The sequence below is a fragment of the Trichoplusia ni genome, chromosome 14 (genome assembly GCF_003590095.1).
Source record: "Trichoplusia ni isolate ovarian cell line Hi5 chromosome 14, tn1, whole genome shotgun sequence".
Classification (NCBI taxonomy): Eukaryota; Metazoa; Arthropoda; class Insecta; order Lepidoptera; family Noctuidae; genus Trichoplusia; species Trichoplusia ni.
In genome coordinates this window covers 1164683-1236771 of record NC_039491.1, presented here as the reverse complement: position 1 = coordinate 1236771, position 72089 = coordinate 1164683, and the positions used below count along the sequence as shown (strand labels likewise).

Below are 72089 nucleotides of genomic sequence, written 5' to 3'. Positions count from 1 at the left end.
GTTTAATAATTGTATCACGTTATATCATCTTTGCAATCTCGATTTTCGTCTTATATGTATTATCTACAATTTATCAACATCAAAACTTTGATTATTCCAAGATGAAAGCAGTTTAGTAACATTTCAGTGGTGGTGTTCAATACAAGAGCACTTTTTTTGTACCCGCTTCGGTTATATGACAGAAACAGGGGCCTTCTACTGTAAATAAAAATAAAAAACAATTGTAAAAATTGTAACCTCCACCCGTTTATTCCCACCTAGGTAGGTGATTAATAAAAAAATAAAACGGGTGTGTACCTTCAAAATTTATATTATATAAAAAAAAAAAACACAGCCGGAGGCACACGAAGATTTATGGGTCGTGGATTACAACTTTGTCTGTAGTCACCTCTGCAGGGATAGGTACCCCCCTGTAGTTGTGGCGGGATTCCGCCGCTGGCCGGAGATGGAAGTAGGCCGAGGTTCAGTGCTGAGCTGTACGGTGACTTCACCGGTGATGGAGATGGCGCGCACGTGCGACTGGTGTTGCCGGAAGCGGGCTCCTCGGATGACCTCGGTTGGTAGGCAGGCCCGAACGCGAGGATGCTGCTGGCTCCTTAAAGCCGGAAGAAAAAAACCTAATTCGGGATCTTCACAACAATATTAAGTGCAAGTATTCAACTTGAACACTCTCAAATTATTTTTTTTTTTAAATTTGAATTTAACGGCCGTGTCTGCTAGGACGCTTGACAGGACGGAAAGTGGTCAGAGGTAACACGCTCGCATCAGCCTAGGAGCGACTCGCCAGTATGTCCCATCTCCCTCAATCGAACTCATTCTTGGTTCGTTCGGTTCATTCGGCGCGTTCCAAAACACGCGTAAACAAAGAACAATGCATTCATTTTCATGTTGTTATTTTATTTTTATTAATTAAGTTTTGCACAGTTATAATTGATTTTATTTATTTTAATATTATTATTATTATATATTTTTTTTCTATGTTTTGTTTTATGTATTAGTTAGAATTTAATAAATATACCCACCGCTGCCAACTATAATATGAACAATATGTAGGTAGTTCAATTTATAATTTGTAGAAACAAAACATGATTATTCATGTAACGTTCCGTTACATTACCCCCGGTCCCTCATAAGGATTTTATTTTAAGAATAAAATCCGCATGATAAACTCGTTACGATATCCTTTTATTCATACATTCACTTCAATCATTCCCTCATCTCTCAAAACCAGTCATAATAAACAACACACAATATTAAAATTGTGCGACGTGTCCTAACATACAAAAAAAATCAAACGACTAATATATTCGTCATTGACTTTGGTAACAGGTCTTAATATCGTTTAATAGTGTAAGGGGAAACGTAACAAAGATCACATTCATTTGTAGGTAGGAATTTTTAAGTCCTTAATATGCCAAGACCCTAAATTTTTACCAGACATATCCTCCAAAACATACACTAGTGGTGATAGCTTTTGAATGACCCGGCACTTAATGTATTTGGGAGCTAATTTCTTGCTAAAGTGCTTATCCTTATCGCTCAGGACGTAAGCACGTTTGTATACTACATCACCAATATTAAATTCGAAAGCTTTACGTCTTAAATTATAATATGATGTATTTTTGACATGTGCGTGATGCAAGGATTTTTGGACTTGATCAAAGATTGAACTTAGGCATCCAAGGTTCTCCGCGTATACATCGCGAGGAAGAAACAAAACCTCGTCACCCAAGTCTGTATCTGTATAATGCGCACCACATAAAACTATTTCTCGTCCAAAAACTAGAAATGAAGGTGTAAATCCGGTGGCTTCGTTAACCGAATTATTTATTGCAAATTGTACTTTTGGAATAAATAAGTCCCATGTTCGATGATCACCGTCCACGAAAGTGGAAATGCAGGTGATTATCGTTTTATTGTACCGCTCCACGGTGTTAACTTGGGGGGTATATTTGGGTGAAAAGAATACGTTCGGTATTTTATACTTCTTAAACAAGTCTTGAGTGTGTCCGCTAATAAATTGGGTACCATTATCCAGGAAAATACTTTGAGGAACACCGTGAACAAGGAATATGTGTTCTTCCATAAGTTTAACAATAATCTGAGAAGTAGCTTTTTTTATTGGAAAAATATGACAAAATTTGGAAAAACAGCAGGTCACTACTAGTATGTAGCTATTTTGTTTTCGTGTGACAGGAAGTGGTCCCATTAAGTCGACAGAAATCATTTGGTACGGGCGCGAGCATTGCTTAGGACGTCCCATTTCACCTAGAGTAGCATGGTTTTGAGTTTTGTACTGTAAACAAGTGTTGCAAGAACCAACGTATTTCGCTATATCTCGATGCATACCCGGCCAGTAATAACTAAGAGCAACGCGCCTGTAGGTTTTAAAAATGCCCAAATGACCTGCGGTTGGTTCGTCGTGATTATCCGCAATCACCTTTTCCCTGTACTCGGAGGGAACAACTTCCTTCCAAGAAAATTCATTAGTAAGCAAGCATTTATTCTTACTAAGGCGGAAGAGAGTGCCATCCTTAATTTGATAATTGGGAAAATTCTCAGGTTTCGTGACACAGTTATTATAAATGTTAGTATACCAAGCATCACTGGAAGTCGCGGATGAATTAGAAGTGACCATAGCAGCAACAGGTACTGCTCTTGACAACGCATCGGGAATGACGTTGTCGACACCCCGACGGTGCTTTATATCAAAATTAAATGAAGATAAACGCACACCCCAACGTGCGAGCCTTCCCGTAGGATTATTAAGAGAAAGAAACCACTTTAACGCACTATGATCTGTGTACACGGTGAACTTCTTCCCATTTTCCAAATAGCATCGCCAATGCTCCAATGCCACAAGAACAGCCAGCGTCTCCCGCTCCGTTATGCTATAGTTCTTTTCTGCCGCCGTTAATGATTTGCTCATGTAAGCTATAGGGTGCTCCTTTCCGTTTACAGATTGCGTGAGCATACCGCCCATCCCATAGTTACTTGCATCCGTATGCACCTCAAAAGGAAGATTGTAATCGGGGCAAGAAAGAACAAGTGCAGAAACTAAGCATTCTTTTAGTTTTTTAAAAGCGATTTCCGCCTCATCAGTCCACTTGAAAGGTGGAGTGTTCTTTTTGTTTGAAGTCAGCTTGTTGAGCGGCCCTGCAATTGTACTAAAACTGGGAACGAACCTACGATACCAAGTTGCCGTGCCCAGAAATCGCTTCAGCTCCTTGCGATTACTAGGGGTAGGGTAGTTAAGGATAGCTTCAACCTTTTCTGGATCGGTTCGCAGCCCATTCGCATCAACTACTTAACCTAAATACTTAAGTTGACTTCGAAAGAACTCACACTTACTCAAGTTTACAGTAAGGCCCGCTTTACGTAATTTGTCTAAAACGCGAAGTAGAAGGGACACATGCTCCTCAAAACTATTACTAACAATAATAATATCATCTAGATAAGCAAATATGCGATGATCTATGTTACCTAGTAGCATATCTACAAGACGCTGTTGCGTAGCGGGAGCATTTGTCAAACCAAAAGCCGTGGTTTTAAATCGAAGAGTTCCTCGACCTGGAACGTAGAAAGCCGTCTTATCTCTATCCTCCTCTGCAATCGGAATTTGCCAGAAGGCTTTGGATAAATCCAGACTAGAAAGAAAACGGGCGTCGCGCAGATTATCCAAAATCTCGGCAATGTATGGCAGGTTATAAGCATCTCGTTTTGTTATTGAATTTAACTTTCTGCTATCTAGACAAAAACGAGGCTGTCCATTCTTTTTAGTAACGAGGAGTACCGGAGACTGCCACGCGCTTTCGCAGTACTCCACCACATCTAGTTTCAACATCTCGTCCACCTGTTCGACAAGGATCTTCTGCTTCTCAGGTGAGAGCCTATAATATCTTTGTCGGACCGGAGGAGAATCGCCAGTATCGATGCGATGGGATAAAAGGTGTGTACGGCCTAAGCCTTTAACCTCAAATGAAACGTCCCTAAATTGCTCAACAACGTTATCAGCAATAGAGCGTTGAGACTCATCTAAGCTATCATAAGACTGTATGAAAGTTTGGTGATTATTACTATTTAAATCTACTAATGAATTATTTGACAAATCTACGGAACCCAAATATTTCGGACACAATTGAAAGGCGCGCCAGAAGTCAATACCTAAAATAAGCGATGATTGAACTTCTGGAACTACGTATGACTTAATTATATGAAATTGGTCCTCTAAATGCACTGGCACATTTATATAGCCAGTACTCTTAAGTATCTGACCACCTGCAGCTACTATCGAAGGTGTATCATCAGTACATAGCTTAAGGCCACGACTGACTAGGGTGTTATGAGAATTATTTCCTAATATTGTAATAGCTGACCCGGAATCCAGGAGGCCGGACGCTGTAATATCGTTAATTTTAATATTCAGATATGGTCGCAAATCGCCCAAAGGCTTAGTATGCAGAATTGAAGACATTTTGTAACTGTTGAAGAACAATTTAATTGTTTTCAACCAATTTTCCCAATCCTCTTTATTAAAGCGACCTGCTAACGAGGCTGAGTCGAGACAATTCTGCATACTTAGTTTTTTTGGTTTTTGAGCTTTGTTACAATTGGGGCAATCTGGTTTCTTGATACCTTTGTGACCACACTTAAAACACATAATTTCTTTATTCTGACAATCCCTCAGGCTATGCGAATTATTACGGCATCTAGGACAATACGGCAATTTTGCCCCGGGGATGGAATCACTAGTATTTAGGGCATGTAAATATTTTTCATTTACACTGTTATTTAAATTTTGTTTATTATTATTTTCTGCATTTGTTTTGTTGTTCCCAAACTTATTGTTAATATTATAGTTTTGTTTGTTAGCTATATCGGTTCTTTGTTTGTATGCGAACTCAGGTGCTAACGTGTCAGAAGTAGGAGCGGCAGGTTCGCGAAACTGTGCCATGCGTGATTGCACGTTTTCGTAGTTCCTACAAAGACTTCTTAACTGGTCAATCGATGTGATCTGAGATGCCGAGGCCAGAGTGCTCGCGTAACACGGTCTAATGTTGTGCAATATTATTTCTAACTTATCCTCCTCTGCAAAAGATCTCGACAAGCGTGAAAACATTCCTGAAATAATCGATAGGTAGATGGTAATGTTTTCCTTTGCTCCCTGAGTCCTAGATCGAATCTCAGACAGCAGAAGGTAGTCGTAATCCGCTCTGTCGAAGTCCTGTTGCAGAAGGACAATAAGTTCATCCCAAGAAGAAACCTGTTGCTTTACGCTTCTAAACCAATGAAGTGCATCGTCCACAAAGATTTCCGTAGCGAATGATAGTAATTTTGAATTCGAAATATTACGAGCTACACTAAATTCGCTGACTCGCTGAATAAAAGCACGTACGCAAGACTTGCCGTCATATTTTAGTTTCGCTAATTCGCAATTTTTAACATTTCCTTCGCAAGTCACTGAAATGTTTAATCTCTCAGTTGTAACTTGCGGATCAGAATGCGGGATGGTAGTAATGAGGGGGTCTATACTTTTCGCTTTTAAAGATGTTAAAGCTCCATAATATTCTTTAAACATACTTGTACATTCCGTATGCACGTCCAAGAATTTATCATCCCTACTTATCCTGTTCAGTCTATGATAAAGATGATGGAAAAGATTTTCGATTCTCCCCAAAATATTCTTGTCCTTGGTATCCACCTCAAGGCTAGACTTAATTTTATTTAAAATTTCCAGACAACTATTTAGGTCATCAAGAGGGTCAAGGTGGGAACACAAAATATCCTCAGACAAAAAAACTTGGCTGAGCTTACAGATCTGCCGTCTAAGATCCGCCACAGTATTAGCTGGGGTTTCACCTCGTACGGCTACCTCGTATTCTAATTCCGACTTTTGTAATGATAGAAACTTAATAGGGTATGCCATTTTAAATACGGGTAAAAAAAAAATCAAAATGGGAGAAAGTTGTAAATAGCACACAAAATTTTATGGAAAGAAAAAAAATACTCCGTTCCGTTATAATCTACTTTAACAGAACGCTGTGTAAGTAAGAAGTAACAGAAAGAAAGAAACAAAAAATTGCGAACAAAAGCAGACAAAACAATTTTTGCAACTGGTGTGAAGGTTATGCAAAGAATTGGAAAAAAACAGCACGATTCAAATTTTACCACGGCTGATAGCAATATTATAAAAAAAATTGAACAGTCTGTATAAAAAAAACACCCTGTATATGAGTTTTTTTTTTTTTTTTTTTTTTTTTTTTTTTTTAACGTTAACACAATATACTAAAATAACGGAAATGATGAGATTATAAGACTTCACTCCAGTTGATGCAAACAAACACACAAAGCGTTTTACAAAATAAAAAAAATAAAATTTTTATCAGTTTACTCACACGTATTCAAGGGGATCGCCAGAAGCTACATGTAAGTTCTGACCTGATTTCCCAACAAGCTTTAATTTATCCATTTCTTCATTTCCCCATATATTATAGGCTACACACTTAATAAACGATTTTTATGCGAATAATTTCATATTTTTACTCACCCGCCATCGTTATGTTGTCTGCGGAAACTTCAACACACACCAAATAACAAAACTGCTTCTAACTTCATGATCACTATTATCCTTCAGTCAGTAATACATGAGTAGTTGCCTCTCAGTATCCCTACTAATATTATAAATGCGAAAGTAACTCTGTCTGTCTGTTACGCTTTCACATCTAAATGACTAAACTGATTTTAATGAAATTTGGTACAGAGATAGAGTTGACCTTGAGAAAGAACATAGAATAGTTTTTATCCCGGACTTTTTAAGAGTGCTCCTGGAATCGCGATATAACCAACATCAAAGCGGGCGAAGCCGCCTGCAAAAAGCTAGTTAACTGTATAGTTTTTTGTATTGAGTATTTACTATAAATCGATTGTGAATGCTTGTTCAACTATTAAATTGCTACACGCAATCTTGGTCTGTTGCTTTTATAGAAAAGCTATTTCTCTACGTCCTGTAAGTAGCATTTCTCGATAAACCTGTGTAAATGTTATTTGAATAGGTGTCACAGGATGACGTACGGCAAGCAGAATGTTTATATGCATTTAGATGTACCAGAAACCTGCTCCTATTCAGAGTCAGGAGAATATTCGACTCCTCCTCTTCAAAACACAAACACATTTTTTAACACATTGAATCGAAACGAAACGGGGTAATTTTGGTACATTTTTTTTATAGAACGACTCTCTCATTTATTAAATTAATCCTTGCATCGCGGGTTCGCAAAAATTCAGTTCACATGCCCAAAAACACCCAGATAACCTTCAAGATCAATGTTACAAATCACTGTTCTGGTCAAAACTAGTTCGAAATTAAATTGTTCGGCAGCTTATGTATTATATCAAACCGTTTTCTTTTTTACGTTATAGTAATGACGCAATGGCGCAGATAGCGCCACAGATGGCATAAAACAACGATTCTCTCACACAACTACAACACTCTTGCTATAAGTTTTTTTAATTCATTGATTTCCTAATAGCCATTGAAACATGCAAATAAATAAAACGTTTTGACTACTTATTCAGGGTGCATATGAAAATGGATTGAGTAACGAGAGACTAGGAGAATCATTAAATGTTTAAATAATGTGGTTGTTTTCAATTCGAAATAAAAATCAAAAGATTCGAAATGATTGCAAAAATTTATTAGGCACCAATCACAATATAGGCAAACAACTCTGTAGCTTACAAAGTATCTATTTTAAATGGATGACATAGACTATTGTAATTTTATACATGAACGACTCTTAGAAAAAGGCCACCTGTCTTTGTTAAAGTAACTTTGAAAACTTCATTTATTTAAGTATCGTGCTTTCATACGGCTGTTAGTTAAAAATCCAAAGTTTCGTCGTTTTGGCGAGGTTTGTGCATATAGAAGTTAGTTGTAGTACATTGCCAAAATTCCATTCTTCTTCCTTTTTTCGAGTTTGCCCACTCGTCATTTTAACTGTCTGTATTAGCTAACATTGATTTTGTTTTTTTTTTTGCAATGAAGCTTGATTTTCAGCCTGCCTAATTATTGGGATCTGGTGTAATCTATAGCTGTTTAACGATGAATTAATAAACCTGTACACTCGCATTCACTGGTACCATCGTTCATATGAATACAGTAACAGCCACTGTAACATTGACTGTTATCAGTGCAATACACTGAAACAAAAAAGAAATGGTCAATTTTCCACATATCTATATTTGTTTTGAAAGGAGAACACAGCATTGGGCGTACATTATTATAATAATTAGGGTTATTTTCTCTCTAGGCCAGCTAGACAGCATGCATAAATGTTGACTTTTTCCGTTTCGGGCTGAGCGGATTGGAGTGCCTTCCTTTGCCCTTCGTGTACCAGGGCCACGGTTATTCTTCCAAACAATCTCAATGTGCTTTTCAGTCAATGCGTCTCATTCTAAACATAAAGAAATCTGTAAATCCCTTTACGAAGGAAAACTGTTATTTTTTAAGTCTTTTAAAGTACCACCGTATTTAAAAATTGATTTCAAGGGCTGATAATATGTCGATTTTCGATCTCCAGTCCAGTGGATTATAGCAGAGGTTACGCAAATGAAGAGACGTTTTGATTGACGTTTTAGATTATGAATATTGGTATACTCAGGTACTCACTCGGTAGAGGAGGGTGATTATGTCGGGGAACGAAAGCTTCAGTCAGCAGTACCGCAACAGCTAGCAGCAAAACTGTTTGCAAGAACTTCATGATCATTTGTTTGTTACTCTACAGTAAGTATTGGAGTGGCAACACTTTCAATAACTTTTATATATGTATGTGTACCTAATTGATTATATATGCTTATTGTTGTAGCAAATTGTTTGTAGATAGGCATACAGGTTCTCGCCTCCGGGTAACCGATAATAAATTTATTTCGTTCCCCACATTCCCAACATTTTGTGTTATCGTTTGGTGGGGTAGGGTCTGTGCTAACGCTTTAGGAGTCTTTATTTTTTTCTAAAATAACCTAGCCTAATCCGTTTTAGTCAAGATTTGGAAAATCCACAAACATATTTTACTTATCGTCGTTCCCACTGTTGTGGTTGTAATGTATTTGTATACACGGCAATGGAATTATTTATTCTTCATCATCATCATCATCATCTCAGCCTATAGCTACCCACTGCTGAACAAAGGCCTCTCCATATGTTCTCGTTCAACGAGACCCAGCGGCTTTCACTAGGTCGCTGGTCTTTATTCTTGACCTGCCGCAATATGTTAGAAACTAGAAGGTTACTTCATCAGTTGAGAGTTGTGTGTCGCTGTTTAGCTAACGCTTCTGATCTTCACTACAAGTTCACTTGACGCTATACCAAAATCCAAAATTATAAATAAAGGCTATTAGTTGTGTATACCTGTAGAACTATTGCTGAAGCTTCGTTCCTCAGGAATCCTTATGGAAATTCACATGTGAACTGCTTGCAGACGACTGTGAGTTTATAATTAATTAGATTGTCTTCATTACTCAGAGGAAATTCTTTTTTTGTTTTCATTACTTTAATATGTACATCTTCATCATCATCATCGGCCTAGCAATTCGGCTTCTTATATGTACGTTGTCATTAAAATTCCTGGATTTGAAATTAGGACTTTATTCTAATAAGAAAATAATGTTATTGCTCTAATTGTGGTTAAATTTACGTGTTTGTTATATTGCTCGTGGCTAAACTGCACAAGTTGATCGAGCTCATTTAGGCTACACTTGGTACGTTCAGTCTGCTCATGGGTGACCATCTACATTATAACTAGCTCCTTCTGTTTAGGAAGGAATTGGGGATCCCGGCTGTTATTCAAGCAAGGTGAGACACCCTTCCCACGAAAAACACTTGCCTACCTTGGAACCAGGAATGAAGTTAGAAGTAGTGTAATCTTCCCTTTTCTCTTTTCCCCAGTGTACTTATCACTTTACTTCTGCTATGTCTTCGACAATTTAAGCCATGATCTTTTTTTTTTCCGGGGTGAAACGCTAATGTCTTCAACCCACGTCGAGGGCACGGCGTGGTGTGGGTGTTTATAGTCGGTGGTAGTCCGACATATCCCATGTCGGACTTCCACCGACTAAAAACACCCCGGGCCCCTTCTACTGCTTTAGCCAGAGTCACGGGATCGCTCGCGGATACTCTGCGCGACTCTGGCTGGTTCTAGTCCTTTGGACTCCTTCTCAAGGGATGGGTGTAAAAAGCCCACCCCGGTGAGCTCATCAAAAATGTTCTCCCTTTTCCCACGTTTTTATAAACTCACTTTCTTGTTTGTTTGTTTGTCGCTCCGGTGGCATTTTTGCAACATTTATGGTAGGAAATAGTTGTTACCCAAGATTTAGATCGGGACCGGAAGTACTATTGATTTCATCTGCCAGTCTTGTTCCAATTATGTTGGGGTCACGAAAACTGTTTTTACTGTACCAACTGAGTGTTTTGTACTTTTTGCGAAGTATTTGACGGCCATATCAAAAGATTCAAATAATTGTATATGTTAAAAATATGATATGAGCTCATATCATGCTTTACATGTTTAAACCAAGAGTGACAAAAATTAACTGAACAATAATAATATAACTTTAGGATAACATTCTTTATAATTCTTTAGAACTGTAAAATAGGGTCTACCTTCTTGTCGACCGCTAATTGATCATTATCCTTTTAATACAGTTAAGCTACTATATAAAACTTTTTATACGTCAAACACCGTATCGCAGATCCATAATAAGTGCTGTAGCTGAGGAGGAGAAACAGCGTAACGAAACGCTCCACAAAACAGCAGGCTGTCACATCTCTTACAATTTAAAACAAGTGAATACGTTCATACCTATATTCAACATGGATTGAAGTCAACTACCACGTACTAAAACACCCAGTCTCGGGAGAAGCATTTGAATCACACAAACTCCTGTCCTACGCAGGGATCGGACCCGTACTACGACGCGATAAGTGGGTTTGGAGAAGTGATATCAACCATATCCATGCAGACATTATGATTATGAGGGGACATTTATGTTTATTATAAAAGGTATAATAAACTAACAAATCTTTAAATAATACTGTTTTATATTTGAAATAAAAATCAAAATATTCGACTGCGAAATTTATTAGGCACCAATCACAATATAGGCAAACACAAGTCTGTAGCTTACAAAGTATCTACTTTAAATGATTGACATAGACTATTGTAATTTTATGCAAGAACGACGCATATCAAAAAGACGCCCTCATCTTTTTACATAGTAATTTTGAAAACTTCATTTATTTAAATATCGTGTTTTCAAGCGGCTGTTAATTAAAAATCATCCTAATTTTCGTCGTTTCGGCGAGATTTGTGCATATACTCGTAGAAGTTAGGTACGTTATCTTAACAAAATTCCATTCAGCTCATCTTTTTCGAATTTGTCTAGTAGTCATTGCAAGTGTCTATAGAAGCTAACATTGATTTTGTTTTTTTTTTGCAATGTAAGCTTGATATTCAGCCTGCCTTATTATTGGGATCTGGTGTAAAAATGTCCATTTAACCATGAGTAGGAATTTTGTAACCGTAACCTGTACACTTGCATTGACTGGGACCGTCGTTCATAGGAACACAGTAACAGCCGTGACATTGACTGTCATGAGTGCAATAAGCTGAAACAAAAAAGAACTGGTCAATTTTCCACATACCTTTATTTAGCCTGAAAGAAGAACACAGCTTTAGGCTTCCATTATTAAAATAATTTGAATATATAAAATATGACCTTTTTTAAATCGGAATTCATCAAATGACTTTTTCCATTTCGGGCTGAGCGGATTGGAGTGCCTTCCTTTGCCCTTCGTGTACCAGGGCCACGGTTATTCTTACAAAACAATCTCTATGTGCTTATAAGTCAATGCGTCTCATTCTTAACATAAAGAAACCTGTAAACCCCTTTACGAAGGAAAACTGTTATTTTTTAGGTCTTTTAAAGTACCACCGTATTTAAAAACTGATTTCAAGCGCTGATAATAGGTCGGTTTTCGATCGCCAGTCCAGTGAATTATAGCAGAGGTTACGCAAATGAAGAGACGTTTTGATTTACGTTTTAGATTATGAATATAGGTATACTCAGGTACTCACTCGTTCCAGGAGAGTTATCATAAGAGGGAACGAAAGCTTCAGTCAGCAGTACCGCAACAGCAAGCAGCAAAACTGTTTGCAAGAACTTCATGATCATTTGTTTGTTACTCTACACTGAGTATTGGAGTGGCAACACTTTCAATAACTTTTATATATGTATGTGTACCTAATTGATTATATATGCTTATTGTTGTAGCAAATTGGAATTGCCATTCAACTCATTTAAATCAACGGTTAAAGATAAACTATGCAAGAAGGCTTATTATACAATAAATGATTACTTGAATGATAAAAATAGTTGGTCGCCGTGATTAACACATTACGGTTTTAGTGTGGATTAATGTATGACGTGTTATTACGATTATTATGTAGTTTGATTGGTATGGTTTATACGCATACACGTATATGTTCTTTATCAGAAATTTTGACATGTATAATTTTATTAATTATAAAATTGAATGACGTAGAAATTTATGCCGCCTCCGTGTTCGGGGCTGTGCCAGATAAATCAAGTTTTGGGGCATTTCTTTCAGTATAGTTTTTATTAGCCGGTAGCAGATACGTCATGCTCCCTTAGTTGGCACTGCCTGCGGTGGCGTGTTGGGTCGGGGCACCTCCTTCCCTCTAATATGGCGAGGGAGGTGATGGCTGACCCTTGCGTCATACTCCTGAACGGGTGCTGCTTGCGGTGGCTGGTCGGTCTGCTGACCTTGGCCGAGTATTTGACAGTTTAAGTTCATAGTGGCTTAGGTACCACGACCTCAAATATTTGTTTGTTTGGCACGGCACCTACACACTTATTTTGATATATTTTTTAATAATTATATTGTAAATGGAAAGACAGCGTGCTGCTGGGGAGTTTGTTGCGCCGTTTCTTCTCTCACAGCAAAAGCACTTAGGAAGCGGTGACGCAAAACTGGCAGGGCAAAACTGGCTGCAGTCCAATGTAATTTGACCTTCAAAAATAGCTACTTAGTAGCCTAATTTGAATAAATTACTTTTGATTTAGATTAATTTTGAAATTGTTTGTAAATAGGTATACTGGTTCTCGCCATCGGGTAACCGATAATAAATTTATTTCGTTCCCCACATTCCCAACATTTTGTGTTATCGTTTGGTGGGGTAGGGTTTGCGCTAACGCTTTATGAGACTTTAGTTTTCTAAAATATCCTAGCTTAATGGGTTTTTGTCAAGAAATAGCAAATACACAAACATATTTAATTTATATATCACTCCCATTATTTTAGTTTCAATGGATTTGTAAACATGGCAATGGAATCAATTTTTCTTGGCCTGCCGCAATACGTTAGTGACTAGGAAGCTTCTTGATCAGTTGAGGGTTATTCTGATAGTGTGTCGCTGTTTAGCAGCAGCTCCTGATCTTCACTACGAGTTCACTCGACGCTATACCCAAATCCAAAATTATAAACATAGGCTATTAGTTGTGTGTTACCTGTAGAACTATTGCTGAAGCTTCGTTCCTTAGGAATTCTTATGGAAATTCACATGTGAACTGCTTGCAGACGACTGAAAGTTTATAATTAACTAGCAGTTGCCTGCGACCTCGTCCGCGTGGTTAGAAGATAAAAGTTATGACATCTTGAGTCGAAATATAGCAATTTTCTTACGGAACCCTAATATTTTTGAAATAAATTATAGCCTATGTTCAGCGGAGATAATGTAGCTTCTCAACAGAGAAATAATTTTTCAAATCGGTCCAATAGTTTCGAAGCCTAATCGTGTCAAACAAACAAACAATCAAATCTTTCCTCTTTATTATATTAGTATAGATAAGATTTCATTACTTTTATATGTTAGTACATCATCATCATCGGCCTAGCCTTTTCTGAACTATGTTGGGGTCGGCTTCTTATTTGTACGTTGTCATTAAAATTCCTGAATTTGAAATTAGGACTTTATTCTAATAAGATATTGTTATTGCTCTAATCGTGGTTTTGATCGAGACCAGGGTAGGCTACACTTGATACGGCCAGTCCCCTCATGGGTGACCATCTGCATAACGATTTTCTTCTGTTTAGGAAGGAATTGGGGATCCCGGCTGTTATTCATACATCTTTGAAAGTCGTTGCGGGTAGTCAGAAGCTAGAAAATCTGAAGCAGTAAAAAATAAGTAAGCCCTTAACGCCGCCCGCCTTTTAACGACTTCCAGGTTGTCAGTTGAGGCAAATCTTCGCAATGTGGTAATACATCCTGCGAAAATGTGAAGGGTGTGACTTTGTGAATGTCAAGACCCTCCATAATTGCAAGGTCAAGCCTCAGGGACAAGTGGACTTGGGAATGCATTCACATGAGGTGGTAGTGGATGAGAAACTCACAACACAAGAGTTGTCCGTTGGTACAGAGAATTGGCACAAACCTATCTTACTAAGCGTTGTACTGGCAAAGCAAGGAGCTACTTAGGCGCTATTATCGAACTCTTAATTTCTCTTACTAAAAATATAATACTTTATATGAGTAATTATGGACAAGTTTATGATGAGAACTACGTGAAAGTAAAGTGAGTGAGTGTAGTTGTCGAAATGTGAAAGGTTGTTTTTTAACCCACATGTAATTCATGTCCCTGAACAAAAGCATTGAATTCCTCAGAGTAGGAGTCAACAGGAGTTAACAAAAGAAGATTTCCCGCAAGAGATATATATAAAAATCTATTCTTATTGCTTACCGACTAGTTTAATAGAGGCACCGTGTTAAATTTAAGAGTTCCAGTCCTAGAAGTAAGGGTTAAGTGTTGATTTATTAACACGTAATATCAAAGAAGCAGGTGTCAATCACGGTTTTACGATTTCGTTGACAATAGTTATATCCAATTAAAATAGTAATGGCTAATGTTGCTTTTAAACCACGAGAAAAACAGATTAAATTCGACAAAGAACAAATTAAGACTTATGTTATGAAAATGGTCTTGCGCCAATAAAATACAAATAAAACGATGAAAAATTAAAGCCTTAGACAGAAGGTGAACCCTGTAACAACAAAACAGGCACCTAACAGTTGATAAAAATACGTTGTTATTAATCATTAGACCTCTTACAATTTTAATTAAATATTAAATTGACTGCAAGGACAGCCGGTTGGATGAGGTCACCACACCAAACCCACTGAACGCATCGTATCGCAGGTTCATGATGTTGATATACTAATGCTTGTTCTGTCTGATTGTTCAGTCTGCGTATCTTTAAGTGTGTGATTTGTATGTTTGTAAATCCCCCGCGTCACAAAGATTAAATTCCTTAATGTGGAAGTCGAATTCTTCAAAAAATAAATTATTGTGCATTCATCAGATAAATATTGCCGGGGTGGGAATCGAACCCACGACCTAACAACTAAACTAATATAAATACAGAATAGTATAGTAGTCAGTCTCGATTTTTATGTATAACTGAAGAGGCGCGAAATTCGTGTGGATGGATGTATGGATTTTTGTTATTCTTTCACGAACAAGCTACTGAATGGTTATAAAGATATTGTAATAATATGACGACAAATGTTAAGAATATTACCTAGCCTTACCAAAAAAGAGCAAGCTATCCAGTTCTGAAGACACAACTTCGAGAAAGAGACTCCTTAAGAGCTTGACAGCTTTTAGTAAATTCCGACGAGTCTTCTCGTCACAAAGTTATCAATCAATGCGTCTGCCTTATCATAACCCATTTAAAACGACTCCCGTATTAAGGAGTATAATCCTTATGCCTCGAAGAATTAAACAAATATTCAAGTCTGTATTCAAGAAAACCGTTGAATCATTTAATAGGAAATCGGTCTCACGATTGTTAGTACCAAAGTTATATTTTTATTTATATTGCGGTTTATCAAATCGTTTCCAACAGAATCTCTAAAACCCAATAGTAGATCTTAATCATGAGATGGCGCTTTTGCTGGGGCTGTGTTTTATTTTCATTATTTTTTGTACCGATTTCAACACAAATACAATATCCGTGAAAATTTCAACAGTCTAGATATTGGCATTGCAATTTTTGAGATACATACTTTCGACAATCAGGTCGATAGAATTACAGACAGTTGACGCTTGGCAGTAGGGTTCTCTCTGGCTATCTTCCTTGTATCCTTACTTTTTTACTCCCTGAAAATGGAACTCTAAAATAAACTTTCTATACTTATTTTTACTACCATTGAAAAAACAATAGCCACTTTTTAAATTGGACTTGTTATTAAACATGAAAGTGGCTATAAAATATTGTGGTGTTTAATACCACTTTTTCACATTCGTTTTGCGGAACGATAAAATAAAACAATAATCGTAAATACAGTAATGTGAAAATTTTGTTAAGTGAGATTGCTGTCTTTAGTTATTTAGATTAAAAACGCATAAAACTTGTTACATGGATGGCCGAATGACCTTGTGATTTTATGGATGCACGCACGAGTTTGTAGACTGGTATATAATACAGGCAAATGACAATGATGCTATTACAAAAATAGGCTATTTGACAAAAAAAATGTTTATCAGTCAAACAGGTTTTCAAAATTATTGAATACATATTTTTTCTTTCACCTCATAGACAAATAAATAAGGAGATACAGTGATTAAAAATCTCGTGTGACGTCACTTACCAGTACATTTTTTACTTGTCCCCACTACCTTACATTTCATCATCTTAAATGCTTTTAATGTTCTTAACTCTTTGACGATGTGATAAAATGAAAAATATGTATTCAATATTTTTTGGACATCTGTCTAATGGATTTAACAAACTTCTATTGTAAGATTTAGTCAAACGCCCAATTCTTGAACGTTATTATAATATTAGTCATACACCACCATCCTTAAACACTGTTTTATTCTTCAATTCGTTGATAACCTATTCATGTCAATCAACCGTTTACCATGTTCGACCGCTAGATATGTGTAATCTATACTCTATACTAATATATAAAGCTGAAGAGTTTGTTTGTTTGTTTGAACGCGCTAATCTCAGAAACTACTGGTCCGAATTTGAAAAATTATTTTTGTGTTGAATAGACCATTCATCGAGGAAGGCTATAAAGCATCACGCTGCGACTAATAGGAGCGAAGATACAATGGAAAAAGTGAAAAACAACAGGGCCGGTATAAATCATAACTTATATCTTCTACCCACGGGGACAAAGTCGCGGGCAACAGCTCGTATTCTATAAAACTTTTGTATACATTTTCGAATCCTAAAAAATACCAAAAACTATCCTGCTAATATTATAAACAGGAAAGCTTGTTTGATTGGATGTTTGTTGCTCTTTCACGCGAAAACTTCTGAACGGATTTAGACCAAAAAACTCGGTATACATAGTTTTTAACCTGGATAGGCACAGGATAGTTTCTACCCGATTTTATGTACCCGTGGGATAGTACCCGATTGTATGACAATCAGATTCTATCTATTTTTGTATCCGATGGTCTTTCTCAATAAATGGGCGGCCATCTAACACTGAAATAGTTTTTCAAATCCGACCAGTAAATCCTGAGATTAGCACGTTCAAACAATTTCTCCCGCTTTATGTAGTATAGTATAGATTAACTGATAAATTACATTAGTATAAGAAGATTATCATTTTAATAAAAATAAATTACGTGTCACGTTGTTTGTCCGCTGTGGACTACTTGCATAATTTCAATCTTTGCAAATCGTGATAGTTTGATCCAAATTTAAAGATAGGATATGTTACATCTCCGTTTGTACTCGCAATATTATTTTCTTGCGTAATTATTTATCTAGATTTAGAACCTACCCTCCTACTTTCCACGCGGCCAAAGTCACGGGCAACAGCTAGTTTCAATGTAGATTAAAGCATGTACCATGGCTAAGCAATAGTCTCAAGTGGAACAAATCACAAACATGACTAACATTTGCAATAGTTGTGTATTGTTCTGGTTGAACAAATCCTACATGTTAGGATTTAAAATCAATTCATTTGATTAACGTATAACACGTTTTTGGTATTAATAAGAGTGGTGATTTTGACACTGCGTTATTAATTAGGCAGTGACAAATAAGTGATCATGAGGTCATTTCTGACGGGTCTATTGCTAGCACTGGTGTTGTTAGTGGTCGATGCAGAGAGGTACCGACCCGACTACCATAATTACTACCACCGGCCTACCTACCGTCCTACCTACCGGCCTAACTACCGCCCTACCTACCGGCCCGCTACTGAGAGGCGTACGTATATTAAATTAAATTAAATTTCAGAATAGTGAAATAGTGAATCGTTAAAGAAACATGCTATTGTTTTTTTTTGTTTAAAAAAAACGACTCCTGGTTTCACAAACCTTCAAATCACATGCACAAAGACACTGGAACAAGGATTCGTGGATCACACCAATGCTCGTCCAACGCGGGGTTCAAACCCGTGACATGTCGCACTCAGAGGGTTTGACTTGGTGGCCGCCATTCAGCTATCCGCGCAACCAAATTCCAATTCCTTTATATGTATATGGATCTCTTTTAGCCTTCTACGCTAAAATGTAGTTGCAGAAGAGAAACGGCACTCTTCACCGTGTAGGGCACTGTCACGCTTCTAAAACTTCACTAGTGGCCCATTGAGACGATGAGAGGTATCTAAAGTGACTTATCATCGCCAGCAATGTATTGCAACTTGCACGATATTTCTTGCATCGTCTAAATAGGCCTTAAATTACTTTCAGGCGTATTACACTGGTCTGTTCGTCCAGTGGTTAGTGGTTCGATTTCCGCTAAGGAAAAATGTTTGTGTGATGAGCACGATGATTTGTTTTGTACCTGAATGTAATTTATATATAGGTAATATGTAGTTGGTTAAAATTATATGCATATGTAGATGGAGTAGATAGATAGATAGATAGATAAAACATTTATTCAGTACAAATGGGGACATAAAACATCAAAAAAATACGTTAAATATGTTTATCAGTTGTCTAGCACTCATAATACAAGCTTCATTTAGACTGCGTATCGTTTTGCATGTGAATTGGATGTTTGTGAAACCCTCCGTGTCACAAGGATTAAACTCCATGGTAAACGTCGTTTAAAAAAAAAACGATATATTTCATTACACAGATTCCATAGCCGTTTTTGTAAAATTCAATATAATGAGGATTGGCAGTTTCTACGAAAAAAAATACTGAAATCAGTACCATTTATGTAGAGATATCCTCAGATATCCCGTGCCAATTTTACTTAGTGAAACTGCTACTTTGTTTTAGTTTAAAATGTTTGATATTCTGGCACGCTACATTGACCTTTTTGACAGCAAACGTAGTTCGTAAATCTATCTTTGCTTGTCCCGGATAATCTATGAAATGGCTTCTTGACGGTACTTTTAATGTCAGGTAGCTGATGTTATAAGGAGGAACTGACCTTACTTCTATAAAAAAGGGGTTTATATGATAAAGAAAATTTCAATAAAATTTTACTTTACGTGGAATTAGTAGCATACTGCCAATCACCTCATGGACAATGTGCCAAATTGACAAAAAGGTTACTTAACTCGGGCACAGTATTAGGTGTTTAGCACATTTTTCAACGACTATTACAACAGCTTACTAAATTATGTACAGCGGTATTAAAAATATATTTTTGTCTAACTCATGTTGCTGTAGAATAACGTCCACAAAAATTGGTCTTGACCATTACTAGTACTAGCTGTTCTCAGCGACTTCGTCCTCTACAACTCGAAAATGATCCCACGGGACCATAAAATCGGGGATAAATACCTGTGTTCTGGATTCGCCCAAAACCTGTAGCGGTTTTAGCGTGAAAGAGTAACAAACATCTACCCATACTTTCAAACTTCCGCGTTAATGGCAACTGGATGCGAGCAGCCGAAGATAGATTTCGATGGCGTCAATTGGGGAGGCCTATGTCCAGCCGTGGACGAATATGGGCTGATGATGATGACGCGTTTATAATATTAGTAGGATATAATGATTAATCATTAAAATACTAATTTTACACAAGAGCTTAATACATATATTTTGTTTTTTCAGCAAAATATTGCCGGTTTGACTGGGAGTGCGATCGCTGTGAGAAATGTACTGCTGATTTTATTGACGAGCCGTACCAATGCCGGACATTATATGGTTGCTATGATAAATAATCTGTCCAATTTTATTTTGAAGATCAATAAAATATCATTCGACGAATTCATAACTATTTATTTCAAATACAAAGGTTGTTAAATATTTACAATATTTGTTATTTATCTTAGTTTAGTAATCATTAGACACGGATTTGTAATTTGAGAATTCCACATAAAGGCAAAAGGACACTCAATGAGATTTGAGTGTATCCTAGTACTCACAGATGTCCATCTGTCTGTCCGTCTTTCACTAGGCTGTATGTCATGAAACGTGATAGCTTATATGATATTTTTTACACACTCACTTTTCTTGTTTGTTTTGTTTGTTTGTCAATTTTGAGGCATTCCCGATAACCTAGCAGGCTGAAATTTTCAGAGTAGCTTCAAACTAATGACAATGCAATTTACAATTATAAAAACGGCTGGATTAATTTTGATATAATTAGAAAATGTGGGTTTTTTTTTTAATCTACTAATTTTTAAAATATCTTTATTATGCAAATATTAAGCTTTCGGAGGACTTACCACCTCTTTTAATAGTGACACTATTGCGGTAGTAAAAGCGTGACTGCTCACTGTCCGGGATAAAACAGCGTCTTGTACAACTACGCGATTTAAGGCCTTCTGACTACAATAACAACTTATTTGGTTACCTAGAAATTCAAAATAAAATAAAAAAGAAGACGAGTTCTATTTCAACAATTTATTTTCTCTCAAAGACGTTTCAAAAGGTGTGTTTTGATGTTACCCCAGGCCACCACCGAAATATTTGCAAGTACAATGCGAACTGTATATGCAGAGACAGGGTATATCACCTGGACAATCACTGTCCATCCTACATTTAATATCTGTAAATTGAAAAACGAAATTAATGGTAAGACTAAGGGAATAAATAAGACTCGATTTCGCCTTTTTTTGGTGAGCTTCTATTCTTATGGACTCCTATTCCCGGGTAGGGAACGGGTAGTGTCAGACTCTTACTGACTAAATCTTAACCACCGTGTTACGCTATTGTATCGGTGTATTGCATGCGTTGCAATCCTTGACCAGTGTGTTTCGCTATTCCTCGAGAATAAGGGTTATTTAATAATCAAATTATTCATTATCGTGGATTACTTACCTGATGGTTTAAGGCCAAATCGAAGATCAGCAGAAACCTTCGTAACTAGAACAGCAAATATCAGCAACAACGACAACTGTACGATCCACATGACTGGTACTCTTTGACGCAACAATTTTTTCTTACGACTTTTTTCACATCTATTTATAATGAAATCAATTAATCAATGAAATTGATAAATAGAATTTTTAATTAAAATTCCAATTATAATCATATTAATTAATTTGAATTCGTAATTGTATATGACTAGGTTAATGATAAGGTAGTTTAATTATATGAGGTTTAGCTTCTGATTTTGTAGTTGCCAGAGACTGGGTGTGTGTCAGGTGACTGCTTCTAAGTTTCCTTTTCAATTTGGAGGTAACATGGAACGCTATTACTTAGTCACCTCTGCTTACATATCCTTGGCAACTATCTTAACCTATGTCGGAGCGAGTCGGAAAGTAGGGACGTCGCTTAAGGTCTGGTGTTGTTTATATGGAAACGGTAGCATGTTGAGCCAAAGAGTCAGAAGTCAGGACTCCTGATCACTAGAGGCGCAAGAGTGACAGAAGATGAAACCAGAGTGTGCTAAACTGCACTGCAAAGCGGCTCATCCCACAATCTATACAGTTTCAAATCAAAAGTTTTTATTTCAAAAAGGCCGTTTTCCATGCACTTTTAAAACGAAATAGAGTTATGATAGTAAAATAATGACTATAGTTGCACGGTTCCAAAATGTCTAATGGAGAAGAACCTGCAAGAAGTTTGTTAGTATATTAATGATTTTAAAATAATTACTATTTTGCCTAAAGTTTCCTAGGAATTGCATAGAAATCCTCAGCTTCATACTCAGTCTTTAACATTTATAATAATATACTACATTATATAGAATTCGTTGAACAACTGAATTGACGAGCGTTCATAATCATTTAGATTTGAAAATTTGAAGCCCAACTTTAATACATTTAGTATTTATATCAGAACTGAACGAAAAGAACTGTCTTATTAACCAAAAAACAGCAAATAAGTGACTATGAGGTTCTTACTGACAAGTCTGTTGGTCACTTTGGTGTTGTTGGCTACAAATGTAGCAAGTGACAACCCTGGTCATCATTTCAAACTGGATCCTGTCAAAAGTACGTTTTTTTTTTTCAATAACGATGTAAGCGTTCCTCAATACACATCTTTTATTTTGAGGTTCTCGTCAATGTCTTTATTTCCGTCTCCCATGTTTCCTCTAAACAAAGGATTTGACAGTGTGATTGCAAAGGATCTTGTAAATTTCTTGTGCGCTTCATTTGATGCACTGGTATTAGGTACCATCAAATTGAAAGTATATTCGAAAAAAGCCTGCTACACTACCTAGAAGACACATAAATACCAGCCTATTAACGTCCGCAACGTTAAAAAAAAACGTTTCCCACATTAAGGAATTGGATCCACGAACCGATTTCCACAAACATTCAAGTCCCATACGTAAAGACACGCAGAAACAGGACAACCATTTGTGTATCACACAACCGCTTGTCTTACGGGGGGTCAAACCCGCGACACGTTGTGTATAGAGTCGCATTCAGCTATCCGTGTGTAAATCCTTACAGAGAAGGTTTTAGCGTTGATTTTGAGCATTGACAACACAAATGATATTCCATAAAATGAGTTTCCTTTTTCAGATAGCGAATGCCAAACAGATGAGGATTGTGGTGGTCTTTGTAGGCAGTGTTTTAAATTCGAGAAGGGGAACCTATGTCTCATAGGTGTCTATTGTGCTGACGACGCAATTAACTCAAATTCATATCGTGAGTGTAGAAAAATGTTTTGCAATTTTTGGAATAAGTATACCTATATTTCTTCGACCAATCTTTCCAATTATTAAAGAACTTCCTGAGGGCTCAGCCATTGTCACGTTATAATTAAAATATAAGAGGTGTTAGCTTGTTTTTCGACAAGTGACGTGACTGAATTGTTAGGTCAATCCAACAGAGAGGAATACACAGCATTAGCGCCTGGAGAAATGTAACTTGTCTATAGACCTTAACAGAACACTACGATTTATAATATCATGTCGATTTGATTTCGATTTATAATATCATGAGAATTTGAGCTATTTGATATGCATTCCAAAACGAAATAATAAACAAAATTAGAATAGACGAATATATTTGTGCACCAGGCGGGGTTAAAAAATGAAAACAGAACTGACAGAAGATTTTTACTAATTATTATTTGTATCTCTTTTCTGTCACGGGATCACATCATGAGAAGAAACCCTGTCCTTTTTAAAGGCTTTTTTTTGTACGGGAACAAGTCCAAATTGCAGAGGTCTTGTCAGGAACTTTAATCTATAGTGTGATGGATGGGATCTACTAGGGATCATTTACCTCCGCTCTATGGGAGAGCGGAATAAAGAATCCAAAGTAGATGCAGAACCAAGTATTTGTGTAAAAATAATTAGGCTTTTATAATAATATACATGTTAAGTGGACTAGTTCCTTAGATTTTCGGGAAAATTATCGGCCGTTGCCGATGTTTAGCGCCAAAAACAGGCGTAAAGTTTTTTAGGAATTCTATACAAATCCCAAGTTACATATTCAGTCTTTAACATTAATAATAATATACTACATTATAGTATTTGTTGAACAATTGAATTGACGAGCGTTGATAATCATTTTGATTTGAAAATCTGTAGGCAGGCTTTAGTAGATATTTATAAGAGTACTGAACGGAAGGTGGACTGTGTTATTAACGTAAAACAGCAAATAAGTGATCATGAGGTTCCTGCTAACAAGTCTTTTGTTTATTTTGGTGTTGTTGGTTGCAAATGTAGCAAGTGGAGTTAATCCTGATTACAAACCAGACCCTTCCGAATATCGTACGTATTTTTTCTTATAATAAATGAAATGAACCTAAATACAAACAAACGCTTGTCCTAAGCGAGAACCGAACCCGCGACGACGCGCAAATTGAATTTGGCGTGGTGACCTCAACCAGTCAATATCTTTATCAACGTCTTCCGTGTCGTGTCTCTCCAAGCGAAGGATTTAAGAGTGTGACGAGATATGAAAAATACATCGCACGAGTTCTTGCAAATTTCCCGTGCGTTTCATTTGATTAATAACTCGTACCTAAACAGTTCGCACAAAACATGCGTTGCGCGTCGACGTTCGTCATCGTTCGATATTACCTTCGAAATGAAATCAAGAACAAAACCAAACTTATTTCGGGGAAAAGCTTGCTACACCACTTAGAATACGTATAAAAACCATCCAGTAAACGTCTCACTGCCGGGCTTAGGCTACTTCCCTCAGAGGTAAGGTATTAGCATTGACAACACAAATATTCCATTAAATGTGTTTTCTTTTTCAGATGACGAATGCCAAACCGACGACGATTGTCATGGTTCTTGTATGAAGTGCGTTCAATTATGGACTGGAAAACGATGTGATCACCTTCTCGGTTGCTACCCCTAGTAACCAACTAAATAATTCATAGTTTGTAAAATAAATACATCATTTCAAATGTCCTCAAACAATGAAAATCCTTCCTGACTGTTCAGCCAATGTCACATCGCATCATAATTAAAAACCTAATGGTAAAATAAACTTGTCTATAAGCCTTCACGGAATGCACTACGACTCTGATATTCATTCCAAAGTAAATGAAAGACAAACACTACCAAATGGGGGTTAAATAAAATAGAAACAGAACCGACAGAAGATTTTTATTAATAACATTCATATACATATTTAAAATATCTTTCTATAACTTACATTCTATTTACGCTAAATATCTACAAACATATCTACAAGTAATATTAAGAGGAACCTCCTTTCCACAAGTTCCGAGAAACCAGTGGCCTGTACGGTGGTAGAAGTCTAAGGTTCTCTAGCCTTTATTCGTCGTCTTTTGTTTTCCATATATTTTTGGCCTTCTCTATTTCACCGGAACTCATGCAAAGTGGTTGGCGATATTAAAATAATTTTATATCTTTGGTGACTAACGAACAATCAAAGAGTATGAGAATATGTGCTCTACTGAAATAAAGCCTATCACATAGCTAGCAGTCCGCGGGGTGTAGAGATATTCTTAGAAATTTTGGAATGGAAACTAAACAAGGTGTTTAAAGATTTGCTTGTACTAGTAATTGAAGATTCTTTAAATTCGTCAGAGTTTCCGGTATCTGATGTTGTTCAAAACTACCTTCATACAAACTCTTTAGTGTTTCGTACGTCTCAATAGTATTAGAGTGAAATAGTATCAGATACTAGCATTACTTCCTTTACAAATAGTCTGAAGAGTTGCCATGGAAAAAATGATTTTGACAGTTAGACAAAAAAAGGTCATGCTTCCTTTTAGCGGCAAAAATAATCCAATATATCTGATAGAAAATAGAAAAAAGATGTAAGGGTTGTAGAGACCGTGTAAATGGGGTTAAATGGGGAACAACTATGAATAGTTTATGTTAATTTGTGGGTTTATTCTATATTGGGAATGACAGCAGAAAAAACAGAATTATGACATTTAATGGAATGAGAAAGGTTGCGAAAGATAAATAAGTATATATTTAATAGCTTTATATATCACTGGGATATTCCTGTATCGTTATTATATAAATATTCATATATCCTAATGCACGAACATTGAGATTTAAAAGTTTTTTTATCGAAGAGGATATTTCTTAAATTTTACGTTCTAGTGTCTTTCGTAATACGTAAATTAGTTATTTTCATGACGCCTTTATTCGCTTCATCTGTATGTCTGTTTGTTTGTTTGTAACCAACTCCTTTGGACTCGATTTTGAGCCACTTCTAACGGTCAGATTTAATTCAAACTTTGTAGACTGAGTGGAGACCGATGACAACTAAACAATGAAAAATAAATAATAGTTTAACAAAGACAAAAAAAAACACCCGCTAAAAATAATCAGAACTGAAAGACACAGAGTTTAAATTATTTGGTGGCTTTTTAGTTTTTTTAAACTATTATTTATTTAAACTGTTCTTTAAAAACTATTGTTCAAGGAAATTACATTTCACACATAATTTACGAACCCTTGTTCTGAGTGACATGCATTACAAACATCAGTCACATACAAATCCAAACAGTTTACGGAGAAAAAAGGTTGAAATGTAACAAATTTAACATAATAGCCTTCTATGCAGTGGGATCTGTGTTTTGTGATACAACGCTACGTGTCGAATGCCGGTGGAAACTTCTCTTCTTCGCGAATTGCGGTTTCGTGTACCAAGAGGGTGGAGTAACTATAGTCTCTTCCAAACTCTTCATGCTGATACTCGTCTGCGAGTCCTGACGTTCTGCTATCTTCGACGATATAGTCTTTACCTTGACATCGACCTTCTCCGTCTGATATGGTATATCCTTCATTTCTACTACTTCGACATCAGTGTCACTCAGATCTTTGCTCGGCCTATGTATCTTTGTAGTGTCAGTAGTGTACCCTATCGTTCTAAGCGTACCACTCATCCTTCGAGATTTATCCCTGAACAACATCTTCTTAAACTCCTTGCGAAACTTTGGATGCGTTATTATGTAAATAAAAGGGTTTATACATGCGGCCGTCTTACAAAATAGTGCAGGAATCATCGAAGTTATTGGAGTGATTAAATGTTTTTTGCCCGTTATTCCCAATAACGCGACGACAGCGTACGGGGTCCATGATATGAAAAAAAGTGCAATAACAGCCATGACAAGGAACGCTAATTTGATCTCCGCTTTACGCTTCGTTCGCTCCTTCACATGTCTTGATGAAACTCTTTGTTCTTGATTGTTGTATGTCATGTTTCTGTTGCAGACCACGACGCGGAAGATGCTGATATAACAGAAGGATATGGTACAGAAGGGGGCGAGCCACGCTGCGCAGAAGAATACGAAGATGAAACAACGTGGCGAGAAGTCTTCTGTGAGATAATCGAAGCTGCAACTGGTTAGGTAGCCCTCAGGAACATAGCGGCCGTAGCCTATGTTTAGAGCTGGGATTATGGCAAAGAGACACGCGTAAAGCCAGGCACCGATGGCTAGCAAACGAGCTCGTATTGCTGTCAGTGCTCGCAAAGGTTCCAGTGGTCGTACTACTGCCCAATATCTGTCTAGTGCGATAGCTGATAATGTGGCGATAGATGTTGTACCGGTCAATCCTCCCACGAACCCGTAGATCACACAGCCTGGAAAAAATAATAAGACTTTTTAGTTTCCCTGTATGCATTTTAGACATCTTTCATTTAAAATTAACTTCTTTTCTTTTAAATGAATAGTTTTTCGACAGCAAGACAAGAATCTTTTAATTTTTTATACCATTCAGCTAGCATTCTTCATTCCTCTTATTCCTCAAACATAACTAACTCATCATTGGCCTAGCCTTTTCCCAACTATGTTGGGGTCGGCTACCAGTCCAACCGGTTTCAGCTAAGTACCAGTGTTTTACAAGGAGCGACGGCCTATCTGACCTTCTTAACCCAGTTACCTGGGCAACACGATACGCCTTGGTTAGACTGGCTGTCAGACTTTTTCAAGCTTCTGACTACCTGTAACGACTGTCAAAGATGTAGGAATAACAGCCGGGACCCACAATTTAACATGCCTTCCGAAACACGGAGGAACTCGTTATGACAAAGATGGTCACCCATCTACAGACCAACCGCGTCAAGCATAGCTTAACCTGTGATCGTATCACTTATGCGGTTATAGCTTAGCCACGAGCTCCTATATACTTTATTATACTTTATAAACATAACTAACTGTATACTTTATTACAATTCTTTTTTCCAGTAGGTTTATGTTCTTATTTATAGGACATAGTGGTTAAGGGTGTCTATAAATTTAAAAAAACATAACAAGAATCGTCCTCACCAGTTTTCCCCAAAGCTGGTCCCAAATTAAACGAGTTGAAGATGAATATCGGAGTCTTGGCGAGCATCAGGAAGTCGCTAAGCGCCAGGTTCGCCACCAGGATATTCCCTGGAGTACGCAGCGTGCGGCATCTGGAACACATATACCATCCACTTTGATCTCCGTCTCATAATAATAATTTGAATTAAAGTAGGTACGTGGTCTGATTTCGCAACAATAATATTTTGACACTGGTTTGGTCTTATTTCGTAACAGGATATTTAGTGTCTATAGATTTTGAATGATGTGTGTCAAGATATTTGGGTCATGGCAATCAAAGGGCAAATAAAAATCAAATCTGATGTCACAGTAATCTGTTGGAATTAAAATAATTTATTTTTAACAAATAAATAAATAAAGTGTAAAATCTATCCTATGTGTTAATCTCAGATATTATTATAAACTAATTATAAACTATCTGTGTACCAAGTTTCGTCTAAATCCATTCATTTTTGCGTGAAAGAAGAACAAACATCCACATATCTATACAAACTTTCGCGTTTAAAATATTAGTAATAACTAGGACATATCATATACAAGGTGAAAGCCTGCACTAGAGCATATCATTTCGCTCTATCACAATCTTTTTCATTTACAGTTTTCCAGTCACTAACCTGTACTATGTTATCATTATAATCACGGCATGTATCCAACCTCTTAATTGCCAAAACTTGGAAGAAAATAACAAAAGCAGTCACAGTCCGCTGAAACTTTATCTATGTATAAATGAGTAGGTACAAAGATCCTGAACTCCATAAATTTTAAACTAACCTAACAACAGGAGAAGACATCGTTTCTCCTTCTGAACTATTGACAAGGATACGCAAGGAACCCTTAAGTTGGGAGTTGTAGGGTATGTGCACAAATCAATGTTAAGGGCCACGTATCGTCTATTATGTAACGGTCTCGACATTATTGCTTTATTATCTCCGCCAGCATAAATCTAATACACACAAATAACTGGCCGCAAACAAACATGCTTAGGGCTGCAAATATTTGTATACTCCCGATAAGGGTCCGATCCGTAACCCGAAATGCAAACTACTGACAGCCCTAGGTTATGAAAACTTTTAGTTCATGGAGAACCGTTTGGAGAAACTTTGGATTTCATGAAGAAACCTTTGCCCGTGGGTTTGGATACCAGAATGTCGATTATCGCAGCATGAAGTAGACTTCCCCACTTTTAGTATCAGTTACGCCCCCCCCCCCATCATTCTACACGCATTTTTTTTTTAAATGGCTGTAGTGGATGAGTGTTACATACCGATTGACGGATGGACGGTCTGGCATCATACATAAGAACAATATTGGCACGGATGGAGACAAATTGTTATAAAACATTTTTTTTAATACCGTCGTCAAATTTAAACTGTACATGAATGAAGAATCAATAGAATCGGTTTTAAGAGTACGAAGTTCTTGTCTTTGAAATCGGTTAAAAACCTCATAATTTTGTATTACGTAATTCTAGTGGGTAACAAAATTATAAATTCAGGTCAAATGAACCGTTATATAAACGAATTATTAATGTCAGAGGTTCAATCAACCTGCTTTAAATATTTGTACAAGTGTTTATTAGCAATAAATAGAGAAAACATCTTTGTTTTTCTCGAGTCCGTATCGGTATTTCAACAATTAATATTATAAGCAGTTAATATCGATTTGTAATAATGAATTATAATTTGTTATTATTATTGTTAGTCGTGTATTTTTGTGAAGCAGTTGATAGGACACCATCATCAAGGAGTCATTGTATGGCCAAGAATCAGACAGCAAAAACTGTTTCTTCAAAAAATTTTGCCTATCGTCATCATTTTGGGAACGCTACAGAAAAATCAAATCAAGGTAATTTTTTAAAAACTATTTGAGTCGCTGAAATTAACGCAGTCATATTAACGCAGACTTTTTTAATAATAGTAATAGACTGGCTGTTGGTCCCGTGATTAGTGGTCCTGACTGGTATACCGAGGGTCGTGGGATCGATTCCCATGGAGGAAAAATGTTTGTGTGATGCGCATGGTCATTTATTATGTGTACTCAAACACAGATTTTCACAATTTGAATGAGTGAATCTGTGTGGATAAATGTGTGTAGTTGTCTGGAACTCATACATGCTTTGCTTCATCAGCGACTAGACGGCATTATGTAATAGTTGTAGAAAAAAAATTACCACACTACCAAAGATTCACCTGAGCTATTGCAATTTAATGAAAAATAAACTAAATTACAGCATACATGAAATAGGATAAAAGCCAACTAACATTTGCCAGATCCACTAAAAGACCACTATTCCGTACCATTATTGCGTCCAGTGCATTGACTGTATACTCTAAATATAGGACTATTTATGTCGTGGAAGCGAGACAACACACACACTACGTAGAGCGGCATCTCTTTCACAATAACAGCTTAAGATATAGATTATTTAGTATGCCCTGAGGTAGTAGCTTTAATATAGCAAGATAGTTGCAAATAACCGTCCATTTGGCAACTACTGTACATAGTGGTTTCTTAGGTTTACGCGAATGTTAGACATTGAAATGAAACGACTTTTACGGATTTTATCGCGGTTTAATTTTTGGTTTTAGTTCCCGACGTTTCGACACCTTTGCAGGTATCATGGTCACGGGCAGACTGAGATGGTGTTCGTCTTGACAAAAGATGTTGCTCGTTCTACCTTCACGTGTAACGTCGGGAACTAAAACCAAAAATTAAACCGCGATAAAATCCGTAAAAGTCGTTTCATTTCAACTACTGTACACTTTTATTTCAAACTGATAATAGGGATGATGGGTATAAAAATGTAAAAGTCTTTTGAAGCCGTCAGGCAAATAAATAAAAATATTGCACACGTATTTTTGCCTTTGTCTGAACTATAAAATTTGACACCCATATGTTGCTTTAACTTTTAGGAGAGGGATTGTGACGTAACGCCATAGTAAAACTTATACACAGACGTGACGTCATGCATATGTTCCATTCAATTTGATAAATTTATGTTTGCAGGAAGAAATAAAAAAGACCGTTCCATTATTATTGAATACGATACGGATATATATATGTAGATCAAAAAAATTACATCTTTCCTATTATTACATTTTAATATTTATAGACTACTAGCTGACCCAGCAAACGTTATTTTGCCGAATATTTTTTTTTCTAGTTGTATGTACATTTTAATGCCACATTATAAAAAGAATAAAAAAAAAAACACACAATTTAGTAAAAAAATTTTTTTTTTTTATGTGATATTAGTCGATTCTCAGACCTACTGAATACGCATATAAAATTAGGTAAAAATCGCTTAAGTCGTTTCGGAGGAGTACGGTAACTAACATCGTGACACGGGAATTTTATATATTAGAAGAAGAAGAAGATGTATCTGGTCACTTTCCAATACTCTTTTTTCAGATAACAACTACGAATGCATATACATGAAGAGATATTTGGCAGCCATTTCTGCTTTGACAAATGACAGTCGAGCGGGTCAGTTGTCAAGACATGTTGGTAAGATGTTGATACCAATGAAGATTAAAGAAGATTGGTTTTGGGAGGATAATTTAGAAGACGACTTGAAAAACTGGTTCTCAAATATGGATAGATCTCTCAATTAAGTAGTGTTAAGTATATTGTGTAAACTTTTAGTTTTTAGATTTGTGTGTTTTGGGCTTAGTTGTATTGTGAATAGGTAAGGCTTTTGTTATTAAATAAAATATATAAAAATATAAAAATCTCAATCGATGTTTTCTTATAAATTTGTTAAGACTTAAAGCTAACATGGTTTGTGAATGGGATACGATAAAGTTATTTTGGTCAATATAGAAAATATTTAGTTTCTCAATATAGACAGTAGTAAATAGGTGTTTATTTCAAATATGTAATATTATTAAAATATAAGCCTCAAATCTCTCGTCTAAGTATCCAATAAATGTACCAAAAACAAAACATTAGATTTATTTATTAACTATTTTCCACAAACTTTTCACCTTGTTTTGTCTAGCTGTCTTAATAACAAAATATAATATTATTATTTTAGTTTCTAGGTCAGGGTTTCGTAGAAAGGATAATGCGGTTGTTTCTAAGGCTCCAGTGTGTACTCGAGTGGACTGTTATAGAAAGACAGCTAAAACAATCATAGATGAAATATTTATAATGTTACTACGACACCAAAAAAAATATCTAACGAACAATTTGTACGGTCATAAAATTGTTAGGTGCCAAATTTCTGTGAACTCTCAGTGTTTCGGGTCTCGCACTCGACCAACTTTTAGTTTTATATTACTGAGAATAACACAAGTAAAAAAGTCTAGGTTGATATTAATAAAGTTGAACAAAGCTTTTCTTGAAATGCGAGGATACGAATGACGGGATTGCGACATGTGGAGACAAATAATCTAGGATTCCTTCAGACAAATATACGAATATAAAACTCGTTTGTACCCTAGATTGTGAATATCAGTTGATAGTTGACGTATTTTCATTTCATTTGAAACCTTCTGAAGATAAGTTATATTTTTAAAGCGTTAGCGATGATCAAACCGATAAAAAAGACGATATCAAAGCACCAGATATTGACTTCAATTAAGAGATATTTTAACTTTCCGAAGAGTTGAAAATTATTAACATCACATGTAGACAAAGACCTGATTTGGGTAAAGAGTAATTATTAATCACCGGTTCTCACAGATAAGAAAAACCATTTAAATGTACTTATAGGGTTCAAGTACGTATCAGGCAAAACGTAGGGATAACTTTAAGAACTATATAATTTATCTTATCTTTCACCTGTACTAAAAGGCACTAGGGTAGAGCAGAATCTGTTTTACAAAACCTCCTCAGCATCACTAAGAGGATATAAAGGTAATCATCATTATAAGGTACTTATAATTTATTAAACCAAACTATTCCTTACCTAACATTGCCACATATTCTTATAAAGCTCCGAAAAACTTGCAAATATACGGCACCTCCACCCACAGGCACCGCAAATCTTGATGCGAGAGCGAACCTCTATCAAACTATTTAATTAATTTCCCAAGATCCTCTGCCGGAATAATTCCTAACACACGAGCGAAGCAAACTTTAGTGAACGAGATTACACAATGACATGCCTGATGTCAAACGTCTAGTTCAAGTACCGAGAGCACTCTGATGGTAGGTTTCATTGAAATGTTAACCTAGCGGTCATATGTTTTGAATCTGGATGCAACTTTGAATATGTTGTTTGCTGGTTAGTCGAATATTTTAGAACATAAATCGTAATGGGGTAGAACACGCATCAAAACTTCAAATGTTTTGAATCTCGAACACCACGATGCGTTTTTTGCGTTATTTGGCAAGACACGTAAGTTGCAAGGAGTTTAACTCTTGAACCACCGAACGGACAGCGCCACCGTGGTAGTGCTGTTTTCAAGTGGGCCGGAATAGAGAATCGTAGAAAGTTGCCAAGCGTTGGGACAAAGGGCGCTAAATAAAAATTGTATTATACAAGTAGTGATTGATTACACATCAATCACTTTACTTGTTTTTTGTGTATGCTAAAAAAATCTGTTTATTTCCATGAAAAAAATAAAAGTAATTCTAAATATTAGATAAGTAGCAAAATCGCAATCCATTACATCTAGATTGTAGATTGTAGATCTATTACTCTGGACTCCATAATCCATTATTATTATATCTGTATCAAACAGCTATAACTTCTACTGAATTGTAGATTATTTAAAACAATCAGAATCGCTCAGGTGTCATTTTATACCTTCAACATATTGTTTAGCAAGAATGTAAATCTCCAAGGGTTAAAGGTCTATTCACCTACAGCCAGTTCGCGGCATGGTGTGTGATGTCACGTGACATGGGTTGCCCCAAATCGCAGCCCGATTGTCATTTATCAGCCCGCATGAAATCCCTTGCTCTTTATAATGTATGAGTTTGTATAAATCTCTTGTTTAATGAAAATATCATGGAAAAAATTGTTACGGCTCTGAATTCTTTCGTTCCAAAAATGTTTTTACAGATGTTTTTTTTTTGTAAATTTGTCCTACTACTCAGTAGTTATATAAAAAAAGTGACGGGAAACCGAAAAAAAAATGATCCCAAAAATCCGGACTCGCGACGCTGAGGGTTCAGTACAAAAAGGATAGACGGACAGCGGAGCCTTATTAATACTGTTCCGTTTTTACCCTTCGGGCAAGGTATCCTGAAAAACTATTTTGATTAGAATTGATTCATCTAAGTGATGTTCAAATTATAGTGCAACGAATTCTTTCTAGGTTGTATATTATATTATTATACAAGTCCTAACTACTCAAAAAGACAACGTGCAAATGGATTTTTGTCATTGATACACTCCGGTTTACATACATTTTATTCACACCCTTATTCAGGGCTGTGGCTTTGCAAAGTAAGTAATCTGTTTTACTCCCTTTTGATGCGTAAGTAATGTAACACCATGAGTAGGCTCTCTGATATCTCAAGAATCGTGTCGGATTGCTTGAAGTAAATATATTGGATGGATAAAAGACAAATGGTTGACATAAAGACATGGTCTTTGGCATGCATCAATGTCAAAATCTTCAGCATTTGTAAGCAGTAAAAAAACTTTTAAAGTAAACAATAACTTTTTTATTAAAAGATTCGTCTGATCAGCAAAGGCCCTCTTGATTCTCTAACAACTTTGAAGATTTTTGATACTGGTTCATAAATATAACGCATTCGTTTCCTGAATTCCAAACAATGATGATTACCGCTTGTTTCTTTCAATGTGAAAAATAACCCTTGCATCATTGTGGAAAAAAATAGGTAACAATATGTGGATGAGAAACCAATACAAACTACTAATTAATGGTAATTACTTTCTAAGAGCAAACAAAATGTGTTAAGTAGAAAAGTTCTGACAGTATCCGTGGTGCGGCGCCACCGGCGTGTCGTAACTGCTAACAGAAGGAATTATGTCTTATCGGAATTAATGAACTTATTAATTTTGCGTGTAAATATTATTTAGAGTTAATTAAACTTGGATATTTCCGTAGCGAATTACATCAAATGCCGTAGTTATATAACTTTGTAACAACATTGATTGCTGCCTGATTTCAGAGGCTATGTTTGAATATTTAACTCTGTTTTTAAGACAAAACATTTTAATTTGATCTGGTAATTTATAGCACGTAATTGTTTTCGTTAAATAAACATTCTTAAACACATTGTAAGTATAGATAACTATAAAATTATGTAACCTTGTATGTATTAGTCTGAGAAAACATGAAAAAGTGCTTGATGTTTTTTTCAATTACAGTTTGTCCCACCTGAGATTAGATTTGCCGTTCTATTTGAACATAAAACCAACGAAGCATCTAATGAGATACGTGGATATGTAACGAATCCTGTACGTAAATCACAACTATACACATTCGTTGATCGATTAACTGGGCACTTATAGCAGGACTGTGGGGCTGTGTGACAGAGACGACGCTACGGATTGTAGAGTGCTGTCTCACTTAGTCTCATGCAAGAGCTCGTAGTACAAGCACTTTGGGGGAGTTTTGCCCTCGTCACGATTTCGAAATGTAGGTATGTACTTATATGTTTGTTTAATTTGACATTGAATATGGGTGTGACTTGTTTACCTCGTAAGTGCTTACTAAGATTAATTAAGATTTCTCGAATGTTTTTGTTCTATTGTTTCTTTGATGTTGAAATTTGATTATTTTCTGATTTGCCGTTCCAATGCTACATCTTGTTAAATTGCTTAAGTTTTGGGAGTTTCGAGAGAGTTTTCGGAAGAGTTTCGGGAAGAATGTTATATGAATGAGTTCGACACTGTTTTGGAAGAGTTAATCGCTACGGCGTATATTAAAATTACAATAAAGTAAAATTCACATTTCGACGAAAAAAGGAAAATTACGACAAAAAGGCTGCGACCATAATTTTTTGGCATCATAAATAAAATGCGGACAAGCCGTCTGCTGTTAACCGTTTGTAAAAGGTTGTCGTTACAAAATTACGGTCTCGTGAGCCTGAAACACCAAACTACCCTGTTTTTGGGCAGTCAGCGTTTTCCCCTTCTCTGCTACTGACGGCGTCAAAGCGGGACAACGCACTGCAAGCCGTAAAGCGGTATCTCTTTTCCACAAATGCAGTAATATTACTTAAAGAGATGGTAGGCCCTCAGGTAATAGATGTCTGCGTAACGATGGAGGGGTTGTTGATTAAAAAAACAACACGAGTGACGTGTAATCGTAGGTTTATTTCCTGTAGGATGTTGCAATACAGTGTTTGGAGCAGTGACTGTTGTGGGTGAGTGGGTTAAGGGTTTGCATTAATAGACATAACCCCTTGTTGGTTTTATTGCATTTGTTTTCCGGTCTGGTTGCAATGAATAATATATTTTTTTATATCTGTGTTTTAACCAATTATTGATGCGAGAATCATTTTAGTCTAACACTGAATGTAATTTTGTAGCGATATTTTGGCACTATATCATTTATCAAATGATGCAACGTTAACCGTTCGGATATTTATTATTTACGTTCGTCTTGCGACCCCGCTGTGTCAGCTCATGATTGAAGACTCCGATTGAGTTTGAAACTAGTCGGGCAATTCCGATAAATACTCGTGAGTTGACAGACGAAACCATCACTTAATAATGAATCATTGTAACGATAGTTACTATAAAAACATATTTAAGTAACATCTTTATTTTAGACAATATATATGTAATTATGTATGCATCTATCTTTTGTAACAAAATCAAGACTTGTGATTAGAAAAGCAACATTACTGGACTATAAGTTTTTTACTTCAGGCTAATTTAAATATAACAGAAAACCAATATAATATTCCGATTGTGATTACCCTTCTATTGTATTAGCTACTTCCTTACAAAGATCCAAATTGGTCCGTCCTAAATATATAACAAAAAAATGAAAAAGTATCAAGTAAAATATTCAGCGAAAAATGTCTTTAGGATCTTAATAATACATTTATATCGAAAGAATATATGAAATCTACTTGTTATAGAATTCATTGTTAGTTTTATCCATCGAAAATGTTCTAGGAATTCATTCAAATGTATGAAAATAAAGTTTATGAAAAGCTGTATATGAAATGAGAATATTCGAAAGAATTTGGGACAAGCTTTGTATGTATGTATGTGATAACGTTTGTGAGACAAAGGAATATATGATCCTTTGTTGATTAAGGGTTTGAAGGACCTACTCGTGAGTGTACTTCAAAAGGTACCCTTTTTATATAAGTAATTGTTAAACGTAAACTGGGTTGTAGGTATATAAATGAATCTTGTAGATTCTGGGATTGGAAAATCCGGGATGTTGAGAGGTAGTTATATAAATAAAAGTCAGGTTCCATAATGGTATAACTCGTATTTACATAGATGGTTACCCATCCAGGAATCGACCTTATCAAACGTAGCTTAACTATGAACTATTTGTGCAATTATAGCTTAACCACGAGCCGTTTAATCGAAGCATTGTCTAATAATGGTAGGAGCATAAAATACAAACATTTCAATTAGTAATTTTACACCGATCGAATTTTAGCTTAACATATGTTTTAACCGTCCCAATTAGTATACAAGTCAATATCAAAGTATTAATTACATTATCAATGGAATTTGCTAACTGGGTACGTTAGCAAAGTTTCTATACAAGTTGATTAAATTTTGAAAATTTGCTTTTAAAGCAATGTATATTAATTACTTGTTACATTGTTTATGAACAATTCTATAACTATTGTATTCTCACAAAAAAAACACATTTACTAGTTATTGGATTCACACCACTAATTGTAGATTATCTTTATATAGGGTTCAGTACTTAAAGGGTTAAAACTTTTTAGTATACGCGTGCCTCTACATTTTATAGTCTGCGACGGCACCGCTGCGCTGTCTGTGTCCAGGTTGTATGATATGAACCGCGATGGCTGGATTAATGTAATTTTCACAGATGATATATTCATATTGGCGTTGCCAGAAAAAAAAATACAAATCGAAGTAAAGGTCAGAAACTTAATGGATGAATTTTCTTTAAATTTGTTTTTCTTTGTCCTATTTTTACCGAACTATTACTGTCGTTAGTCTGAATTTCTCTTGACCGACTTTTAAAGTACACCGACCAGCAGAAACTTTTGAAAGTTTAGTTATTTGAGACAATATTTATCACATTAAGACTGTTTGTCACATGAAGACAAAGTTCATCGCATGACCTGCTTTTCAAAACTTGAAATGTTTTCGATGTATTTACATATGACCTTCCATCTAAGGATAAAAAATGTGAACGATTATTTGACTCGAGGTCGTGTGACCAGGGAGTTTAAGGCCGCGTGGGAAAGAGATGCTGCTCTACGCCGTGTATTGCGCTCTCACTCTACCACAACCACAATAATATTCATCAGTTCATTAGCTGTTTGAAGTGGAATGAACGTAAAACCCGTTCATTTTACACTTAGCTACGACTCTTACAAGCTAAAGACAATACCCCAATAAAATAAATTTCCACTAACGATCTCCTAAAATAATACTTAAAACTCAGTAAACTTGAAAACGTGGTATTAAAAATTTGTAGCACGCTTACAGATAATAACGAGTACAGTCGCCTGCTTGATATTCCGATGACTTTTCACTTTTATTAGTTGGGTTCACCTTCTTGTTTAATATGCACGGAATGTTGTCTGAGATATTGCTAGATTAGGGCGCCATTGTGTAGCGTAGTTTGGGTTAGTGCAAGTTTATGCAAGCTTCATTGCTCTAGGAGTAAAAACGGAATCGTATTACAGAGGATTTATTTGTCTGCGTCTCCGTCTGTCATCGGTCTGAATCTCGTGAACCGTGATAGCTAAATATATATCACAGATTACGTTTTTCTTATAATGTTAAAGTTAAAGATAGTGAAAATAAAAATCATGAAAAAGCAACTTTTTTAAAGGTAAAAAAAAATGTAGGTGACTAATTTTGTTCGGACAAAGAAGCGAGTTGGACTCACACCGTACCGGCTTGATTTTGTTTATATACACTGTTATCGGACTGCAGAAAACGGCTACATTTTTTACTTATTTTGTTCAAAATGGATCGTTAAAATACCATTCATACAATGACAGTTGAAAATCCAGTTTAGTATGTAGTGCTCGCATTTTGCAATAAAATACTTTAAAATAATTAAAATTTCAGTATAAAATTCAACGTTCTGCGAATTTCGGTAAATTCCTTTACGAAGCACAAACCATTTTACCTTCCGAGTAAAAAATATTTTACCTCTGTTCTTTTTTCGAACAATGGAATCTGCTATATTTTGCCCAACCGTGATTTTTCACATTCCATCATTCGATTCCAGCATTTGGCGTACTTGCATAGTCAAATTAAGCTCGCACTACACAATATCAATAGTTGATTGTTTATCCAAACTAATAAACTCTTAATAATAGACTGCGCTGCAGGGTTTGATCAAATATTGAATGGAATCGTGTTTCAGGAACTTTCAGGAATGTTGGTTAATTTAGGTAGAATTTACAGCTCAGATTCAGATCTCTGACCTATGTCAATAAGTACCATTCCACGACAGTAAGCAATAGTGATCGTAACTACCATTTTTTAATATTTAATGTCAATGGAATAAACTAGAAACATGTAAAAAGAAGACACATTTTACTACAAATGCGTACAAATATTCCCCACAAACGCTATAATAGTCAAGTGGCAGTGGTAGAGGTCACCATCCCGAAGCTAAGAATGTTTCTTTCGAGCTTGAGTGTCTTCAACCTGTGACTGAAATATTTGTCAAATCGCCGCGACAAAAGAATTATAGTATACCTTAGTGCGAACGTCGTATTTCAAAAGGGAATACGTAATATATTCCTTTTTCAAAATAATTGTAATAGGCACCTAGTTTTTGTCTCAAGTCCAATATAATAAAAAATCTACTTTGTTCTTCTCTACATGAGTCCTAATGAATGACCATTTCAATTTAGACATGCCATTCAGATTGTGACGTCACGTAGATATTTGATAAGGCATTGAATGTATAAAAGATTTCATATTTTAATATCTCTAGCTGTCTTTTATAAGTAATTACTCTCGTCCTCGATAAGTGCCCTTGTATTTGTTCAGCGGCGGGTGAAAAGGTCACCGACGAATGAAAACTGTCATATTGTTTCTTAGAATGTCTATTTTTAACTTTATGAATATGGGGATAAGATTTATTTAAGGTTGCTCATTTAGTGTAGTCGAGAATTTGATAACTGGACTGTAAGCTATGTACAACTTAAATGGTACAACGGTTGACTAGTGCTTATTTTTCGGGATCGATCGACTTGTGACCCGTCAGCGCCGAAACTTCATGATAAGGGTTCGTTTGAAACTAGTCCGGCGATCCTGACAAATATAGGAAACCCACGCATGTAAATTAAATATGGTGTAAGGATAATGTATGTATCGTTACATACACACAAACAAGATCATTGATAACATTACTTTTCTTTTTACTGGATAGTCGTGTTTAATAATATACTTATAACAGTAGCACTTCAAGGCGATCAACTGAGAGTCAGACTCGCGTAACAGAAACAGTAAATATTAAAAAGAAAGAACAAAAAAAGTATTGGCCACTTATCAAATTTATGACTGTAGACTGTAGTATGACTGTAGTAGGTTAAGGTTTAGTCAGTAAGAGTCTGACACTACCCACTTCCTCCCCCGAGGAGGTGGGTGTCCATGAGGAATCCCCCGCCTAACCAAAAAAAAGGTGCTTAACCTCGATTTATTTATATAACCAGTATAACGACAACACAAAAACATGATCTCCGAAAATGCCAACTTTGTAGCTATCACTGTTACTGAGATCTAGCCTAACAACTGACGGACAGACAGTGGAGTGTCAGAATTAGGGTTCCGTTTTAACCTGTTGGATACAAACCCTAAAAAACATTTAATTGATCATAGCTAATTCTCTATCCATTTCATCAAACGAAACTAAAATTAACCGCAAATAATCTCGTCTCGATATCTCTCACCTATATTTAAGCTCTTCTCGCGTAATTAATGCAGCGTGCGTCTTTAATAAGAGGGTCTCACAACTTTGCCAGACGGTGAAGGAATCGGATAAATAACAAAACTATATTTATATAGAAGGTCATACTTATGTTTGCTGTAAGACCTTGTATGAAGTTTCAATGGTATGAGTTATCATTCAGAATGTGTTAAATGTTACAAAAACATTGGGAGTTGTTTGAGCTTGAATTAATGCTCTTTATAGTTAGCCTTGCTTGTCTTTCAAAATTTTGAGTTTAATAGTGAATCTATTAAATTTCATCTTGGTTTTCAGTGATGGTTAGTACTTAAAGTTATAAGAGTACTTGTAACTTTACAAAATAACATTCGAACTATTCCTGAGTTGGAATCGAATCTGTATCGTGCTTACGACTATAATACTCGATACCATAACATGACCACAATAGACAAAAAAAATGTTTTAAATTACACCTTTAAGTGACAAAATATATTCAGAATATTTTGAACTAAATTTTCAATGAACATTACGGAAAAGTAAAACTACCATCTTGACAAAGGAAACCATGTTACGGCAACACAATTTTTGATTCATTCAATTGTGTAAAAATGCTTTTATACAAAATTGTCTTAGAAAGGAAGATCGTGCGTGAATACTTCAAACAACGTCAAATAATTTGTGTGACACCGTGTATTACTGCGGAATCGAATGTGGATCCAAGCCACCTATTTAAGTAATACTAGCTATTGTACGCGGGTGCGCCCGCTACAAATGGAAAATGATCCGGAAACAGAAAATCGGGACAAAACTTATCCTATGTGTTAATCCTGGTCATAAACTATCTGTGTGCCAAGATTCATCTAAATCCGTTCAGTGGTTTTTGCGTGAAAGAGGAACAAAAATCTAATAATCCGTACATTCATACATACAAACTTTTGAATTTATAATATTAGAAAGATTATTGAGTGGCGGAAGCAAGATAGCATATTACACGGTGTAAAGTGGCATCTCTCTCTTTCAGTTGCTATAACATTACTTTAAGAGAGTTGTAAGCTCTCAGGTTTTATTACGAGTGTGGATTTGGTGTCTACCTATACATTGATATAAACATAATCGTATATCGATGAAAGGATTTGTCGTGAACTCGTTCCCTATTATTTTATGAAATTGATTTGTATGATCATGTTTGTATTTCATTGAAACATTTTTCCCTTTCTGTTTATTTTTAATGATTTGTTATTCTTTAATACAACTCTATTAAGGGATGTATTTTTGTGTCGTTTGGATTTCACAAACATTTAAGTCATATTCAGTGGGTAACGCAGATGCTTGTCCTTCGCGGTAATCGAACCTGCGACACATCATGCGGCGTGACTTTTCAAATAGCATTCATACACACATTCTTTGAGTAAACCTATCAAATGACATTTGTAAGCAAAATACTATTTTCTTCTATACACATTACAAATCGCTCTAATGTAAATTCAAGGCGCTTGATTCCATCCCAGGCAACTGCTCCATTTATAAAGAAGTTATTAACAGTTTCATGAAAGTAATAAATGCTTTATTTCCATATCACTAATTCTAGACGTCTGCAGGTTTTTGTTAAGAAAATTAATTAAAAGTTTATTAGAAATATTCTGAGGAAAACTTATTATTATCATGCGCGCACGAGATGCCGGCGAGTCATATTTTATATTAACGTCAAGAAAATTATAAATATGATGTTACTTACAAGAAGGAAATTCCTTAATTCTTAGTTGTTCTCTCTTGAGAAATAGCGGGTTCCGTCGCATGCATACATGACACCAGACGATTTATATCGTATCAAGTATGTGTATAGCACGGAAACAGAAATAATTTTGTAGATCTTTGAATAAATAAGAATACTTTCGTAAATATTAAATAAATTATTTAGCTTTTTATCAGGAGCGTTAAAAGATTTAAAAAACATTAAAAAAAAAGTTTATATGCAAGTCGGACCTGCGAAACTGTGGGTTTCGTACAAAATAGGCTAAAGATAAAGGTGTATGACAAATACATTTGTGGTTACTCTAAAATTTCTTTTTCACCTACTTAACCTGGTCACGCACGGCTGGACAGCAGAGCCTTAGTACCCTTTGTGTACGGACCCTTAACAACTAAGAGGCTCGTTTAGAAGCGATGCCGTTAAAAATTAAGTTTTGAAGCATCCGAAGTAATGACGAGGGTACGATACTTAAAGACAGAAAACTTTTTATAAACTAAGCTTGATAAAAAAACTTAGTACACTATTTAAATGGGATTGAAACAAAATTTTAAATAGAAACAAGAATTTCGAGAACTCTTTTTTTTAATAGCACCCTCTCATTTAGTGACAAAAGTAGCAACTGGTAATAAGTGTTTGTGCAAGTGTCACTTGACTTCTATTCAAGACATTTCTATAGAGAACCTAGACAACACAAAAAGCTGGATCTGGTTCTGATTATTTAATGACACACTTAGTCCGAGTGTACTTAGTGAGCGTCCAATTCAATGTGAGACGTAAGTGGAGTGTTTTTGAGTTCTCTTTTATTTATTCTGGCTGAAAAGTCTTTTTCTTGTAAGTATACCTAATTTTTTTACTTTTTTTTATTAAATAAATCATCAAATGACTTCTGTTGCTTTGGGTTTAATGACTAAAACCCATCCATGTTCGTTCCTTTGCCCTTCTTTACTTGGGCTGCGGTAACTCTTTCGGACAATTTCGCTGGCCCAGCAGGCATCAGCCCTAATGGACTTCACAGAGCTTGATGACAACTCTTTCGAGTCAAGGGTGGAACGAGAATGGAACGAAACAGGCCTGTTTCTCTGCACATCTATATCTGTTGGTAGAGTCATCACGTGGCTCCCGACGCCCAGACCGTCTCCCGCGGCGTTTTACATCTCGCACGAACATAAAGCTGCATTCTGTTAGACCTGGCTACGCTGATTAATGGATAAGATATCTAATAAAAAGTTTTTATTCAGATTCATGTCTCTTGCCTGTCTATAATCAAATCATGCAAATTATAAGTATTTGATCCATTTTCTAAAATTAAGCTAAAATTTTGACAATGTGTATTGAATGATAATTCAATATTATGTTTATTTATTTATTTATTTATTGATAAGGCAAACCAACGACATATTTACAATTACGATTTGTAACATTATTTCCATAATTTATGTTCAATGTAAATACGTCACTTACAGGTATGCACACCATTTACAGTATACTACTTACAAACATGCTACAAGTGACAAAATTAAGCTAGCTTCATACAGTTACATAGAAATAATATAAAAAATAAGTAATTATAACACAATTAAGATTATCATTATTAACTTAAAATTAGTAAAGATTAATCAAAATTAAAATAACTAAAAATAAAATTGCTCCATATAAATTTAAAAGTAGAGTAAGGCAGCCGATCACAGAGTAATATTTAAATTCGAGATTTTAGCTTTAAATTGCGACATTGGGAGGAAAAATATGTCGATATCGCTGTTGTCTGAGGAAGCCCTGTTATACAGGGACATCATTCTGTTTAGTGGTGCGTGTTGACCTAGATTTGTTCGACTAAATTTTGGTGCAAATGTTCTAGTGGTACGGGCGCGGCGGTGCACATGTCGAGGAACGTCGACATTAACTCTCTGGAGGATGTCAGGGGTGGACGATATACAATTTACAATTTTATAAAGAAATGAGAGGTCATGCAATGCTCTTCGTTTTTTTAGCGATTCTAATTCAAAGAAACTGAGCCGTTGTATGTAGTCAGCTCTATAAGGACATTCCTGGTCTTTAAACCTCAGTAATCTTGTGAACTTTTTTTGGACGCGCTCTATCCTGTCTATGTGCACAGCGTATGTGGGGTTCCAGACAGGAGAAGCATATTCCACGACACTGCGCTCAAACGCATTGTAGAGTATTTTTAATGACGACGTGATCCTAAACTCTTTGCCGATTCTTTTGATAAACCCAACCATCTTCATTGCCTTTTTTATAACATTGTTGATATGCGTTGTAATGTTATGACAAAGAGGTAATATATTATGATGCTGGAGGCGGAAGGTGGCCATAGGGCCTCCACTAAAAACACCATCGGATTTAGTTTATTTTTAATTGTCTTTCGGGTATTTTAATTAAAAAGCTTATTTTGAAAACTACGTTACGGCTTGGCGAGCCTTTAGAAATAAAATCCTTGATCAAAGATCATTCCTTCTTTATATTGCAAGATTTAGTTTCACCAGCAATGGGATATTTATAGACGTTTTTCTCGGGCCATGTTGGTAACAAAAACACTCCGACGAAACCAATCTTAATCTCAACGGTATTCAAACCAATACATTTTCATACAAGGCACATTCACGAGCCCGTTCTGAACGCACTAAAGGTATCTTATCTACTTCATAAAGGAAGAAAAGAACGTACATTACCAATTCATGTTCCTTGAAATGGAAACCGAAAGGATCAGCGTTAGAGATACGAATTGGAACATTGTAAAATGTTTTATACGACTTTTGTACTGGATGTTACGGAAATATTAATCTGAAGGATGTTCTGAATCTCGTTTTATTAATAAATGCTCCCCGTTGAGCTCAAACGACAATTCGAATGTTATGTTTTTAATTTTGGTAATGCACGTTTTTTTTTTATATGAATTGTGTGGATTTCTTACTGGCTGGAATAAAAATATATTTAGACATTTGTGACACGTGTAACGTTTTTATAAAGAAGATGTTTTGTATGCTGCCAATATTTAGAACGCGGAAATTTAGAGGATGTTTGAATGTTTCCTCTTTCACGCTAAAACTGCTGAATGTATTTTGATAATTTTTTGCACTGGAATAGCCTAAAAAACTTATTTTTCATAGTGATAATTTATTTAAAAAAAAATTATCGTTCATCACATTAGGTACTTAAACAAAACCCCAATAACTTCTACCATTCACTGATAAAAAGTCAATTACCTCATTACAATAGCAGTTAAATAAAATAAATGCTTTCAAAATGTAGATCCTTTGTCGCGATTACACAAACGAAAACGCAGTTACCGTCTTACTTGCAAAGTTTAACTACTGAATTGCCGATAACTATTAACTAATGCGCCTGGGAGTAAGGCAAAGAACCGATTCAGAGTCTAAACCCAATTATTCCGTTCTATCTTATTAAACTTTTAGATTTGATCGTGTTTTATTGTTCATCTTGTATCCATTTAGGAGTTCGCTTCGATTTGAATTTGTATTAAAGTAGTCGTATTGTATGAAAAGTGTAAGTAAATTGAAGTTTATAGAGTAAGATGTACGTATTTTCCCGGGTTTTAATACACACACTTTTCTTGTTTGTTTGTCGTTTCGTTGGATTTTTGCAATTCAACTTTTAGACATTTCCTGATATGCTAGGCTGAAATTTTTAGGGTAACTTCAAACCCGATTACAATGCAATTTACAACTATAAGAACGGCTGAGCCGATATTGATAAAATTTGAATGGAGTGATATTTAAAAACATAAGGATTTTAGATTTTTTTATAGTATCTTTCGTGAAGATCATTCACAGTGCGTGAGAACGAAACTAGTCGGGCAATCCTGATAAATACGCGTGGATAAACTGTTGCGTCCTTCAATAGGATGAAAGTCGGTGGAGAAAAGAAGTAATAATAGCATGAAGGTAGAAAAATAATAATTAACAATCTAATCACCTAAACAACCAAGATTAGGATTAGCAAATTAAAGCTCTGGCACGTTTCATGAGACACAGTTTATCAAAAGACGATCAGACAGCGTAGCCTCACCCTAAAATTACTTTTCAAAAGAGAAATCCAACTGCAGAAAAGGGCAATGACGTAAAACATGAACTGAATTGCTTGTACAACCACTCAAAGCACCGTGCAGTGTATCTTGCTTTCATTAGACTGTAAATACGGCCAATTAGTATTCATCTCACAGTTGCAATGGGAATATTCAAAGCTATACAGCTTTAATAGTTATATGTATATGGACTTATATAGTTACCTCTATTCGTAACTTCAAGTGATTATTCATTTGAGGTTACTTGAAGACGTTGGTGTTTGTTTTTAGAATATAATTGTGGAGTCTTGTAACAGGAGCTATTAATGTTTGCTTTTGAAAGTGCCTGGAAAGGCAAGGAGGTGCACTATCATTATCATGCACTTAAGTAATATTATTGCAGTTATAAAAGAGTGACAGCGCTCTACACGGTGTAGATTGGCATCCCTTTTCCACAAATTTACTGAAATCACTACAATTATTTATTATTTGTATCTCATTATTTCTACGGGATAATATTATAGAAAGACCCGGTCTTTTTTAAAAGGCGTTCACAGGGAACGTAGGTCCAACATGCAAAGGTCTTGTTGAAAACTTTCATCTAAAATGTGATGAGATATCTACCAGGGGCAATCCACCCCTACTCTGTAAAAGGACAGGCATAAGCGGCCGAAGACATTTTTTTACACCTGTGATAGATTCTTTTCTATTAATTTGTTAAGCTATAGCTTTTAGCTGAAAAGCAAAAACGGTAGCTCATTAATCTTCTGCTGTTAAACAAAATATTTATTTATTACTCTCTCTGAGACTGTCAACTATTATTTTTAAAAGAGTTTTGAAATTGGCTTTTTTGTTAAATTCAAATTTGCATATAGATAAGAACTCAATTGATTTATTTACTATGATATCATTAATAGAATATTCAAATAAATAATTAACAATTAACAGAATAATTTTGTGTTTTTGATTCATAATAGCTGAGTAATTATCATACAAAGGATGACGCTTAATAATACACGCGTAATACATTGTATACGTCTTTATATATCTAAAGAGTTATTTGGTTTTCATTTGATAGTATCAATTATTCTCTATAAATATATATATCTACTAGCTGTAAAGTAAAAAAAAAGCAACACACGCTTTCTGTGTCGCACTTTTAAAAAAGGTAAACCTAAAATTACTAAGGCACCGCTGTCTATCAGTCAGTCCCTTTGACTGTGACTAAGCTATAGCTCATGAACCGTTATAGCCAGAACTTTGTAATTGTTACAGATGATTTCTTTCTGTTGATGCTATAGCAAAGGTTTTCATGACATATTTTGTTGGGCGCCAAACAGAAACCCTCCATTTATACCTACCTCACATAAACGATTTGTTTTATATATTTATATTTGCTGTAATTCCATGGTGTACAATAAAGAATATTCTAATCTAATCTATATAGAACTAGCTTTTCAGTCCAGTGGTTTCCAGGGATTCAGACAGACAGACAGAGTTACTTTCGCATTTATAATATTAGTAGAGATAAATATTTAATTTAAAATAGAAGAAAAAATCCGTTCGCTAAAAATTAAAAAATCCGTATATATTCAAAAATTTTGAGATTTTGACCCTTTGTCATCTGTTCGCGCTTATCAATTTCTGCGATTAGCGTAGTGTAGACTTATGCGATTTATATATTTTGTCTAAAAATGCGGCCGAAGTCGCGGGAACAACTAGTTAAATATGTAGTAATATTAAACGGCTTTCATCTCATGGAAATTATAAATTTAATATTTCAATGAAGATTGAGTTATCTAAATAATACTTAGTTTATGTTTGCTTGATTATTCAGATGTTATAACACTACGAAAATTGAGATACGTAAAATGTGTTTTTGATAACTTCTAATTTTAATAATGCCCTTGGCCTAGAGGTTCTATGCATCAGATTGGTTAGCAAATATTTATAGATTCGAACCAATTTATTATTCTTTCCCATAGAGGCTTTTCAAATCATCAACTCTATCGCATTGCTCTGCTGGATATAGGCCTCCTTCGAGTTGCGTCTTACACTTCTAGATTTGACTGGAACTCTGTGTGCTTTGGATAGGTAAGGGATGATTTCTATTTATTGCAATCGGTAAATGTCGACCCACAAGTGAGTAAGTGTGACGAATAATGCCTTATCAACGGGACGAGAACATTGCCCAAAAAGGGAATATTTATAGACAGGTATTGTTTACACATCGTATTTTGGCATAGTTTGACTGTTTTTACTGACAAGAAACTAAGCATTTTTTCCAAGAAAACAATTGATCATTTCAAACGAAAATATTTGGCTTCCCAAATCATTTTCGACTCGTTGATAATAATTTTATAATACAGTGTGAATAATCCTGTATTTTGCCGAATTCACAGGTTTTTGCTAGAAATGTTGTACAATATTCAATTTCGAGCAGTGTCGTAGTATTTTAATTCAAAAGGTTTTGTGTAAAAGAGCTTTTGAAACGTGAATATTTGTTCCATGAAAACAGGTAAAATCCTGAGTATTTTAACCATCATAAAGGTTTAAATTACTGCTCTATATTACGGCTCATTCCATTTTATACCGACATATCTGACAATACAGTCTATTTTAGACAGAAGAAAGGAGATTATTAGGTACAGTCCAACATACGTAAAGCCTTTTGCCAGCCTTTGTTAGATCCTCTTTATACCCTAACTTTACTCCCGTCTTTGTTTTCTTTTTAACTAGCAAAATCTGGATACGGACCTCAATTTCAAACGAAGGAGTTTTAATTAAAATTTGAAATGAAAAGAAAACTGGTTGAAACTTTTTGGTTACCGGAAGACTGGCTGGTAATGTTACTGAGATTGTGTATGAGTTATGATAAACGCGGCTTCATGGGAAGATTTTTTAGTTACAAAAACGTCATTATTGAACCGTTTGAAACGTTGAAACTATTAAGATGGGTAGTGAGTGGGAGTTTTTCGATGTAACTGTTAGCTACAACTATTGTCACGCAGTTACGCCACAAACGCCCACTTCTGAACTTTAAAGCACTTAATCTATTTTATTGTTCAGAAAAATGGGTATTTTGTTGTATTTTTATATTTGTTTCCTCACAACCTTTGACTGGATGAACCGATTTTTAAATTCTTGTTTTTATTTCAAGCTAAATAGCTTTCGTTTGGTACAACAGCAGTTCGTTTGAAGTCGGTTGTATATTTTTATTGTTAAAATAATTATAACAAAAGCTTTTTTTCCACTTCGTATGTGTGTTATATTTGGTAAAATCTTGCATGGTAATTAGGAACTAATTACAGTTGTAATAAATTTGATTATTAAGTAACTTCGTTGGGCAAAGATTATTTTATTAATAATAATATATGTATGTATGTGTACCATTAGACAATTTGACTCGCTGACAAAGTGATCACAAAGACGAGGAAAAATAACTTTTATGCTGACAAAACAGCTTCCCTTAGGTATTTAAAGTTATGTAAACGACCTTTTGTTTAATTGCCTCGTAAAATAACTCAGAGAATAAGGTCAGAGTCACATATGAAACCACCGTAAATAATATATGTTGAATGTGCGATTATCATAAAGGTTTATTTTGACAATATTGAGGTGACAGGGTACAGGGAGAGGGTAGATTAATTTCTGTATTTTATTCTTATTTCCATAAAGATAAGTTTTGCAGAAAAAAAATGCGTATTTTGCATTTGTTTTTTAGATTACGTGACTTTACGTTTAAATAATTGAGAATTAATATTTTTGTATAGTTTTTGACATTGTTAGTCAATGTAACATATTAAAACAACAAGGGGCTGCTGTATCCTCTGCGGGACTAGTCACGGGTTCGAACCCTGTGCGAGCATTTGTGTGATCCACGACTGCATGTCCTGAGTCTGGGCGTCTTTCACAAACATTTGGTACAGAATTAAATTCTTAAGAGCTTGAGTCATTTTTGTTAAAGAAAATAAAAATTAATTACATAAGAAATGACAATTCTCCGACGGGGTGCCAGTAGTAGCTTATAGAATCATTACAGAAATTATTACGTCAGAAACGTTACGAACAACGCGATAAAAGAAAAGCGCTGCCTTATCTATTTGTATATAAAATATGATAATACGAACAAGTCGTTTTTATTTAAGGGTGGTCTGATTTTTATTTGGTAAAAAATTATGTATCGGAAGTAGTTGGGATACAGGGAATTCTACTATCTAATGTTCGAATTAATAATTAAACTTGCGGTACTATGGCTTCCGAACGAGTAGGATAAAGATACACAAAAATATAAGAAAATGGTCAAATTTATGTCCGCACCAAAGTTTGCTTAACCTCGATTTTTAATTAGTTTTTGTTGTTATATTGCCTATAGATAAACAACACCTGTAATAAATAACTTCCCAGTCTCAGTCACAGGGTTCTGTGTTCACCCTTTTGGGTACGAAACCTTAATAATACGGAGGGAATAGAAACTCATTTTTAGAACTCGTTTAGAAAAGGACGTCTCTTATTTCATTTACATCTACGACAACGACGTTTTATAAAAGGATGTCGCTATTGAATTATATGAAAATTGTTGAAGCACTCTCTTTAGTTCTGGACGGTATTATTTCTTTTACGCTGTAAAATGCATTCAGCTCCAGGCTACTTTAGTCGTGTCACTTGTCTAGTGAAGTAGGAAACACGCCCGAAGCAAAGCCACTGTAGACCACTTCAGGCAAAAAATATAGTGAAAAACACGACTGAGAACCTAGTTTCTGCTGAATCTAGATTTCTAGATTTTATAACAAAGCAAGATGAGATATCTTGTTCATATTTGCAAAGTAGTTCAAATCATTGAGTTTATATGTTACGTTGATCGTTATCATCATAGTATGTCATTCGTCAGAATGATTATGGAAATTGTTGAACTTAAACGTAACAATGAAACCTTATTACTAAGGGTTCGTTGCCTGTCTATTCGTGAGTCACCAGGTAATATCTCATAAATCGTGATAGGTAGACAGTTGAACCTGAAGACATATGATGTTTTCCTTTTCGCTCGCTATTAGAACAAGTAATATTAGTAAGCAACAGTTGTTGCAGTCATAAAAGCGTTGGTGAGCGTCAAATAAACATTGAACGATTGGTTTATCTGTTACCTACATATTTGTAAGGAACATTAAGTGTCACATCCACATGTCCAACTCGCATTTATGAGTTTGCATAGAAAAAATAAGATAAGACATTTGTAATTTTCCCAGCAATGAGACATTTATAAGCAGGTGTTGTTACCCATTAATTGTGGTTTCTATTACATTTTCTCTACTCATATTTTTCTACAACACATTCTGCTGACATGTCATATCACACAATTTATCTCAAGAAAAGACTGCCACATGTCCCTATCTGGAAATGTTTTATGAGTTCCAATTAATATTTTATTCCTTTTGACGTTTCTTTAAGATGCCATTTATATTCTTAATATCACAGCTTTCAAAAGCTTTTAATCATGAGCAAAAGATGACCTCATTTAAATAAAATAAAATTCAACTTAATTCGTCCAAATTAGACTAATTATTCTAAGCAGTTACTAAGAATAACATTCAAAAGATTTACTAATCTTATTTACAACATTAATAAGAAAATAAAATTTGTAAGGAAACGGGGCGAAATGGAAAATGTTTTCTGTAACAAAGTCTGTAGAGTAGAGTCGGGCAAATTGGACATTATGTGATTTGGATTCGTTACTGCGGGGCTGTTTGCGAATCAAGCATTGTGAAAAAGTTTTTATCTTTTGGAAAACAAAGTTCGATTTCAACAGAGTGATAGGTCGGTCTAAACAACAATCGTCCTAATGATGGTAATTGTTTTTGGGCTAGCGATGTTTAACGAAGAAACTATTTATTTTTTGTTTAATGATCAACTGTTTGTGATCATTGTTTTGCTATAAAATTATTTCTTGGGAATAACTAGTGAAGAAAAAACATTACATACCATTAAAAAAGCCCAGTGTTATGAAAAATTGATGTTGTCCAATCCTTAGGCCTACCCAATATCATCATCATCGGCCTAGCCTTTTCCCAACTATGTTGGGGTCGGCTACCAGTCCAACCGGTTTCAGCTGAGTACGTGTGTTTTACAAGGAGCGACTGCCTATCTGACCTCCTCAACCCAGTTACCTGGGCAACACGACACCCCTTGGTTAGGCTGTCCTGTCAGACTTTTTCAAGCTTCTGACTACCTGTAACGACTGTCAAAGATGTAGGAATAACAGCCGGGACCCACAATTTAATGTGCCTTCCGAAACACGGAGGAACTCGCTATGACAAAGATGGTCACCCATCTACGGACCAACTGCGTCAAGCATAGCTTGACCTGTGATCGAATCACTTATGCGGTTATAGCACAGCCACGAGCTCCTCAATAAGTACACAAAATTTAACGACAATCGGTTGAGCCATTTCGGAGGAGTTCAATTAAGTAGAACGTGACACGATTACGTAGTGATTACGTATTCTTTTGTTAAGAGTCCTAATAATCGCCTTGACAGCGTTCGATTTCAGAGAAAAATATCAATCTCAATAAATATTAACATTAAAAAACGACACATAGTATCGACATCATTATAGTATTCTGCGAAAGTATTAAATAAGCAAATAAACCAGTTTAACGAAGTCTGAACGTGAGTTACGTGACACTAACAGCTGCTGAACGTAAGAAAAAACTTTGTTCTAAACCCATTTGTGTTTTGAGAAGTTTTATAAATAAAATAGGTGAAGTTGAAAATACAATGGACGTTGAAAATGTATTCTTATGAAGGACCTTGTTCCAAAATATATTTATGTGTATAATATTGCCCTTTTCTCCTCCTTTGGGATGTACCTTTTGAGTTTTGACTTATAAGTTGTTAGGATACAATACGTTGTGTTTTGTGATTATTTTCTATTGTTACTTGTTTCGGATAAGATTTTTATATATAAGATTTGCATTTCTAAATTTTATTTGTCTTGTTATTTGAACTTAGTAGTATTTATTTATTGAAAAACATTTTCTAACATTAATTACGTACATATACATATGTGGAGAGTAATTTAATTTCCAAGACCTAAATCCAAAAACAATTTATTTCACAATTTTTATTTTCAATAAGCAATCTACGAGGATTTTCAAAACAGACTGTGATGATAATAGTAGAAAATTAAGAATATTTTATCTAAACGAAAAGCGTTTTAACGCTTTGTAAAAGGTTCTTACTAACAAGACAAAAGAAAGAAACATTAATTTCATTGTATACACTTGAATCGTTTTATACAATGGATCACGCACTTTTAAGTCTTTGCTGAGTTTTAGTAAAAAATAATTAACAAAAGAAATCCTCACCTAGCAATATAAACTTGAATAACAACTGACCTTGTATACATGAGCAAGACGAGGACATTACCGAAGATGCCGACACTGGTGATGAGGACATACGTGCTGCCAAACGTGTACTGCACGCGCGCGTCCGGCGGCGGGAACTGCAGCCAGTGCCGGTTAATGAGCAGCAGGTAGTCGTCCGAGAACAACCCGTACCGACGCCACTTGCTCACTGGCCATCGCTCCAGAAACCGAGCTATCACACCCAACGAACTCTCAGTACCACTCAACTCAGTAGCCTTCACATCTAAACTCCCCTCACTCTGATATGTCTCCAATTCAAGCCCATCAGTCACTCTCAATTTATCACCCTCGTCGTCAAAATCCGATCTAAAATAATCCGAGGACCTCCGTCTACGTTTCCACTGTTTTAAATTATCTAAACAACGCCACAGGAAATCGTGTTGACACTTAAACGATTTTACCGCCACTGCTCTCAATAATTTGCTTTTATGTTTATTTTTAACACTTTCCACATCAAGGAATGCATTGTTGCTTATTCCCGGCCCCGATTCCACGTTCAAACAGTAAACTATATTCGAAACCGCGACCAGAGTTAAAATGAGAATATTAAACATAAGTAATCTTAAAGTTTCGCGGAACAGTTTTCGGGAGTCTATAAATTAACAGGACACAACCGCTCACGATGGTTTCCGAGACAAAATGTTGCTAGTGCTCCACAGAGTAGAGAAATGTGTGCGAAGGATGCGGCACTTTTACTGTGCACAGCTAATCTCGGAACTTTCTTAGTACGGAAATATTGTGAGTACTGTATCCAGCGAAAATAGTAGATGTTGTGTACCTACGGCTATATTTAGATGGACGAAATTGGCAAAGAGACACGTCAATGTGGGGTAAACTCAGCTCTCACATGTTTTATTACTTCTTGTCACAAACGACGTCTCGACATGGATGTATTTCACATTGCTTTCTCCGAAGATATTTATATTAACTTTGACTTTTTATATTATTACATAAATAGGGCAATATTAACAATTATTTTTTAATAGGTATTCAGAGATTTTACGAAACACTTTCTTTGTTATTAATATAAAGTATTTAATCTAAATTGTTTTTCAAGTGGAAGTAATTAAAAATATAACATAGTTTAATTACTTTGTAGGTACGAATATTAATCAAGAAATTCTCGACGTTTCTCTTCGCACCAATTTCGTTTCTTTAGACAGTCAAAACGGCTCTTTGTAATTTTAGATGGTAAAATCAATCGACCGAGTTTGATCATTTGAACGATATTAATATCGCAACTCTGTTAAACAGTGCCACGGATCAATATTTTAAAGGGAATTTTATACCTGATTTGGAAACGAAATAGTCAAAGGAATTAATTTATATTTAGAAAATTTGTTATTATTTAACACATACTGTCTTTTTTCCCATCTTAACGAATGACGTCCGTATTCTACTATAGCTACACTAGACCACTCACAACGAGATCTATTTCATATTGTACACTAGAGTTTTAATAGGCGATATAAGTGTAATAAACGCACTTGTAAGGGTTACGTCATGGGGATTGCATGGTATTTGTAGACTTCATAAAAGTAAATTGAGATCATCTATGGCAATTGCGTAATTGGCAGACATCTTCACCATTGTTAACTATAGCCAAGATATCTCGTTCAAAAATCGGAATAAGACACGTTACGTACCATCCGCGATATTTAACTCACTGTCTAAGATTGTACATTTATTTTAAAGTTTCAAAAAGTATTGCCGTTATCTTAATCACATAAATATGAAGTTCTTACCTCAGATACATGAGCAGAACAATAACATTGCCCCAACAGCCGAGCGTCGTAAACAACATATAGAAGCCACCCAAAGTTTTCTGCAACGATTCACTCGGAGGCGGGAATTGTAGCCAGTGTTCGTTGATCAAATCTATATAGTCGTCAAAGAAAAACCCGTACTCTCTCCATTGTGATACGGGCCAAATTCGCTTGAAGTTCTCAACTAATAAAGCGTGCTTGTTCACAGCCGAAGTGTTAGGAGAATTGGTGAGGTTTGACTCGAGTTGTACTGCTATCCTATATGCAGTTTCTGCTCTCGTTTCGTTCGGAGAACGGCTCATCCTATTCAAATGCATCTGTTGGACTTTTTCAGTTTCTAAATAAATAATGTTTAAGACATCTTCCGAACAAATTTTCTCGAACTTTTTATTTAGTTTCGCATTCTCTATTCTGCTATCGCTATAGCATATTATTGCCACACAAAGTAATGCCACAACCGAATTTAATTTCATTTCCGTTGTATATTGTGATCGCGACGTGTCGTTCGTATGAAATGCGATGGTTTACAAAGAGCACCAGGTCTATTTGTGTCGTCGGTGACTTAAAGACACTGAATGCTTAACCTTTCCCGTGGGACTACAGTAATTTTATGCTTAAGTGGATTAAAGTGGCTTTTAGTAGAATCTGTATAGAATTGTCGGGTAATAAGGACATTATTAGTTTGATCGATAGATCCAATGGATGGCTTAGCTCTCCTTGAAGTTGAGTTTATCAAATGAAACTCACGCTACGTAAAACAAGAGTTATTTGATTCAGCAATAGTTATATTTTTTAATATCCACGGCGTTTCATCTGACAAAACTAGGTCGAAAACTGTCAAGCTTTTATGTTGTTATTAATTTATGATCCAACAAATTGATATGTTTTAGTGTACTCTTTTTAAAATATAAAAAACGGATTAATCTACATTCAGAAGCCCTAGAATTAAAGTAGCTGAACCTTGTGATAAAAACCAAAAGCATAGCGCATTTTGGTAGGCTTTATGTTTAAACATTCAATAGTGCTCTACCTAAATTAGCCACACTAATTAAATATAAATGTATCATTCGAATTTAATGAGTTAACAGAAATAAATTGTATAAATTTTATAATTTGCTGTAGCTTTTACGTGCTTACGAGTGGGTTAATAGCATTAATTTATTTGTTAAATGAGGAAAACATATATCTCTCCATATTTGTTGTCAGTACGGTATTTACTGGGGCGAGTCAACTAATTTTGAGCTTTAGCCAACTATTTGCAGTTGTCACTACAAGTTGGCCCGTACACATAATTAGAATCCGGCAATTTATTAAATTTAATGGAACGTCCAATATTTAATTGTTTGAAATTTATTTGCAGAAAATGGACTTTGTTTTAAGATTGCACGTGACGGTCTTGCATTCATTGAAATGGTGTTTTGGGATAATTTTATTTTAGTTACAAATGTGTACAAAAAACATCCCCAAATTCTTTTTATCCATAAATCGCGGGGAGTTGCACATACATTCAAATCACATATACAAACAAGCATTTGTACTATCAATGTGCACTAATCTTAATTCTACTTTATTGGCATGATACATAGAGCATCTTTTTTTTACAATAAATATATAGATTGTGCCACAATTGGTGGTCTTATTTCTTAGAGCGATGTAACATGAAATATTTATGTCCTTCATACCTTAGGGACCATATGACTCTATTTTCTTTTTAAGTTTGAAAACTCTTGCAGTTGTGTAGAAAAGAGGCCACTTTGCCTCAAGAGAGTTCAGCTGTTTATATAGGACTCCCGATGGTCAGTCTAGATGAAGACAGGCGATCCTAATGAATACGCTTAATAAAACCGTTTTCGAATAATTAAGAAAGTAATAGATCAAAGCTTTCTAATGCAGTTCTTAAAGAGGCGACGAGAGACTTCCTTGCCTTCCAGGAGGTGAAGTATTTAAGTATCATCGGGTCTAACAGAGAAGAAGAAACTACTGGTTAGTTTTGTATTATAAAATATTTTATTCCAGTTATTAGTAAAATTCTTCGCATTCAAAATGTCTCGGAATTTCACACACATTAAGTGGTAATCATTATCTTATCGTATGTATCTAATGATGAGAGTATCCTTGTGCAGAGTGGTAGGTAATTCGATTAATGTGAGAGTTTAATTGACAGTATTCGATTAATTAATGACTGAGTGAAGAGTAAACAGATTATAGGAGATTGAACAGATTTTAGTAATAAGCCATTCCTGAGATTTCAATGTTATTTCTGTTCTTACTATTTGGAAACTGAATTTCCGTGAAAAAAGTACGAAAAACAAATAGATTTTCATTTAAAAATGCTAACTGTTTTCAGTCTCATTGACAGACAGAATGATTTATATCTATAAAGTTTGAAACTCCTAGTTAAAATTCAGCTATAAATTAGAAATGATCGAAGTTTTCGTTTAAACTAGAATTTATTTGAATTTGATAAGACAATTTAATGACAGTAGAATTTAGATTGATTAACTTTAGTTCTAAAGATAGTTTTAATGGGAAATGACTGGGTACAATGACCTGGGGGTCTCTCCTTCTTTTAAAGTTAGTTGGTTGCAGTTGTGTAAAAGGGACAATGTTCTATCTTATATTAAGTACGTCTCGCTTCTGCAACATGTTATTACCGAGTTTAGGTGGCATCATAATATATCATTAAGACAATGAAACCTCTGTATATCGTCACACGTCACTTTTTTATATAGAGCCGCCGAAAAAAGAGTGTAAGTTTGACGTGTCTATCTATCTGTCTGGCTATGGCATCATAGCACCCGAACAGATGAAGATTAATTATGTACCAGTATTTTTAGACTAAAATTCTACGAGACATTAAAAAAAATCTAAAATTTAGAAATCTGTTTTATTTTTAATCTTTTATTTTTCTTTAAAAAGTAATAAGAGTTTTAATTAGTCTTCTTCCGCGGGGTTTTAGCAACATATAAGTCACATGCACAATACACCCAAACTCAGAACAAACATTCGTGAATCACACATATGGTCATCCTACAAGGGGATCGAACCCGCGACACGTCACGCTCAGAGGGTTTATCGTGGTGGTTTATACCACTCGGTTATCACTAGTCAGTCACATTTCGTTTATTACTTCCACAGTATATTCAAATTGATGTAAGAAACTATATTCAAAGTCTCATACAGGAAAAGAAAACATGGCCAAAGAAAATACCAAATGTAAGCGCAAGCTTTGCATGCTAAGTGGGTATATAAAAATAATATTCCTATTCCGAGCCACGTAGATTTTACTATTCATATTTCAGTGAGAGAAACTAAATGTATACTTACGTAGATATTATTACTTGTAATAGTTATAATTATTATTGTTACTCTTCTGTTTTCATTAGTGGAAGGGGTTATTTTTATTGTTTGATGTAGGTACTGATCTCCACACCGTCTAAACAGATTTGTATAAAACTTTGATTGACAGACGAAGTAAGCCCTCTGAGCAAAATACAAGCTTTCAAATTTAATAATGTTGGTTCCGTAAAAAAATATTTGAAAAGGCAAGTAAAAAAATGGTCGATCATAAATTAGATTTTAATTTGTTGTCATAGCAGTGGACATACGTAATCTATGAGAATTTTAACTGGATAGCTATAACGGTTTGTAAGATGCAGCTTGGTCTCAGACGGACGGACAGACGCTTAAACACGGAGCCTTAGTAATAGGAATTCCTTACCCAAACTGTTAAAAGTGGGTATCTTTACAGTTTTGTAAGGAACCAAAATTAAAACACATGAAATTAAATACTCGGACGAAGTCGAAGTTCACATATAGTATAAGTATGTCATATCCAAATCTGTTACATTCGTCCTTGATTCCGCCAGAAAGACTTTTGTAAGGCTTTTTGCAATTTTCTTACGGAAACAAATGATGTGGAAACGTTGAGGCAATAGTTCTTTTTGCTGTAGGGATTTGGTATGGTCAAGCTGAGTTCAAGGATGTTTTGTAGAGACGAATAATTTTACTTCTTTTCGTATTGTGGTTATGCAATAAATATTATTTCATAATAGCGGAAAAGAAACTTAGAGGAATGTCTATATATCGGAAATATATAAGCTAGGCTAATCTCAAAAATAAATAAATTAAAATTAGCTTGCTAAGAGTGCCAATAGACAGATAAACAGTAAAAAAAAAGATGATGAACAAATTTACCAATAAAAACCTTCGTTATTTGGTTTATGCACGCGATAGTTATTTGTGTAATATGTATGTTACGTCCGGATTAAAACCTTTTTTACATATAGTATTGAAAGCCAAGTGTGGTATGTATTTAATTATTTATATCAAAATTGGTTTTCAATACCAGAATTTATCAACTTTCATTATAATGAAAGCCTACCACAAAATGTGTGTAATTATAAATTGTAATTATTAATAAATATAAAAATCGTTAAATCAACGGATTTCAAAATAAAAACTTAATACAATTTTGATGAACATTTATTTCGTTGATACTAAGCTACGGGTCCTTGGAAAGGAATTGTATGTCCAATCACATTACTTTCTTGCTAATTGTGAGTACCTCGTGGTACTATTCTACCTATAAATGTAGCTCTTACGCAATATAAAATTTAATTATACAGTTTACTTTGCTGTAAGACAAAAATGTATAGAGGTTCCAAAAACTAACGCCGTATCTGGTACCTACATTATAAGCATTTTTTTTCTCTATACAAATTTCAAAAAAGTTTGCTTTGGACTCTTGAAGTCTCAATCTCTATGTATCCAAATGGCAACCATCGTTCATTATAGTGGACTTATATATTAGTACAAAAACAATTGAAAGACAGCAAAGACGAAAACGAATCTACTTAGACAACATTTACTCCTCTCGTTAACTCAACCAACTGCCATCTTAATTAATATCTACAATCCAAGCTTGTTTACTCGACGAAGTAATCGGAAAAAGTTTCGGTCATCCATCGCCCCGAGGGCATGTAAATAGCATATTTCAAACAGAAATGGCTATACCGATCGTATTGATACATATTTTCCTGTTTACGCCTTCATTTGTACACAAACAACTCGGAGTTTGAGTGAACATAAACTATACGTCACGGTCTTAAAAGCAAATGACGTAACTTAAGTTTTAGTATTTGTATTTTTTTATGCTGTTAATTCTACAAAAATATTTAGTCATAGAATAATATAATAGTGCAGTTACAGCATGTAAGGTTTCGAAAATACACGACACTATTCAGGTATTTACCCTTTTTAGTATTCTCATAATGTAATCTTTTCATTTGTCAATGTCACAATGCCAGCTAAAAATTAAGCTTCAGTCAAACCAGTTTCCAACTCCAGGCTATAGTTACAAGAGATGTGAATGTTTGTGAAATGTCACACGACACAAGGATTCATGTAACTGTAAATAAATAATTTTAGATTGAATCACGATATAAATCCGCGTACTCAGCAGTAACGATCACAAAAAATATTATTTTTCTAATCAAAACCATACTCACAAAGATTTTCAAGCTCACTTTCGCCTAGTTTTCAAACTACATTTAGTATGCTTTTTAACTTAGGTCTCTTCCTTTCCGCTTGGCAGGTAGGTATAATATAAGTATAAAATATTGTGTTTTTTGTACATGAGAGACAGTTTATTGAATCCTTGGATATCAGCCTTTTATTGATAAATGGAAGTGCCAGTGAAGTAGGAAAAAACATCTTGTATCAAAACATATTTTTTTGAAGATTGTGCTACAACTATTACTAGATTGGTTTCCATCCTAATAGTCTATGATTTTTCAGTACTGTGCGATTGTTGTGCAAGTTTTTCCCTAAAATCTTCTATGCATGCTCAAAACCATGCTTCTAACGTTTTAAAGTACACCATGAAAATTAATCTTCAAAAATTAAAAACTAATTACACGCAAAACCCGTTAGGTGTATAAGAAGTCTTAAACAACAAATTCAAAACATTTTCAGGAAGTAATCCACGTAATAAACAAAATTTTGTTAATTATCGAAAGCAATAGCAATTACATCCAATCTCCCCAATTGACTTCCAATTGATCCTAATTTGCCAATATTCTTTATTCATAAATAACAATGCCGCTTGGAGACAAGTTAATCCCCTGATTATCCAATAGCCTTGTAATTAATATCCAATTACAATACAAACATTTAGCAGTCGATAATCATTGTTGTTCTCGCAGAAAAATCGAGATGAGATTGTTTTTGACAGGAAGGTAGGGAGAAAGTCTTTGTTTTTTGTGTTTAGCATCCAAGGGGTAAATACGATACCCTATTACGCTGTCTGTTTGCCTGGACGTCTGACACCAGGCTGTATCTCAGGAACTGTGATGGCTAGATATTATTTTTTTATTAATGAAGCATATCTGTTGCCGTTGTAAAAAAAAAAAAGGTCGAGGTTAAGCAAGGATTGTTAAAGTTTATTGCTGTATAGAAAGATAGAAGTTTCGCAAGTATAATGCCCGATAAGATTTACTCCACCACCATAAGATTTAATCAAAAACTATTATAAAGTACCTACACATTAGGAAAAATACGTTAAAATCATCTAACAAATTAGTAATTTTTTTACTCTATTTCCAGTATCAAGTCGCCCTTGCATCACAACTATGACATACAAAACTGACTCTTAATAACAGCCATCCAAAGAAGACACGAAAACAATCTGTTAAACATGTAAATATCATCTTGTAACATATCTCTGTGACAAAATACAGTCAGAAGGAATTAATTAGGCTGATATTTTGCCAACGATATTGGTGTTGACAAGTAAATTAAATAATTGTGAACTGGAAGCCAACAGTCATGAGAGCAGACATAAATAACAAGTATTTATGCTTGGATTAGTTCAGCTATGCCATGTCGGGCACTAACATGAAGCAGACGACGGATATAGCATATACAATTATAATATCCTAATAAAATGATGCTCGGTTTACTCACGCGTATGTATCGGGATTGCGCGACTAGTTTCGGATCCAATCGGTCCAGTCCTTAATCATAGGCTGACACTTTAAGATCGCGAATCGAACTGTCAAAACTAGTCGGGCAATCCCAAATATGCGTGAGTAAACCGTTGCATTATTTAATAATTAACCATTCCCACGATAGTTATCTACTATAAAAAATATTATGTTCGTCCATCATATAAGTAATAGCACCCGTAGTAGTTTTAGCTGTAACAGTGATGTTGTTACTTACTCGAATATTATCGTCTGCCTAGTCTTTCTGAAATTATATTGCGATCGGTTTTCAGTCTAACTAGGTGTAGCCAAATACCAGTGTTTTACTTGGAGCAACTACCTATGTGTGTCACCTCCTGTGACCTCCCTTACCCGGGCAACACAAGTGACTTAGTAAAACAGGGTGCCAAACTTTCTGGCTGTTACCTATTTCTAACAACTGTCTAGGATGATAAAATAAGGCCAGAACGCATAATTTAAAGTACCTTCCATACTCAATTAACATACACGGTCTCCGATCCGCGGAGAGAGCTGACCGCGTCCGCGTCATGTTATGTAATGGCTACAGAATGACGTGTAATACGCTGTTAATATCCGGTATATAAATCCAGAAAGTTAAAATTTAACGCGAACATGCATTGTCCTTTAGTGGCTTGGCGACCGGGCAACACTTGCGGTAGTCGAAAGCATCGGTTGAAACGTAAAATCAGTAAAAGTAAACTCATATCCACGCAATTTTTTCAAGCACTACATTATTAAAGAGAATATAAACACAAAATAACTTTATCTTATCACATATAAGACGACCTGTCAAAAAACTATTTCACTAAAAGACTGAAACAAACAAAAAAAAATCACATATAACATATGCATCATACCTATACCTACGTATGTATATTGCACGTATCAACTTATGCAAACAACTTTTATAAGATTATCGTATAAACAAATCTATCTCCATACATGGGAACACAATCAGATAGAATCGCCCGGAATCTGATAAAAGCACTCAGCAGATTTGTTTTCACGCAGGTAACCGTGGGTCTATGTGGACGTGACAAGTGACATGTCGATTATGTATGGCAACGAAGGGCAAAAGATACTGAGTAAGACGTTTTTGTAGTACTGGTTATATACACGATGATTTTTTCATTAGGCGCGATTATTATTTTTTTATCATCAACTAAGATAATAGGTACGAAGAAAAATGAAACAAGAGAAATCTGAAACATCCTGTTAAAAATGATAAAAACGCCGCCGCCCGCGCCCCTCACCATTGTTACAAGGCTCGGACCGCGCTCGCAACAGAGCTGTGTTTCTAAAACTACGAATTGCATCATAATATTGAATAAAATTGCATTTTAAATTTATTCAAATCTCATAAATACTTATTTTTTTACCATGAACGTGTTCTAGTCATTGGATACATGAACTGGGCTGCTTTTTAGACGACTAAAAAATCACGGTGTATAGAATAATGTAACTGCATGTCGCGTGTGATTGTCTATATGATTTTCGCAATATATTTCAATTAAAGGGAACGTTGTTTTTCTGCACTGGATACCTAAACTACTTAACCGATTTTAATCAAATTTTGCACATCGTGTACAGTTAACTTAATTTACTGTAAAAATACTGTATTATTATCATCAATTTTAACGCTGTACGAAATTCGCCGAGTCAGCTAGCATGAATAACAATATTGTAGGGCACTTGATTCCAAGTACTTTTTTTAATTCTTTCTAATTTTAAAATCTTAAAACTCCATAGTGGAACTGAAGTAGGGAATACAAAGAATTTTAACCTCAAAACTGCTCTCCTAATAAATTATGTCGCTTTGACACACAAAACATCGACAGCCGCATTTTTGCTACTAAATCTATCATCAAATCCGAACCTTACGAATAAATAAGCCAAGTTCTTGAACAACAATGGACTGTAATAAATTTACAAAGTAAAAAAAAAAACATTGCATCATTATTCAATGCACGGAATACAAGTTTGATTCATCTCGGGCCAAACATTTATTGTACCTATACAACCAAAATTTTGGCGAGCTTCCGAGTTTAGACAGGAGGTCATGCAAATACATTCAGAGTGCTTCAGGCCGCTCTTAAAGTATGGCTGTTGTAGGTGAGGAAGAGAGAGGCTGCTCTACGCGTTGTAATGTGCCGTCTCACATCAACGATTGCAATAGTCCTCGAAGAGTTAGTGGTAGGCAGTTGACGTCTACCCGTGCATGTTATATGCATCTCTCAAGATACTAAGAGTTATGAGGAAGTTCTGTAACTTTGAAGACAGGTTAACTCAAGTAGGTAGTTAATGTTGTGTATGTGGGGCCTACTACGAGATCTCCAAGTGTGTTGTGGGAGCGGGGCTTACTTTAACAGAATGGTAAGCCACCTATAAATGCAGCAATGGAAACTTTTAATACGTATTAGTTTCAAGAATTTTGTAATTTTTTTAGGCGTTACTAAATACGATAAACAATGTGATACACTGATGAGCCCCTGATGGTAAAAAATGATCGATTTTGTACTGTTTTGGCTAAATAATGGCTAAATCAAACCAAAATCACAATTTATGTCGTTGATAAAATAAGTCATAAAAATATAACAACTTTGTGTAATTTTAAAATTCATTCTTCAAATACAATTAGCCAAGAACTCTTTGCCTCAAATTGTTGATAAATATGCATCACTTTATTTCAAAATAATTTAAAATTTAAACACGTTGTGGAAAGCTTTCAGCATGCACAAAAATACTCTCTCAGAAGCGTCGCTTTCATTTCACGAAAAAAGCATCCAAGAATTTTTAATATTTTACTTAGAGCAACACTTTGTGGATGCAAGTAAAATTGTCCAGGGACATATCAAACAAAAGTGTTATGTAATTTTGCGATAAATTAAATCCTCTTTGGAGTATCTTGTTAAATAAACTATGATATATTTTATCCGAGGTTTTAGTTACATACGATGCTGGGCGATGACCCTATCTCATGCAGAGAGTTTCTTGGGTAAAATGACCGCTGTACATAAAATTCTACTTAGGAGGACTCACGTAAAACCAATACATATCGAACGAATGGAACATAGACAAGTAAGGAGAAGAGCACTCTGATGGAGTTTCTTTAAGCGACTCCTGCAGCGAAGAATTCAATCCTTGTGTCGCAGCGGATTTCACAAACATTTAAATCAAATACGCAACCAGACTCAGAACAAGCATTCGTGGATATTACAAATATTAGCATTTAACGCTTATCGAACCCGCGACACGTTGCGTACAGTGTGTCTGCTCAGGTGAATCATTCGGCATACCTGGCAGTCAGATTTGAAACTTATAAATAGTTTATTCAGATAAAAATACAGTATGTCTTTCAGCCGACATTTTTCCTTGTATAAATTTAAAGGATTTTATCAGGCGTTAAACATGAAGTGAGTTAATTGTTTGAAATGGCGAAGAAAATGAGGCAGCTATTAAGAGAAATATGATCGTCACTGCCCAAAAAGGACACACGCGCGTATCCCGTATTGGCACTTCTCTCTCCTTTAGCATGTTCTATGAAAACAAACAACAAAAACAAACGTATCGCTTAATTAAGTCCCGGTAAAAACAAAAACGGAACAATAACGTGACCAACACAAAACCAATTGAGAAAAAGTGCAGAAAATTATTTTCAATATCAAACGATCCACTCTAGTTAATGATGACGGGACGTTTAAAGGGCATTCGGTCGCGTGACTCACTTTGCGTGACAATACAAGGACACACGAACTTTCTCAAGAGGATTGAAATAACATTGTACTTACGACTTTTCTCCTTTATTGCGTAATTCAATCAAGTATTTTCAATTTATTAACGTTACACCGCGTCGACTAAAGCTGGCTACAAAATATGCGGAAAAATTTCAAGAAAGAAATAAGCGAAATTTCAAAGAGGATCTGTAACGTTTTGAATTTTGTTTCTTTTTCTTTCTGCCAGCCTCATTTGAGATGGAAGCGAAACTGTAATTTTCCATGAAATTCTCGTTTCTCTTGAATTGAACGTGATGAAGTAGTAGCGGATCTAATTTCTTGGGAGCCATGGGTTTATAAAGACGTCGGGAAAACGTATTATGCTAATTAACTGTCAACCAAGTTAGTAGGTATGGTATAATCATTTATGTGCAAATAGCTGATTTATTTAAATCTTCTTACAAAAAAACACTTCGAGCCAACAGTTTCTGAGATTATCGCGGTTTATTTTTATCAGTCTTAATTCATTTAGTTTTTACACACAATTCAAAGGCAGTAGACATGTAAAGATATGTATGTTTGAAAGCATAAATATTTTGATACCAAATGCTTTATAAAGAATCGGTTCTGTAATAAATCATATTTAATCAAATTGATTGCAGATTAATATTAAACATGTGTTGCTCAGGTCTCGAGTATTAATACTATGGATCAAACAATATTGGTAGAATATTAGCTGTCGATTTCAGTATTGGTAATTGCTATTATATTGACAACAAGTAGGTCAGGGGATATCAATCTTTTTCGACCGTTACCGCATTCAATAGTGTAGGTAGCATTTTGTCATCCGCATGATGTCAAAGATGGTGGAGATAATAAACTAAATTTTATATTATTGATCAAATTGTATATATTTTTATAAGAATCTCTCGATGTATGTTTTTGGACATTGATACATTGAGATCAATTCACAGCACAGCATTCTTCTTGCAGCGGGCCACAGTTTTTTAACCCCTGATCTTATACAATATGTATTGTGAAATTGTTCTGTCCCTAGCTAATACTGATTTCTCGGAACTTGGTAGTCCTGTAACAGTGGAGTACCCCTAGGGAGGTAGGTGTGATGAATAGGATAATGAATAAGGGGTCTTTGTTATAATGAAAAGTATCTAGTTACAAAATGTTTAGAATCGCTGAAATCTCGTTTAATTACTTCAGCGAGGAAGTGATACGAAATATGTTTGTTGTTAATATGCTTGTTTTACTATCTTTTTAGTCCAATTAAGATTAACTCATCAACCGTCACGTGACACAGTGCAGTAACCATAAGGTCAAAAAATATTTCAATTCCTGTAATTTGTCAATTCATAGTTATCTCCGCTCTAAACCGTCTATCTCCCCTTCAAAAGAATAGCACGTTCTCTCTATTATAATATAGTAATGTTGAATAATCAAAACATAAGTCTGACTATCAACTAGCTAAACGCGGGTGATAAATAAATAAACAGATTAAATTTTCCTTTCGAAATTATATAGTACCAGTTACAAATTTTCCAACCGTAAACTGAACATTTTGTAACTGACTAAAATATAGTTAGGTGTACTAACACAAACTTTGCCTTTGCTTAAGCAAACATGGAATCCGAATTTCAATTCCCCGAATAAGTTCTAATATAATTTCATTATGTACCTACATTGTCGGTTTTCGGATGTCAGTGAACTTTTATCCGTTTTCAGAACAAACACAAAAAATAAACGAAAGCAAAGTTTGGTTATTAGAAGCTAAATTTAGTGTGAAATATATTTTAATTCATTAAATACTAATAGTTTGGTTTTAGACTAGTCTTTTATTTTACTGAACATACCATATTGAAAATGAAATTCCTGATGTATAAACATATGAGTCATTGATTGATTACTTACGCTAAAAGTCAACTCCTTTTCAAAGAACTAAGAAATAAACATGCTCAAAGCAATTTGTCATTTCAAAAAACCAATAAAATAACGCTGAATAAAATCATCGAATGTGACTATGTTCCATGCATTTATGTTGAAAGCACACGTGACAGCATTCACCGCGCCATTAATCAATCATTCGGGACAAAAACAATTAAAAACTCATCGTTGATATTAAAACAAAAAATAATAAAATGCTGAAACATACTGCTACAATGTCCAAACGTAATAAACACCTTTGTATTAAATAATTGCCTTAAAATCACGCTCATAATTGGTTTAATACCCAATTATAAGACATTTTATCCTCAATGTTAAGTGTTTTAAGGATGAAAAATTGTTTTTTTTTACACGGAAAAATGCTTCAATATTTCTTTTTTTATTGGAGAAGCCTATGAAGAGTGCATTAATTGGTGGGTTGTTTCTTTCTATACGATACTTGACGGTCCGTATCCTATGCACAATAGAAATATTTTTTCGGTACTCTTTCAATGGCGGATGTTTCGTACAAGTATTAATTGCCAAACCAGACCGAAAAAGAGGAGTGATCGCGAATTGAAACGCAACGCTGTGTAGAAAATCAAAGCGAGTGTTTTTTCTGGTTTTTTGTTGCCAAAATTGCAGTTTCGATTAACATTGAGAGTTTAAAATGGAAAAACCTTACTTTTGCAACCATATCGAGAGATTTAATTAAGTTGGCTGATATATTAAAAGCTAATTAATTAATTAGCCTGGGTTAACGTTTGTTTAATCCCACAACTGGGCAAACGACTCCCCCTTCTCCTGCCAAACTTCACTATCTACTACATACATACATACCCATATATACCCATATATACCTGTATATTGCTGTCAGGTACAGAAATATCGGTCGCGTTCTCTTTCCTTCGCCAAAACAATAAAAAAAAACAGGAGTGACCAGTGACGGAACTTCATGTCAAAAAATAAACAAAGTAGTGAGGACATGCGACATTTCCATACACGGTATTTTAAAATGTTTGCGAGACAAAGAAAATAGGTACATATGTATAAAATATAATTCATTAATCTACCTAATGAAGATTAGATAACGTGTTAACAATTCTATGGGGATAGCTTTACGTTTGGAGCTTGAAAAAATAAATGTGCATGGTGAATGAACTTGTGACCGTCGTAAGTAGAAGTCCCCTTATTAAAATGATTATTGAATTGATGTTTAGTAAAACTGTTATACAATCGGTCTATAATTATATTTCCTAAAAAAAATAACGATGAAAATTAAATAGTCCTAATTTTTTTTTCATATACTATAATCACGTGAACAAAAACATACAAAAAAATTGTGGAAATTTCAATATCTATAAGTTAAGGCAAATTCTTATATTATATACATACGTTTCAGTCTTTCGTACATTAACGCTACGGTCCTAGATTTTATATTAATAACATTGAATACCCAAAGTTATGAGATTTTCGCCACTTTTTCTTTTTCTCAAGGGAAAGGATGGATCTAGCTCAAATTTCCAAGTTATGAATAAATTGCAAATCCTTGTAGATATTCTGCATCGTCATCTTGATTATATTGCTATTACTTGTTGAGATATACATGTTTCATACTAATATAAATATTATATATGTTAGCTTTAACAATCAGTATTTTGGAAATAAAGAAACCAGTATTGTAATAATTGGCTTTAGCATTTTCACAATATGCAAGTACCAGAAGAAAACCCGTAGCAGTTTTTTTCAATAAAGAGAAATAATTCCTTTTTATAATCTAGCGAATAACATAATCTCTTACTAATCTACTGGCAGAGGTTTCTTTGGAAATTAGCAGCTCCCTTGTTCATCATATTTTGTAATGTTGTTTTTTTGTGTTTACATAAATGATTAAATAAATAAAGAGCTACATTTCATCGCCGTAATGTCACAAAGACAGCAATAAACTTGTTAAATCCGGTGAATACGATCTTAAATAAATATGATACAAATGCCAAGTTATTCACAACACAGTCCTCTACCTTCATCATCCATAACCGAGATAAAATAAGGATTTAACAAAAAAAAAATAGAATATCTACGAGGTTTTCCACTTCAGCCCAAATAAAAACAGTTTACCTCAATGGCCCTCTAACGAGTGTACTAGACGCGAGAGGTGAGCACCGATACACTTTTTATTCCGTTTTACATTTCATGTCCATGCTAACGGTCACTTGAAAACCATTTCAAACAGTTCTCTATTTAAAAGCAGCCTTTCAACTTCAAATAAATGAACGTTGAAATACTAAAGAGGTCTAATCGTTGCTCCGTACTATTTATTTAAATAAACGGTTGAGGTTTAGTTTGGCTTGATTTAGAAGTGTGTTCTAGTGTTCCTTGAGCATCGTGTATCACTTTTTGTGTCCTCCTTATGTGAAAGTATTTTTTATCGTCTCAAGAGAGCTAAGCCAATGATATTGTAGTTTAGAAGTTTATCAAAAGATGTCGTGGTACGCCTGAAGAATAGATTTATGTTCAGTACATTCATGGTAGTTTCGCGTACAAATTGTCCTATTTTTTTAATATATGTTTTTATACACATTGTTTTTAGCTGCTAAAATACATTCCTTACTAATATTAGACGTATTCGTCAGTAGCTTTTCACGTGCGTCCCTCTGTACGTAAAATTTGACCTAACAGGTGTAATATCCCCATATTCTGCCAGACGGGATTTTATTTTGACGAAACAAGTGTTCATTAGAGCCCAACCTTCATGAAGGCCATTTAATAATGCAACCTGTTTTTCCCGCTTCTATTTTATGAAACAAACAGTTTCAGCCAAGGTTATCTGTCTGTGAAGTCTGGATAAAATTCAAAGGGCGAGAGAACGTAACGTTTTTTGTAGGACTTGAAGTCCGTTTAAAAGTCCTTCAAATAAATTTAGGTGTAATATAATAATAACACCAGAAAATAAACGTCCCACTGCTAGGCCCAGGTTTCTTAAAAAATATTAGGGTTTGAGCATTTATCAGTCGGCATTTTCGATTAAAATATTCGAAATCCAGCTTTTCTCATGATATTTGTCATTGCCGTTTGTTAGCGGTGTCTTAAAATGATTTAAAAAAAAATGTAACTTTGAAAAATACATATTGGTGATATACCTGCGTGAGAAGCGAACCTGGGCCCCAACTCCGCTATTTACAATAATTGAATAGAAATACGATTAAAATAACACTATTCGTATTCTCCT

The 72089-nt window shown here is 35.1% G+C and overlaps 1 protein-coding gene and 1 long non-coding RNA gene across 2 annotated transcripts; one reads left to right on the top strand and one right to left on the bottom strand.

Moving 5' to 3' along the window:
* Positions 1-25010: 25010 nt before the first annotated feature.
* On the bottom strand, positions 25011-56216 carry LOC113500589 (opsin, ultraviolet-sensitive-like). The gene is made up of 3 exons (XM_026881444.1): positions 56185-56216; positions 28174-28304; positions 25011-27488 (listed from the first exon to the last, which is right to left on the bottom strand). Exons 1-3 carry the CDS (start codon positions 56193-56195, stop codon positions 26461-26463), a joined length of 1170 nt encoding a protein of 389 aa, XP_026737245.1. The 5' UTR covers positions 56196-56216; the 3' UTR covers positions 25011-26460.
* Positions 29864-32157, top strand: LOC113500590. Its single transcript, XR_003401218.1, has 2 exons — positions 29864-30057; positions 31624-32157. It is a non-coding gene; the product is annotated as an uncharacterized LOC113500590 (long non-coding RNA).
* Positions 56217-72089: the final 15873 nt, after the last annotated feature.

What these genes read in the sequence shown, in the direction of transcription:
- LOC113500589 (XM_026881444.1), bottom strand. An exon ending in ACCAGCTTTGGGGAAAACTG is followed by an intron (nt 27,489 to 28,173) that starts GTGAGGACGATT and finishes TATTTTTTCCAG; the next exon opens with GCTGTGTGATCTACGGGTTC.